Below are 66,215 nucleotides of genomic sequence, written 5' to 3'. Positions count from 1 at the left end.
AAAGAGAGTACAAAACTCGCTATCCGGTGTGATGACTTCGATGACGGCCCGACCCGCAAAAATAGATGAGTCCAAGCAACCTATAATGGGTGACAAGGAAACACCGGGTGAGTTTATAACTCAGTAAGTCATAAGCAATGCACTACTATACATCAATAACATTATCACAAGAGGAACAAAATGGAATGAGACAATTTACTCCATCCATACCGAACCATGCCATAGTTCCTCCAATCTATCGATTCAATTTCATATCAATTCATGCATTCACAATCCATATACTCATCAATAGGACATTGAAGCATTTTCATATATCAATTTATTTTCGTTACAATCAAACCACAAAACAGCCTTTCACCCATCCTACGATAAATTTTTATGTACGTGACTTCAAGTATAGTTGTCACATAGGTTCAACTTACCGAGCTCAACACCAAGTATAAGCATAGCACATATTAGCCATGTACTCGAGACACTTACCCGATCCGCTGTCCGCGATCGTCTCAATAGTGTCGCACACATAGTGTCCATAATGATTCACGAATGTATATTGAGCCCGCACACTCAGTGCTATATAATCAACTCGCACACTTAGTGCCACGTAATCAAATCGCACACTTAGTGCTACATAGTCAGACTCGCACACTTAGTGCCGCATGGTCAATTCGCACACTTAGTGCATCATATTCATTTCGCACACTTAGTGCAACATAGTCAAATCGCACACTTAGTGCTGTACAATTTAATCCCGCGCACTTAGCGCCAATCTCATGGTCATAAATGGTTATCCCGCACGTTTAGTGCCGAGATCAACAACTCAGTACATCTTACCTCTTTTCGTTCATTCAACAATTTCATCATCACATACGTACATGCATATATATATGTATATTTATTCATTCCATTCAGCATCAATACATAACATTATGACCAATGAAATAATACCAACTACATGCTTAATGACTTACCTCGTGTTGGGTAAGACGGTTCCAACTCGGCTACTCGATAACATTTTCTTTGCCTTGCTCGATTCACCTCCTTTAGCTCCTTGAGCTAAATCAATAATTTAACTAGTTTAACCACCTTGCTAAATATTTACAATCCAATCTCACATGTATATGTATGTTAGTATATTCGGCTAATAATCTCATGCAACTACCAAAGCCGAATCAACTAAATGTACTTATGTATATACACATATATCATCATCGAAATCACCTAAGCTTAGACATCAATTTTTAATTTCAAGCAAGTTGCCGAATGCAACCTTACTAAATTCTCATGGATTCAATAAACCATTACCATGAAATCAACAACCAAATTCATAGACAATTTAGGAAAATCACATTGCAAATCTCAAATTCAAACAAAAACCATGGCCGAAATGCACATATAACCACATAACAAAAATATCAAACCTTTGGTTGCCTAACTAGCTTAACATCCATCAAATTTTAAATCAAGAAACTCACCTCATCTATAATGAACCCTCAATACCCTAAAGCATCAAAAACGACATCAAAGAAATTCAACCATCCATGGCCGAATGTCCTTGACCTCTAATCACCTAGATTTTTTTTATTCTTTAAGCCTCATCCAACTCATATTTTTCATTGACAACCTCCTTAACTTCAATTTATTCACCTCTTTAATCATGCTACATTCGACCATTATTTAACAATAATTCATGCATCCTTTTTATTAAACACTCAAAATCAACCATCTTCATACCTCATCACCAAAGACATCAAAATACCAACCAAGAATGTAACATTCATGGCCGAATATCATCTCCATCAATTAACAAAATTTGAACCATGGCTAGGTAGATTTTCACTTACAACTTAAAATATACATGAATCTCAAATAATAATATCAAACATACCTTAGTCTAGCAAACCACCATAGCCGATTTTCTCAAGCCTTTTTTCCCCTTCCTTTCTTTCCTCTATTCGGCCAAGGATGTTCAAGAATGAACTCCTTTTTTTTTCTTTCTTCAATTCACGGCAACAAGGGGGTGAGACCATGTTATTTTTTTTCCATCACCCTTCCTTTCATTATTTAATCACCATGCTTATTATTTTATTTTCTTAACATGCATCACTAGCATAACATGTTGGAGACATGTTTCCACCCATAGCATGGCCGGCCACTATGCTTTAGTTTGGCTAATTGACATGCAAGGACAACATTTTCCCACTTTAATACTATTTGGTCATTACTTATTTACCTATCATAATTTTCCAAGTCTTTCAACTAGATCCTTTCAAGCAAAATTCACATTCATAATATAAAATTAAAACATCAAATTTTTGTACAGGTACTATCACACATATATGATATGCAACTAAAATTTTAACTAAATTTTATGTCTCGGTTTTGTGGTCCCGAAACCACATTCCGACTAGGGTCGAATTAGGGCTGTCACAGTTACTTATTCCGATTGGAGGACTCGTTTGGAATTGTTGGGGTCTAATTGTAACAGAGGGTCTTTGTGGATACATTTCAGCTTGAGTATGCGCGTGTAGAGGGGTAAAGCCTGGAGGGTAAAGGGGTTCATCACTATTTCCTTCTTCAACATTAACAATAGGGTCCTTTCCCTTGTCTTTTCCTCCTTTCAACAGTTGCGTTAACTTTGCCATCATGTCGTCTTGGGATTCTCGCATCTCTCGCTGAATCTTTTCCAACCGCTCTTCTATCTGATCTTGCATATCTCTTTGGAGCTGCTCAAGTTTTTCTAGTCTTTGATCCATGTTCCTTGACTTCGCTCGAGTTCCGTAAGAGTGACGGTTTTCCAGGTTAACTGAAATAATTTTATTTAGTTAGGGTTTTTTAATGGTCATTAATGCATATAATGCAATGCATGAATGCAAAAGGCGTTAATTCTAGTTCAATTTCATTATGAAAACTTTACTAGAAAATAAACTTTTTTACATAAGGTGGATTACATATACGACTTAGCCCTAAAACTCAAAATTCTAATCCTCCTAAGCAACGAGGCTAGCTCCTGTCCTCGACTCGACTCTAATTCGTACTTCACGCTTAACACATCAGCTTGTACTGCTAACGTCTGCAAGTGATCAGCCACCTCTCGAATTTGAAGCACGGCTTCTCCCATGATTTGATCTCTATCTCTTACTTGGTTCTGAAAGTAGTGCAACTGTTCGGTTTGACGATCTTCATTAGATCTCATGTGCTCAATCCGCATCTCGCAACTTCGCAATGCTGCTTCTAACTCTTCAATTCTTCGTTTCATCTCTTCAATTCTACTTAGGCTTGCTTTTAATTCCATCACAGAATTTCGATTTCGATGCCGATGGAGAGATTCTTCTAACTCGGACACTCTATTTTCTAGTTTCCCTTTTTCTTTCAGACTCTTCTTTAAAGTCTCGTTCTGGGTTTGAACTTCTTGAAACCTCGTTTCCCATCTATCAGCTTTGTTCTTTTCTTCTTGAACTTCCTTGCGCCATTGTTCAGAAGTCTTTCCCAACCCGGCGGTTCTCATTGATGATCGCAACTTCTTGTAATCTGTTTTCAGACTATCCAGATCTTCTTCAGCCCTAGCTTTTCCTTTTCTTAATCGCTCCATCTCGAGCTTCTGGACATCTACATCCAACCTTAAGTTTGTTTTTTCTTCCTCCATTTGCTCTATCTGTTTTTCCAACTCTGCATTTCTTCTTTCAAAATCTTGCTTCAAAATTTCTAGTTCAGAAGGGATGACCCGTAAGTGCTCCTCTATCGAATGACTGCCTTCGGGGCTTGATTTGGGGACATTGTCATTGATTCTTCTGACCCTCCATTCTTCATATTCGGGGGTTGTCATTGGTCCTACAGCTAATCGCTTCATTTGGCGAGTCTGATTCCACGCATTGGATATCTCTCGAATCCTCTTTTTGTAGCCATCACCCCCATACGAGAATTCACACTCGGCCAGCCCCTGGGTTGCGGGTATAAACTGTCTTGATCTGTACTGTCTGAGCACTAATAACGGGGCATAGCCAATAGCTCCCCAGATTCCAAGCAAAGGGACCCAATCAAAACTACCGCATCGGTACAAAATTTCGTCTGGAAGTAACCACGGAGCTCTCCATTCAATGCAAGTTTTGAAGAATTGCCATCCATTTTTCCATTGAAATGTCGTCCCTTCTCGGTGTAGCTATCATCTCCTTTAGCGGCGAATAGTTTTCAGAGAAGACCCGATATGACACCTTATCCACTTTTCAAAAATGACTGTGGAACCACGCAAGTAACAACTGTGCACATCCAATGAACCTGCCTTCGCCCGCTCGCCGACAGGTACTCAATGATCTGAATGTCTCCGCTAAAATTGCTGGAACCGGGGTAACTCCTTTATCAAGGCGGTCGAACAAATCAGTAACCGCCTCATCAATATGCCCCAAAACTCTAGGAAAGATAACTAAGCCATATATGCTTAGGGCGAAGATATCTACCCTCTTTTTTATATCCGGGTGCACCAAAGCCACATCTTTCAAACTCCTCCAAGAAATGCACTTGTTATCCCCTTTTGTTTAATTCGGGCCGTAACACACTGCTCACTCATGCCTGTTATGTTCATTAACCTTCTCAAAAAGGGTACATTTGCGGCTCTTGAGTAGATTCTGTCGACTTGACTCTTTGAACACCGAAGTAAAGCCATATATTCTTCTATCGTAGGCACCAAGTCAACTTTCCCGAACGAAAAACAACTATAGGCGGGATTCCAAAATTGTGCGAGAGCCCGGAATAGGTGCTTATCTACCTTTATATCTAGCAGGTACGGCAAGTCCCCGTAATGGGAATAAAACAACTGTCTGGCCTCCTCGTCCCAATGGTCCCAAATTCCTTTCAACTCTTGTAAATCGTTCTGGGTTATGCTGATGCGGGTAAAGTCCCATAGCTCTGATATATATCCTTCAGCCAAACTATCCCCTTTCTCTTGCTGTGTCATTTCCGACCAAATTCGGACTGCCGCATTATCTTCCACCTTATCAAGAAACCTTCTTTCCATGATAAGCTTTCTTTCTAGAAACCGAATATGAACCAACGCCTTGAAATAATGAAATGCCATGCAGTTGAAATGTCATGCATCCAAAGTAAAACAACAAATATCAGTACCAGATATAAACATATAATCCAAGACAATTCAAAAAGAATAAAAGCACATCAGGGTATCTACTAGGGTTTGGTGTAGTTCTACTTAAGGTGAGTTCCTAAGGTTTACTACATGGGGTTTGGTTCTAAAGCAAAGGTACCCGAACCAGCAGATTCCTCGATCTTCACCCATTATAGGCTCATATAGACCGAGTTCGGTTCAGGGGAATACATTTCCCTATGGCTGCACGGAGATGAAAATCTCACGAAGACATAGGTACGGATGTATCCCGAAAGCGATCCACTATCCTGCACGGAGGTGAAAACCTCACGAAGGAGTAGCTTCTCACTCCCACTTAAAAGGTGTGACCAACGGTCATGCAATGCAATGCAAAGATATAAAAGTTTAAAATACGAAACATGATGAAAACTATAGCTCAAAACAAATGAAATGCAATGAGAAGATCGTATATTTAAATCAAATTTTCAACTTTCGACAAAAAGACAAAAAATAATCAACTCATGGCTTAACTCACTTATTTTGAAAAAGTCCCTAGTGGAGTCGCCAAGCTGTTGACACCATTTTTTGGATGAAAACGGGGTCGACTTGGATTTTGAAAAAAAGAATGAAAACGGGAGTCGCCACCAATCCTTTTTTGACGAGGTGTGATTGGGTCACCTCAAAAGGTGGTTGTTTTTAATAAATGATTTAATTTTATTAAAACAACGATTTCGGTCTACGAAATTCAGAAAAATGAGTTCGGGAGTTGGTTACGCACGAGGAAGGATTAGCACCCTCGATACGCCCAAAATTGGTACCTAGTTGATTAATTAGTGTCTTAGTGTCGAAAATTTGAAAACTTGAAAGAATTTAAAATACGATCCCTCTTTGTAAAGAAAATGCTCAAATGTTAAGGACCTTCTCGTCTCACAATATAAAATGTCACATCCAGTAAGTTAGGACACGACATCTTGAATTTTCGAAAACGAGCTTACCTTTTATATAAAAATTCGTGTATTTCAAAAGGTTATTCAGTTAGTTAAGGTGAACGAGGAAAATCGAAACCCAGTAAGTTAGGGCACGTTTCCTCGAATTCCCAAACACCGAATATTGCCTTTACTTGCAAAAATCTTATTTCGAGGTAACGAAATGCCATACCCAGTAAGTTAGGGAACAACACCTCGTATCTCCGAGAATAAGCATTTTTTAAAACTCATGTCACGATTTAAAAGAGTATTCCGTTATTTAGGTTAAAGGAAAAAAATCGAAACCCAATAAGTTAGGGCACGATTGTCTCGAATTACCAAATACGGAATATTACTTTTATGAAAGAATTATTATTGGGTTGGATATAATGATAATAAGAATAATATTAAAGTAAAGTAAACAATAATACTATATATAAATGTATATATATGTATATAATAGAAATACACACTACTATATAATAATAATAAATATAGAAATACAAAAAGCAAATATAATAAAAATATTAAATTAAAGTAATAAAAAATAATACTATATATAAAATATATATACATAAAAATATACACTAATATATAATAGTAATAGTGATAGCAAAAATAATAAAAATATAAGTAATATTAATAATATATTAGAATACAAAAGTAAAGTAATAACAATAGGGGTGATAATAATAATAATACAAACAATAATACATATATATAATAATAGTAGTTAGAAATAAAAAATAATAAAAGTAACAATAATGATAGTAATAATATAAATAAATATGGAGAGGGCATATATAATATAATAATAATATAAAAATAATATATACATGAGAAATAATAATAATAATATAAATAATAGTAAAAATAATAAAATAATAAAACAAAGCTCTCAACTCTCTTTCTCCCTCTTTTCTAAATCCGGCCGTTGGTCCGGCTTTGCTTCGGTCATGGACCCCCACGGGCCGCCATCGGTGCCACCGTACACGGCGGCCGGACCTCAAAAAAAACTTTTTCGATAATGAAAATATGGGTAAGCTTCTTACTTTTATTTTTACTTTCGTATAAAAAAACAAAATAAAATTGAAAGGAAAACAATAAACAAACAAAGAACTAAAGATAAGAATAGACAAAAGAAACCTCTTTTACTTTGATCTTTGATTAATCTCCAAAAACTAGCCTTTCCAAGAAACAAAAATAACCTTTTTTACAAAAAAACACCTCCAAAAAACAAAAAAAACTTCCTCCAAAACAAAGAACAATCCTTCTCCAAAAAACCAAAAACCCACCTCCTAAAAACAAAGTCTTGAATGGCTTTTATAGCCAAATTTTACAAGTGGAGTGGTTGGGGTGGTTTAGGTGGCCAAGGGTGGTTGAGTTGGTGGCTAAGGTGGGTGGCCAACAAAGGTGGTGGAGTAGGTGGCCAAGGTTTTTATTTATTTATTTATTTATTTTTTGTATTTGGGTTGGGATTAGGTTGGGCCAAATTAGGTTTGGTTAGGGTTAGTTTAAGTTGGGCCAAAATTGGGCCTTTACAAACTGAAAAAAATATTTTTTTTTAAATCAACTACTGGGATGTCGAAAATTAATCTCCCAACAACCAAAAATATATATATTTTTTAAATTTGATTTTGAGGTGCCGACAATTAATGTTGCAACATTCAAAAAAAAAAAAATTTTTTTAGTAATAGAGTGCTGGCCATAGGTGTCTTAACACCCTAAATTTGTTTACCGTTTGATGATTGTGTCAAAAATTTATCTAATGTCACCATTTATTACCCTTAACCCCACTTTAGTGTTCACTTTAAATCACTTGAGTGATTATTTTTGAATCAAGTGATTAACATAATTTTTTTTTTGTCATTTGGATAAAATAGCCTAGTACTTGAGATTCAATAGAAGATGTTGAAAGACGGCCTGAGAAGAACAGGTAGCCGGGCTTTTACCTGCCCGTCTTAAACGGTAACATTTAAAGTGGAAAATTAACAAACAAAAATAATAATAAAGTTACACTTACAGTATTGCACTAGCAAAATCAAGCTTTTGAACTCCGATCTTTGAAGTATCCATTACTGCATTCAAACCAAAATTTACATAAAATACAAACCAACAGAAGCAAAATAGATTGATGAGGAAGAGAGCTATACTCTGGTGATATCAGTTGACCTGAGGGACGTGATAATGATTTACTGCATAGTGGAGTGAAGGCGGCGGCTAGAGCAAATAGAGAAGGACGAAGAGGAGTAAAGAGTGAAAAAGACTTATCTGTTACAGAGTGTGCCCAGATTTGCCGTGGTGGCAGTGGAGAACGATTAGGAGTGGTTGAAGCCGCCGAACTAGGCTGTGGTTACAGTATTGTATATCAGGGGACAATGGAAGAAGAAAGGGTCTGGTGCTTTTAGGAAGTCATATTTTCCCTTGATTTATGCAGCTGGTTTTCTGTTTCTTTTTAATTTTGCAACCGTATCAGCTATACAATTATACTGTACAGATGTGACGTTTTATTTTTCAATTTTATTTAATAAATTCCAGCTGTTTTCTTTTTTAATATTATTTTAAATTCTGATATATTAATGATCGACACTCACTTTATTAAATACAATTTTTTAGAGTCAGGAGAATTAAATTGCTGACATTATTTTTTTAAAAATTCTTTTTTTTGGTTGCTGAGACACGAATAACCAGCACCCTCTGCTCGATTGAAAAAATTTAAATGTTGAGATAGTGAATACCCGAGATTAAATTTAAAAAATAATTTTTTGAGTACCGGGATAAATCAATTTAAAGGAAGAAATTTATTTTTTTTAAATTCGATTTTTACTACTGATAAAGCAATTTAATTAAAAGAAGCCATCCTGAAACCGGCCATTAACAGGCCTGTGTCCCAAGAACTGATGCCCGCCATCAGAGTTGGACGGGCACGGTTCCCTAGCCTCTCAAGTCCCATCAGCCACACTTTTTTTAATTTAACTTTAAATCCCGTTTTTTAATTCTTATTCATTACTTTAAATTACTTTAAACCCCATTTTTTTTATTTAAATCCTATTCATTCATTAGTTTAAATTACATTAATTCCTATTTTTTATCACTTTAAATTAATTTATCCTCAAATTATATCTTTTTTAAATTAAAATCGTATTTTTTATAAAAAATCATTTTTTTTCAATTTTTTAAATTAAATTTTTAATTAAATTGATTTATTGGCTATTTTATTAAAATAATCTAAAAAAATTTATATTTATAAAAATAACTCAGGTTTAAAAACAATCACCAAAAATTTTTTAGAACCATGATTGCTTGATAATTTTGTCGGACTTAAAAAAATAATTTTTTTAGTTCTGGCCTGTCAATAACCGAAACCAGTGTATTTTTTAAAAGCGTATCATACTAGTATATATGGAAAAGAAAAGAAAAATATTTTTTTGAGTATTGGCCTATTAATGGCCGGCACCACCTTTACGTGAATTTTTTTTTTTACATTTTTGGGTGTCATTGGCCGGCACCAATATACGAAAAAATTTTTAAAAAAAATTTTTGGTGGTGGCCTGCCAATGGCCGGCACCACATTTATGTAAAAAAATTACATTTTTGACTGTCATTGCCCTGCACCAGTATACGAAAAAATAAAAAAAAAAATTGGTGGTGGTCTGCCAATGACCGGCACCACCTTTATGTAAATTTTTTTTTACATTTTGGGCTGTCATTAGCCTGCACCAGTATACGAAAAAAAAATTGGTGGTGACTTGCCAATGGCCGGCACCACCTTTATGTAAAAAAAATTTACATTTTAGGCTGTCATTGACCGACACCAGTATACAAAAAAATAAAAAAATTTCCCGGTAGCCTGCCAATGGCCGGCATTAAACTTTATATATAGTGAGTGGTTTGGGTTATGATAGTGTAAATAGAATGAGAAAAAAAAAATTTAAGAGAGCCATCAAAATGAGAGTGTTTTGTAGTATATTATGAAATGAGTTTTTTGGATGAGATAGTATATGGAGTTTTTCGTAGTGTACAACCAAATTTTGGGGTTGAATTATATACTGTCATATTTTAATAGAGTTGAATTATATACTGTCATATCCACCCTAAAGGTTATGCTATTAAGGGTTGGATGATTATTTGCACCGTAGATGGCTAATCGAGTTGTCCAACGCAGATGGACATTATCTATGGTGCAATAGTGTTTATTCCGCAACTAGGTTCTGATTATAACCGGTTGGTAGAGTCTCCATGCAAAGGTATCTCATGGGACAATGGAAGAAGAAAAGGTCTAGAGTAGAAAAAGATTAATTGTAAAGAAACTAGTACCGATACAACGTAGATCTGATTCAAGCAGAAGACGATTAATTGTGAAGAAACTAGTATTAAAAATAATTGTATTATTTCTTAAGAATAATTGTATTTTTTATATATGTAAATTTCATATAGTTGTTTAGGATTTAAGGTTTCATTTTTATTGTGTATGTAAATTTAATTTGTCGTGTAGTATTACTTATTTGAATTATTAAATTTTAAATATTACGAAGTCATTTATTCAAACAAATAATTATTTTAGTGAAATTAAATTAAGTAAAAATTAACAGAAAAAATAAAAGAAATCTTTACAGAATAATTTTAAATAATTAAATAATTATTTAAAAATAAAAGAAATATTTACAAAATAATTTTAAATTAAGTAAAAATTAACAGGAAAAAATTAAAATTGTCGCGATCCTGGTGACGTCCCCAACGCTGGCGTGTAACGGTCCGGATGCCTCTGTTAGCGATGTCGTGCACCTTGCTGAGGCGTTTGATAATTGCTTGGTCTGGCTTCCGGTGTAGTTAGAAAGGTAGAATAATCATATACACCATAATCGGGACTTAATTGGTATTGGGTGATCGGAGGTGCCGATGGAAAAATATCCTCAGTGGTGGGTGTACATGTTTCGGGATGGAACTCCGGGTGGTATGAGAATGATTCGAATCGTGTCGAATGTTTAGGCTAGAGGTCGTAACCAAAAATATCTTCGAATGATGGAGGAAATTCATGCAGCGATTCAGGATCCATGTACTGTGATGATAAGCCGGATGCTTCATATTAGGACCCGAGTTCGGTGTTTGAGGCAGTGTCAGACTCGATGTTCCCGAATGGCAGAACTCGGTTACTGTGCGGTTGTGCTTTCCTTGGTTGCCATCGAGAAAATTCAAGTTGCGCGTCTCTTTGGATCATCATGTACTGACCTTGGAATATTAAGGGTTTCCTGTGTGCCATATACCATGATGTGTACTAGGGCATAGGAGAGAACCCTCCCTCTAAGGCATACAAGAGAGGGCGCTTCAAATGTCACTGATTCTACAGAAAGATATACGGTTCATGTTTTTCTACTCAATTTAAAGCGTCCCGACTCGAACCCTTTTTATCCATTCAGTGGAGATCTTTGATGTCGACGGGAGGGTTCGGGATAGGTTGTACACAATCGAACTGCCTCAAAACCCGACCTCCATCATGTCACTCCACCATATGAGCGCCACGATATCTTCCTTAGTATACGGCATCCATATAAACTGCAAAATAAAGACAACATATTACTTTTTTCTTGTGCGTTGCAATGTGTAGATCTCATCTATGAATTGTTCAACATTTAAGTTTGCTCTCACACACGCTGCATGATCATGTGCACACGGATATCGAAGAGTCTGAAATATCTCGCACTCGCATCGTCTGTTTCGCAGATCAGCTGCGTACGACCTAGGTGGAAGACTCGAATGACGACCGATGTACTCCTGAACTCGGAAAGTCTCCAAGTCACGCGAATACAATTCTACATTCATTGTTTATACCCTTCGACTATTTACCGCCATGGCCTTTCGGACGACCTCTACGTACATGTGCCCGGCCTCGATCTGCTTAGCTTGTCTCAACCCCATCTTAGGCATCAATGTCGCCAACCTATAAAATGTTGCCGAGAATACAGCAGAAATCGAGAGATGGCATGTGCGCCTCAATACAGAGTTGACCGCCTCTACGAGGTTTGTCGTTATCTGTCCATACCGAAACCCTTCATCGTAACTTTGAGTCCATTGCTAGTTCTCCATGCTGCCCAACCATGTCCGAAGATTTGTTGGTAAAGATGACATCTGAGATTCAAGCCTTGCGAACTTCTGCCTGAATCTTCTCGGTTCTAACTCATGGGTTGCATATTGAATTTGAGATCACCAATTTAAAAACAACAAAAAATTTGAAAAGTAATTTTTGAAATAAATACAAACAATTTTTTTACCCATGTTCACGAGCTCTTTTTTCCAATCTTTATTCTTGTAATTTCTATGAAAGTTTGCCGCGATGTACCGGATGCAATAAACAGACCTCCACAGAACCCCCGATCGCCTTATCACAGCAAATAATCATTTCGATCTATCTGATATAAGGAAAATGTTGTTTTCTCTGACAACGTGCCTCAACAAATTTGTGAAGAAAAATTCCTAAGACTTGAAGCACTCACGCTCCACGATGGCGAAAGCGATTGGAAGTACATTTCGATTGTCGTCTTGTGCAACAACAATCAGGAGGATTTGCGTGTATTTGCCATACAACCATGTCCTGTCCGCTTGCACCATTGGCTTGCAATAAGGGAAGGCCCTAACACACGGCTCGAACATCCAAAACAATCGGTGAAAAACTTGTTTCCCCGGTTGTATCTCTCCGTTAGGTCTTTTATACGGTAGTGTTTGCAAATCAGTCACTGTCCCCAACACATACTCCTGCATTCCAACTATCCACCCTTGAAGCTCGTTGTATGACGCATTCCAATTACCATACAACTCTCGCATCACCAATTCCTAAGACTTGAAGTACTCACGCTCCACGATGGCGAAAGCGATTGGAAGTACATTTCGATTGTCGTCTTGTACAACAACAATCAGGAGGATTTGCGTGTATTTGCCATACAACCATGTCTTGTCTGCTTGCACCATTGGCTTGCAATAAGGGAATGCCCTAACACACGGCTCGAACATCTAAAATAATCGGTGAAAAACTTGTTTCCCCGGTTGTATCTCTCCGTTAGGTCTTTTATACGGTAGTGTTTGCAAATCAGTCACTGTCCCCAACACATACTCCTGCATTCCAGCTATCCACCCTTGAAGCTCGTTGTATGACGCATTCCAATTACCATACAACTCTCGCATCGCCAATTCCTAAGACTTGAAGCACTCACGCTCCACGATGGCGAAAGCGATTGGAAGTACATTTCGATTGTCGTCTTGTGCAACAACAATCAGGAGGATTTGCATGTATTTGTCATACAACCATGTCCTGTCCGCTTGCACCATTGGCTTGCAATAAGGGAAGGCCCTAACACACGGCTCGAACATCCAAAACAATCGGTGAAAAACTTGTTTCCCCGGTTGTATCTCTCCGTTAGGTCTTTTATACGGTAGTGTTTGCAAATCAGTCACTGTCCCCAACACATACTCCTGCATTCCAGCTATCCACCCTTGAAGCTCGTTGTATGATGCATTCCAATTACCATACAACTCTCGCATCGCCATTTGCTTCGCCCACCATGCCTTTTGGTATGACACTTTATACTTGAATCGAGCTTGCATATCCGCAATAAGGACCGAGACTTGAATGGTGGGTGACTCTTTCACCAAAGGGATGATACAGTTGCATATAGTTTTTGCATCTAACTTTTTATGGTCTTGCGACATATGAGCGGACGTGCATGTGTGTGGACCTTCTAGTTTCCTTATCATCCACATCTGTGTCCGTTGCATTAACGTGGCTCGGACAGGCTATTTACAACCACTCGACGCTTTCCAACATTCTCCTGCGTACAAAGACTGCGTCGACTTCGTTACTTTATAATCCACACCTAACTTCAAGCTAAGTTGTTTTATAGCATGTAAAAAGTCTTTTTTTTTATCAAATTGTTGCCTTACAAACAAGTCTTCGTCAAAATCATTGTCAACTAGGTGAGTCAGCACAATATTTGGGTATTCCGAGAACTTGCATGCAGAAGTCGCATCAGGATCCACGTCGGTCATGAAGGACCCTGGATTATTTCTTATAACTATACTAGGGCCCATGTTTTCGGTCGAATGGGGGTTCGCATTTTCACCCTCCACTGGCCCTTCCTCGTCTATGTCTTCAGGTATGTCATCCAAATCAGGGTCACTAAAATCATCGTTGGGATCACGGTGGGATTGATCATCATTATCGGACTCTTCATCACAATCTTCTATGGTGGCCAACACCTCTGGATGGATCTCTTGACGAGGACACGACTATGGGGTGTTATACGAACACCCACAAGTGTTTGGATTTTCAGGAGTTGGCGTTGACTGTCCAAAACCTGACTGATCTTCCCAAGAGACGTTAAGATCAAAATCAATTTCGGAGCGCTGGCTTGCTCGAATTACCACTTGAATGGGATCTGGTTCAACTATCTCAGCGAACAACTCAACTAGGCTGGGATTTTCTATTTTAGGGGGGCAATAAATTGCTATCATTGTCCCTAAATCATCATCATCTTCAAGCTTCATTTCTGAGAACTTTAGCGGATCGGTTGAAACCGAAAATCTATAAAATAGTCTCAACATTTGCTTCCTGCAACGACTTGCTATCTTTGTACTGATTTTTCGTTTTAAATCCAACAGTGAAATCTGTTTGTTGAATCTCATTCCTATTTTTTTCGGCTTCGAAATACACAGCCTTCTTCAGTTGTATTTATCATTTCTTCATCGAAATGAATATAAACAAACAATATTTGGGAACTCATTTAAAAAAATGCTTTCTTCTAAATAGAGGAAAAAAAATTCAAACCAAAGAAAATGGAAGATTAAATACATATATATTTGATAAATTTGGTGCCGGCCATTGACAGCCCGAAATGTAAAAAAAATTTATATAAAGGTGGTGCCGGCCATTGGTAGGCCACCACCAATTTTTTTTTATTTTTTCGTATACTGGTGCCGTCCAATGATAGCCCAAAATATAAAAAAAAAACAAATTTTACATAAAGGTGGCGCCGACCATTGGCAGGCCACCACTAAATTTTTTTTATTTTTCGTATACTGGTGCCGACCAATGACACCCCAAAATGTAAATTTTTTTTACATAAAGGTGGTGCTGGCCATTGGCAGGCCACCATCAAAATTTTTTTTCGTATACTGGTGCCGAAAAATAACAGCTCAAAATGTTAAAAAAAAATTTACATAAAGGTGTGCCGGCCATTAGCAGGCCACTACCAAAAAAAATTTATTTTTTATTTTTTATTTTTTCGTATACTGGTGCCGGCCAATGACAGCCCAAAATGTAAATTTTTTTTTACATAAATGGCCGGCACCACCAAAATTTTTTTTTATTTTTTTCGTATACTATTGCCGGCCAATGACAGCCCAAAATGTAAAAAAAATTTACATAAAGGTGATGCCAGCCATTGGCAGGCCACAACCAAATTTTTTTTTATTTTTTCGTATACTGGTGCCTGCTAATGACCCCCCAAAATGTAAAAAAAAATTTCTCGTAAAAGTGGTGTCGGCCATTGATAGGCCAGCACCCAAATTTTTTTTCTTTTTTTTTCCTGTATACAAGTATGATACGATTTTTTTAAAAAAAATACACTGGTTCCGGCCATTGACAAGCCAGAACCAAAAAAAATTATTTTTTTTAAGTCCGACAAAATTATCAAACAATAATGGGTCCAAAATATCAGGTGGTGCCGGCCATTGACAGGCCACCATCCCATTTTACTGTTCATTTCAAGTTATTTTGGTGATTATTTTTAAACTTGAGTTATTTTTATAAATATAAAAAATTTTTGGATTATTTTGATAAAATAGCCTGATTTATCATTTAATTATTTTATTTTTAATTAAAAAATTATCTGATAAAGTATATACTAACACTCAAAAAAATAATTTTTTAATAATAAAAAAATGGTATAATGTATTTTTGTCCAACACCCAAATAACTTTTTTAAATATTGGTATAAATATATATCATTATGTTACGGTTTGAAAAAAATATATACTGGTGTTGCCATTAACTCCCCATCACAAAAAATATATATATTTTTTTAATACCTAACACAATTATCAGACAATTCAAAAATTAATGTGGTGCCGACCACTTAAGCCCCTCAACCTAATTTTACTATTCATTTTAAGTTATTTGAGTGATTACATTTTAATGTAGGTTATTTTTGCAATTATTTTTTTTTAGATTATTTGAGTAAAATAGTGAGTTTGAAGCTCTAAGTTCAAATTTTTAGGTTCAAAGCTACATTTTATTTTTTGGATTTAAGATTCAAAGCTACATTTTATTTTTTGGATTTAAGATTGAGGGTTAGAGGTTCAAAGTTTACAAATTAAGACTTAGGTTTTACTACTCAAATTCCTAAAAAACATCACAAATTGTCTAAATTTCTAAGTTGTCTATTTCAAATAGACTAATTTAAGGGCTTAATTCTTTAAACATAGAACTCAGTTTGGCTAGGAAAAGATCACATTTCATACAATTAAAATCAGCTAAAATTCGAGTAGAATGAGCAAACGATGATTTTAAAAAGTCTTAGATTTAGTTATCCAAATAAATTAAAAACCTTTAGGATTTAGTTAAGATTTTCTCCTTTTTTTCATTAAAATTTTCAAGCTAATTAAAATAGAAGAGCCTAAATGTAGCACCATATACTACTTTCTTGCATACTAAAAACGGATGTGAGGGGAGGACACAAGCTAGTTCAAAAAAACTGTTATCCTGGTAAAACGGATACAATTATATTCAACCTTGTACCGATACAAACGAGTAAATTCCTTCTCTCGATACCATTCTCCGGTAGTCAATTAACGTAAAGCTTAGAACTGACTAATATCTAAAGCATATTACACAGCCAATGCGGAATTCATGAGTTCTGAGTAGTCGTTAGTGCCGTCTAGGCAATTCTTCTTACATTGCAACATCTGGATCGAGCCGTTTTTGTATAGCAGCTGCAGCCTGTAAATGTAAAACAGCAATGGTACATCAATTATTGACGATGGGATAATTCAAGATTGTGCAGGTAAGAATAAAACCGACAGTGCATTCTCACCTCAAAGTTGCCGATTTTGTACAAGTAAGCCATCTCTTCCCGTAACTGAGTTTGTTCTTTCATTGCTTGCGCCTGCAAATTTATATAGACGGAGGTGAGAAAAGCATAACATGTCTGGGGTTCAACAGATTAGCACAAAATGGTCACTATGTTTGGAAGGCTAAGAAAAACTAACCATTCCACTCTGCATAGCAAGTTTCAAAGCTTGAACCTCTTCTTCCTTCTGCTTTTCACGGGCCATAAGCATTTCTTGCCTGAAAATGCAGATTCAGATTATGAGCTGTTGTTAAGATCATCAAATTTCACATTCAAATCCCCGTACTACATAACTAAAGAAAACAGGCATCCACTATCAGTTTTCCTCCGAAGAGGCAGAAATAAACCTTGCAAATAACATATTTCATGGTAATATCGGATCGGTAAACCGGATGTTACAAACAGTTCTGGATAGGCATTTCACAGTTGAGATTTCCAAACAATTCTTGTTTATGACAACCCCATCATCTTATTGCACATCTCAAATACACATGTTACATGACGGCATAAAGTGCGACATCATACTTACTTAGGATGATCAAGGGATGTGCAAATAAACAGCCATTAACTACTACGGATGCAAAATCTGTGTAACGAAATTGCATTTAAGAAACAACCTCCATTAGGAGTTCATCTAATGATGAATCTAAGAACAGTGATAACTGATGCAGTAAATGGCAGTTTTTAAGCAATTATACCAATCAATAGAGCTTAAGAGAAAAAAAAACACGGGTCAAATATAAGTTAAATTCAAAGAAAGCTATATTCAATAAAGCTGAAAAACAAGAATATCAACTACTTCAAATAAAATATGGCATAAAATGATGCATCAAAATGTACCGGCGCTGTTCTTCATCATTGAATACAGTACGCTCTCCTTGGAGAACCTTTTTAACACCCTTTTTGTTCTCTTTCTCCATTTGGCGCTTATAATAAGCATCAAGGTTATAGTATCTGCAATGACCAATAAAGAAGATATCATGTCCATGCCCACATGATAACCCAACATACATGCCAAGTTATTGTTATTTCATTTCTTGGAATGCAAGAAATCAGTGATAAAGAAAAGATGAACTAGACCAACAGGAACACAACCAAAAACCCATTAAATAAAACACCAATCTCTTAAATGATGAGTCAGTTCCTTTTTTTGTGGCTGGGACTATTATGTACCTAAGTAGACAAAGGAAGACATGCTTTCAAGATAAGTAACTCATAGTGTCCGACACAGGTATATGTCCAGAACTGGTCGAAGGGTTCTTAAAGAACCATGTCTAGATATGAGGTGAAACATAAACACTTCAAGAAAAATGAAGAGTCAAAGGCAACACAGATTTCAAAGGGAAAAACATGCATAAATCATACCAACATCCTTTTTTTTTTCTCCGATTAAGAATTTTATAACACACATTCTTGTTGAAACAAGAATCTCTAATTCTATATGATTACAAAGCCTTACTTTTTGGAAGGAAAGGTGGCTGTGTTGTGATCTTCCATAAAACTGCAAAAATAAACACAAAATTTTAGATTTGCAAAATTAATTTAAACAACAATACAGTTAATTTTGCACGCATTGTTCAAATAAGACCATGAGAAGAGAAGAGAATCAAAACAAAAATTCACATACTCTTTAAACAACTGCTTCTCTTCCCAGTTGGGCAAGCTTTCCAAGTTTATCTGTGAAGAGAGAGAAAAAAAATATAGTTACAAACAAACTCCAAATCATTGATTCAACAAGAGCTGATCAATAAAGAACTTTCATATTTCTCTCACGACAAATTGAACATAAAACCATACATTCACCGTTAATAAATAACCTGAGAAATAGCTCATTTAAATACCTGTTTCACTTCAGCTAACCATGCTGTGAATTCAGGTCGCTTATTCCTACACATTACAGAAACAGTAATAAGAGGCTCCAATTTTCAATCTCAATAATAATGCAAGATAGGAGTTAGCATTTTTCTAACTTAAAAGGGTAAAAGTATCATGAAGGCCCTATACTAGGAATCAGATTGAGTTTTATCCCTTTATTCAAAAAGTAGCAAATTAGTTCCTGTATATTAGATTAAAGAGCAAATTGATTCTTTCTATTACAAATTTCATCATTCTTACTATTAAAAACTGGCATGACTAACATAACCAAACAGTTATTCATGGCATGCCAGGCGTAACCCATTCTGAGAGAGGAGCAGTTTTTAAGGATGAAATTTTAACAGTTGAAATATAACATTCTAAGAACATTTCCAACTTAAAATTAAGCTGCAAATTTCCACATATATAAATTAGTTTCAATTCCAACAATTTCCAAGAAGCAAAAAAACTAAAATAAATAAGAATTTCAATCTCAACCATAATAAAACCTTGGAACCAGCATTTTTGGCAACTGAAATATGAAATTTTACAAGAAGCATACCCAGAATTCCCATTTTCATATACGTAAAACTTGTTCCATTTCCAACAATTTCTCAAAGAAAAATAGAGAAGTAAATGAAACTTACCACATATCAGTTTCTCTGATAATTCCATATTTCCCCCACGAATTTGTAACAGCACCTTTCTTCCCTTTCTCTAACTTATCCTTCTTTTTCTTTGCTTTCCTTTCTTTCTCTTTTCTCTTCTTTCTTTTCCTCTCCTCGTCTCTCTCTTTTTCTTTCTTTCTCCTTTTCTTTTCCTTCTCTTTCTTCCTCCTTTTCCTTTCCCTTTCTTCTCTCTCCCTTCTCTTCCTCTTCCTCCTCCTCCTCTCCTCCTCCGAATCCGAATACCCTGATTCCGTTTCCGAATACTCCGACTGGGATTCCGATTCGGATTCTGAGTCCGAATACGAATACTCTTCACTGATACCGCTGCTGCTGTCGTGTCTTCTTCGTGGTTTGCTCGGTCGTTTCCCTTTGTCGCTTTTGCTGTGGCTTCTGGGCTTTGTATCTTCGGATTCTGAGTCGGATTTGTGTTTGGGTTTGGGTTTAGATGGTGTTCCCGTTTCTTCGTCGGAGTTCTCTGAGAGAGAACCGTTTCGATATTTACCCATATTCTCTGGTTCTTCGAGGTTTTGAGATTGAAAGGAGGACGAAAGCGAGGGATTTAACAATAATTTGTAGGTTGGGGTGGAGGCCCCTAAAAGAGAAGCGTGTTTGGTTGCAAAGAAAATGATTACGGAACTCGGAAAATGGAAATGAAAACTGGGTCGGGCTAACCTGCTTTTACATCCTCTAAGTGGGCTTTCATTAGCATCACTTGACTTAGATCCCATGATTTATGTTTTTTTTGTCTAACTAGTTATTTTAAGAAATCATATTTGGTTGTTATTAATTGTGAGTATTCGATCGAGTCGAAATATTTTAAGTTAGTGGAGTTGATAAATCCTATTTTAACAATCGAACTTAATTTGAAATTTTTCAAATCGATTAAAAAAATTTCGAGTCAAGTTAACAAATTATATTATTTATACTCAATGTTTTGTTTACATGGACTGATTATTTAACAAGTAAACGAAATATAAGATTATTTAACTACATAAATAATATAATAATTTTGCATTTTAACTTCATGGGTAAACATTTATCAAAACAATGCTTCGCTGTATTGGAATAGAGGCGTAATGGATTAGAGGCGTAATGAAATAGAGGCGTAATAACAAATCAATTGTTTGGTTGAATGTAATAGAATAGAGGCGTAATAGTAATATTGTGTTTGGTTGAATGGAATAGAGGTATAATAGCATAATGGAAAAAACTAAAATGACTAAAATACCCTTACCATAAATTTGTTTTGGTAAATGATTATTGTTATTGTTATTTAAATTTTAATAAGATTATTAATATCAATAATAAATGATTTAATCATATTTAAACATAATTATTATTAAATATATTATAATTAAAATATATAATTTAATAAAATTCTTAATAATCAATATTCTTATATGAATTTACTCAAATCATAATATATGATACTATAAAATATAAATTAACATAATTATTATTAAATATATTATAATTAAAATATATAATTTAATAAAATTCTTAATAATTAATATTCTTATATGAATTTACTCAAATCATAATATATGATACTATAAAAGATAATTTGAAATAATTAATATTAAATATATTTTAATTAAAATATATGATTTAATAAAATTTAAAATAATTATAATTAATAAATTATCTTATATGAATTTGTATAATTTAAAATAATTATTATTACATATAATTTAATAATAATATATAATTTCATAAAATTCTTGATAATAAATTTTCTTATATGAATTTATACAATTTAAAATAATTAATATTAAAAAGAACTAAAAAGCACGTCCCGATGAATTTGGATAAATGATTGTCTAGATGCACTTGAATCAATAAATTCATTCTTGATGTAAAAATCTTTTTTATATTAATTTATATAATTTAAAATTTCAAAATACTAATAATATAAATAACCACTTATTAAAAAATACATATAGAATGGATCTAGATAAATAGGTGTCCAAATTCAATTGTATCTAGATAATATTCAAATAATAAACATAAAACAGAATGGAATGAAGAGGGCAGACAGTAAAAATTTTGCCATGAAAGTATGACTGGGGATGCCTGCTAAATAGAATGCATGTCTTACAAGATCCACCTTGTTTCTCAAATGATTGGATAAATTTTTCTCACACAATTATTTTCTTATCATTCAGCCTAATCTTTCCAACCCAGATCACCGCACAAGAGAAAAAGGGGTTAAAACAACAGAAACGGTTCAGAAATTCTAGTCGAGACCAAAAGCTTGGCCATTAAATTCACAAAGATGTCAATAGCCCCAGTAGTCATTCCGGATCTCATCATCGAATTTCTTTTTAAGCTCTGGATGTTTCTCAAAGTACTTGTCTGCGGTCATGGTGCTGATCTTTTGCTGCTCATAAAAAAAGATAAAAAATTCAGCAATTGTGATTTGGAACACAACAACACACATTTCAGCATTGTTTTATTTATTACCTTAAGTTCTTGAACCTCGGCAATTTCTTTCTCCAATCGCTCAGACTCTTTCAAGGATTTCTCCTCTGCCTCTTTCAATTCTACAAGCTATAACCACAAATAAATAGCACATCATTCGAGGAAAAAACTTGGAGACAGGGTAAAAGAGAGTCAATTATCCTGTTGATTCTCACCAATGCATCAAATTTTGGTTTGTATTGAGGAGTGACAGTGTCAACAAACTTGGGGATCTCTACACATGCAATGGAAGAGTATATAACATTTGTAACGGTGAATCCCTCAAAACTCCATCAAAACCTTATAACAAGCATGATAAATATGATTACTTCGACTGCTAGAAATTGCAGACAAGTGAGAATTGAGTAGCTAGATGTCTATATTTTCTTCATTCTACTTTGAACATAAGTATAGGAGTATCTCAAGTTTTGGTGTCCAGAAGAATCTGATCACATAATAGCATTATTGAAATGAAACATCTACGGCATTAATCTGAAATTGTTAAATGCTAATAACATTCAACAAGTGACTTGCACACAAATAAGAATTGTATTTGCAAACAAAATAGCAGCCAATTTAAACAATGTCCTCATTGGCAATTGATTTCCATTTAACTTTCAGTGAAGTATGGGGCATGGAACTGATCTAGGAAAGATCAAGGAGATCTGGAGCTGGAAAATGATTGATAACTGTGTTACACAAACTCGAGTGCAAGTGTCAGATCAGGCTAAATGTCCAAACTGGGTATGTTCAACTTTTTTCCAAGAATTTGTAGGGTCCTTGAAGGGTCATATCCCCATCTCTATGGTCCAGATATAGGTCAGGCATTGATATTTCTGTAAAAAACAGTCAGAGAAATATAAAGCAATAGCAATAAAATCCATACTTTACTAATACCCTTTCCAAAACCCCAAAAACTGAGAGTGAAGAAAGGAAAGAGCTAGCTACTTAAGGTGACCATATCAGCATCCAACTAAGTAATAGTTCCCTTGTACCATAGAGATGATCTTCAAAGTAACAAATTCAAGAAGTGGCACCGCATGAGGAACACAAACATGTGGAAGCCAAACAATTTATGATTTTATAGACCTGCAACTGATCTAAGCATAACCATATATAGGATGACTGGAAATTTGGATAGAGAGTAGGCCAAATAAGATAACTATCAAATTAACTTACTCTCATATGCCTCTTTGTACATATCTACCAGGCGTGAGCCAATTCATTTTCTATAGTACTCCCAGTCAATGGGTTCAGGTTCCTGCTTAAGAAATCGAATTATTAACAAGATAGGACTGAAACCTTGAACAAAACTAAAATTTCCTTAAAAATGAAAAAAGAAAGGTTCCAAAATCAAATCTTGAACAAAAAAATTCAACCTTATTGAAAATTTATTTCAATATAAAATATTAAAATCATCATTAAAAAACTAAAACCCTAAGATCTAATCAACGGATTAACCCAACAAATCTATGAAAAAAATCAATAAAAATGCTAAAAAGGAGCTAGGGATTAGAGAGAATATAAGAAAAAGACCTGGCTGAATTTGGTTTGTAAAGTAGAGTTAACTTCATCAAAAGTGCGACGAAGAGTAGCGAACTCTTTGCGAGCCTCATCGGAGACCAAAAGCTTAGCCATCCCTTCCCAATCAATGTTCTTTGATGCTTTGAACGCGACATCGACGACTTTCTTCCCCGGTCCGCTCATTTTTCTCGCACTTTCTCGCTTCCCAAACGCGAGACGGTGGAGATTTGGTTCGAAAAAAACTGCTGCTGATGTTGGGAGGGAGAGGGTGGGGTGGAGCAGCAGATTTTGGCTGTGGAGGGTAAAATAGAAACGATTAGCTAATCCTTACTTTTGAAACGGAATGGCTAATCGTTGTTGAAGCAGAGAAAATGAGGAATACATCCGTGTTGTAATAGGCCTGTAATAGGCAATACATCAAACCAAACACGGGATTAAGTGGCGTTTAGTGGGGCCCACGGATTAAGTCAATACACCCAACCAAACACGCTCTTAGTTTTGTATTTTAATTTAATGGTTTTGACTTTTAACTTTAGAAAAGATAAACATTTATCAAAATGACGCAGTTTTGTCTTTTCTTATTTGAATTTTCGAATAACTCGAATTGTATAATTCATATTCTAGTTAAACTGAAAATTTTGATTTTTTATTCGAGTTGATCTGAATAACTCGATTAACTCGAACTATTTAATTCAAAATTTGAATTTTTTTATTGAGTTTTTTAAATCGAATCGGATTTTACTCACCCCTAAACTTGTAATTACTTTTTTGATTTTATGTGTGTTGCATGTGAATATCTATACTATTTATAATATCTTTTATTTGGTTGATGTCAACATGTCATTTTCAATCAGGTTACCATTTCGATTAGAGAAATTATAAAAATGATTTTATGTAATTAAAATATATTATATTATTTAAAGGTATTTTAATCTTTTTATTTTAACAAACTAATAAAAATTTTCATATTGTGATATTTAAACCTAAACCAATTGCATCATTAAAATTTTTAATTTACCACTCAACCAAAATTTTATTTTAATATTTTTATTTTATAATGCATATTTTACTACTTCTATCAATTTTATTTATTAATAATCTTTTTAGACCTAATTTTTTTAATATATCATATATATTTTATGTGTTATTATTAATTAGTTTCAGACCATATATTTCATTATTTATTTTATATTATTTTTAAACACATATTTATGCTCTATATTTATGATTTTCACACATATGTACGGGTAATAAAAATTTTAGGATATGTAAGTAATTATTATTTTTAATATATATATAATGGTCAAAAGAATAAAAGAATTTAAAACCATAATTTAAATAATTGTACGATACTCAAAAAAAATTATATTGTTTAAAAGATGAATATGTTGTAGATTCATATTTTCTATTATTTAATCTTCATTTTATTTGCAAAATTAAAATAAATCAACTCAAAAAGAGTATTTACTCTTCAATTAAAAAAGAGGCCGTACTCTTTATTAACTCTAAACTTTAAAAGGGTGTGGTAATTTTAACAACTTACAATCTAACAAAGATAAATTTTGAAATTGTGAACATAATTTCTTCAAAAAAAGCATTGAGGGATGACCGAATCGAAAATTTACCTCAAAAGGGGGACAACACATTAGATGATCTTGACACCCTTTGTATTGAGAACATAAAGACTTCTAAATTCATGTCCTCTACCAATAATATGTTTCATTATAAGATCCTGAAAGATACAATGATCGGGAAAAAAATGAGACACGATAATTTAAGGCACAAGTAAGGTTACTAACAAATAATAGGTTAAAATAAAAATCTAAGAAGTTCAACACCAAGTTTAGGAAAATAGATGGTGTTGATGTTAATCCATTAGGTAAAACAACTTTAGAAATATTTGTAGGAGAATAAATAGTGAAAAAAGAGATTTGTATTATCTGTCATGTGATTTGTAACACTAAAATCAATGGCCCATTTAGAAGATGAAGAAATGAGACACTTGATGGAGTTACCTGACACAGCAATGATAGAAGAATTGGGTTTTTGTTACTTGATATTGCAATAATTGTTTCCTATGATCTCTGAGGACCTTATTTTGTAGCTACAAAAACATTTAGTATGGCCTAGCTCATTATAATAATAGCACACCATTTCTCTCATCTCATCACCTCTTTTGTCACGATAATTTGTTCCCCCTCAAAAGAACTGAATGGAAGCTACTCTCATAAAGATATCTTGTAAAGATGAAATCTCAAAACCAGAAAGGATATGAGCTTTAGCATCCTCAAATTCTTAAAGAAGGCTAAAAAGAAAGCTCATAACTACCATTTGCTCCCTTTGAGCCTACTGAACTTTCCGCATCTGATTTGAGTGGTAGAAAAACATTAAACTCCTCATATACCCTCTCGAAGTCCATAGAGTAGGTTGTGAATGACATGTCTTGCTTAACCGGTTGGTAGAAGGCTTGACAAACTTCATATATCCGCGAGATCAGCCAAGGGGACTCCTGTGCTCCTCCCTATGCCAGCGATGCACACTACCAATCACTATAGAAGTGATCCACGGAAATATTCAAACATTTCTAGTGAAACTCAAACTTAAAAATCAAATCTAAGTAGCTCTGATACCATGACATCGAAATTGAAAAGAATGTCGAAAGAGAATGGACAGTTTTAAGCAAATTTTTTTTTTTCATTCTACTCAAGGTACATATTTATACATGTTATAACTTTACATAAAAGAAAAGATAATAAGATAAAATCTCTATGATTTGTTATATATTTATAACTATATAAATAATTCTCTTACAAAGGAAGAATATTGCCATACAAAACATATAAAAATATGATCCTCAAATGTAAAAAACATAAATAAATATACTCAGATTGAACAGATGCCATATCTGATACCATCCAGGTAACATAAGTACCATATACATAAAGCTTACAGAAAAGAAGTATGGTAAACTGATAAGATCTCAGCCAGCTCAATCCCAATTCTTGAAAATGAAATTGCTAGTATATTTATAAAAATATTAAGCGAGTTTCCACGCAATTTTTCCAACAATTAATATGTGTTCAGTTTGTTCATTGACGTATCTTTTTACAACTATACAAAGCTCAAAGTCAATAATGCTTTCAAAACAAGAGAAGACAAAGAATGATGCAACAAAATAGAAAGATGGATACTCTACTAAGAGATTTGTCGACCTGCATTTCTTGCCTTCTCATCCTGAGATTGTTATTCCCAAAAAACAGATTCGAAGATTGGTAAGGATAAGTAAACATACTTGTGTTTGAGCTCCCTGATATCCGTGCATACACCATTTCCTCTAACATCCCAAACATAGGATTGAAGAAATTTGTCATCGCTATACCACCAAGGCTAGATGATGCTAAGGTTGCATGGTCTCCATAAGGGTGAGGGAAGTATTGTTGGTGATGAAAAAGATTTTCATGGAGTTGTTGACGTGGCTGTGAAGATGTGGTCATAGGGTTCAATCCAAGAGAAGGTGGCCTTTGGGGAATGTCCAAATCTGAATTGGGATCCTCGGATTGAGAGTCAGAAGCTGTGCCACGACCATAGAGGGGAACCAATGAACTAGAAGAGATGTTCGCTTTGCACACAGGGCAGTTCCGTTGTCGTTGATCTGCATCAAGGGAAGAAGTTTGGACATGAAGCCACTTGTAAATGCAAGGCCAGCAGTATAAGTGACCACAGAGGGTGACCACTGGATCTTGTGCAGAGTCGAAGCAAATGTTGCAATCAAAGCCACTGGTATCCTTGTTTTGGTCTCTCGTTGGTGATGATATTGAATCCCATTTGTGCTTGAGGGATATATTTCCAGGCTCAGATTGCCCTTCTTGCTCAAAAAAGTTTGGTTCCATAGCCATTCTGTAAGATGGAAACAGTTTTAGATGAAAGTATACACAGGTAAACCAGTCACAAAAACGAAAAAGATAACTCTTAAATGCACAAAGTTTTCTAGACTAGCATGAAGTTGATAAATTTGTACAAAAACTATTTGATTTTCAACCAAACCAAACATACTCAAGGCTCTATTGAAAAGGCTAAGTGCCATCAAATTAGAAGAACAATTCATCAAACTACACAACATGGTTTTATTATAAGATTGGCAGTATTCTATGCATGATTTTATTATAGAATCAAATCAATACATGAATATTTTCATTTTAATTTCCAGAAGATCTCTGTATATATAGAAACAGTTTACATGCAACCAAAACAAAAAAGGAAAGAATTGGTTTTTATTATAATATAAGACTGAACAAGATTTAGAAAGAAGCTCTAGCCTATGATCATCGAAGTACCATAAATCAAATAACAATCCATCAAGAAAAAACCTTTAAAAATAAGGAACTCATGAAGAAAGTTCACATATTTTCGTTTTCAAAAAGCCAATTTTACCGAGCTTAATTACGAAACTAATTTAATAAATATCAACATTCCCAAGCTATATTTAACCAAATCACATTCTTCATTATTATCTTTCCTTTCCTCTTCAATAAATTCAGGAATCTGGAATCCGAGTTTGAAATTCAAAACAAATAAAAATCCTCCTTTATCATTATTATATACATCCATCAATCTAATATACCAGAAGACAAACCAAGCCAAAGATAAAAGAGTTTTCCCCCAAAAAACTACACAAAAATGAACCGAAAAAGCCCCAAGAAAACACAAAACAAGAGAGCTTGAGACAGAGATGGAGATGGAGATTGTGAAAAGCAAAACAGAGATGGAGATGGAGATTGTGAAAAGCAAAACTTACAGCAGTAAAGAGGAAGCTGAAACAGACCAAAATGAAAATTGGGTTTTAATCAAAAACCTGGATTTCAAAGAGCTTCGGAAATTAGAGTGAATTCAATTGGAAGGAATAGGTTGGGGGAGGTAAATTAGATATTAGTTAGGCACACTGTTATTTACATATTAATTTTTATTGGATTATTAAGTAGGCATTTTCTTTTCTTTTCTTTTTTTTGTTAGATTTTATTTTTAATACTTTTTAATTAAGAAATTAGCCATTTAATGTATTGACTTTTTTTAAATTTAACAAATCTAATTAATCGATCTGATTGGATTCAAATAATGGGATAACATTTTTTTGTATATAATTATTTTTTATTTTTAAATATATTAGTACATGTTCATAAAGAAATAAATTTCTAGAATACATTAAAAAAATTAATTATATATACTTGTATAAAATATATATTTATATAGTAAGTTTATATATTTGATGAAATTATGAAGATCTACATCTAGAATAATGTGACAGCCCATAAATTAAAGAACTTATCTTTCACCTTAACATTAAAATTATTGGTGGTTGATAAAATAATATTTCTATTCTTTGGGTTAATTTTGCATCTTTAATTATGATTAAGGGTGGATAAAACTTAATTTGATTTGAAAAAATTTAAAAAAAAATTAAATTTCGAGTTAACCGAAATGAGTTATTTAAGTCAACTTGAAATCTTGAATAAGCAATTCAAATTTTGAGTTGAATTTTACAATTTGAATAACTTGAATAATTTGAATAATAGATTGATATAAATACCATTTCGATTCTTGTCAATTTTGAAATTAAGTAGGTCACTGTCTCAACAAAAATTACAAAAAAAAATTCAATATAATTTTTTTGAATTCAAATTATTTATAAAAATTCTTAAATTTATATTTTTTTTAAATTTATAATAATTTTAAAAAGATTCTAAAGTATACATAAAGAAGTTAAAATTTTAAAATTTTTCTAAAATAATAATTGTGGGAACTAAACAAGTTAATTAATTATTCAAGTTTATTATACTAAAGTATCTTCTTCTTCTTCCTTTTTTAATTTTGTTTTGAAAAAAATTTCAAATATATATGGTTTCAAATTTATATACTCTAACATGGAATTAGTTATACTATAATAATATTTTAATTTGACATGTTTAATTTTTAATTTAGTTCAAACAATTTCACTCAATCCGATTGACTCGAATTTCATTCTACTCGACTCGATTCGAAAAAATTTCAAATCGAGTTAAGATGATAAAATAGGACTCGTCAACTCGATCAACTCGACCAACTCAAAATTTTTTTACTTTATTCGATCGAACGCTCACCCCTAATTATGGTAGTCGGTTCTTTTTGGCTATTGAAAAGTCGACTATCAACCCCTCTTTCTTTTTGGGTATTGTTTCAATGTCGAATTATGGTCAATTTTTTCAATAGTATATGGAAAAATCATCGGGGAAAAATAATTTTTGTTTCAAGTTATAGGTTACATCCATTGCCAGAGGCAAGGTCCTACTCAAAGACTCACCGCATCATGGTCCACAACCTTGATAATTGAGCATGCCACGTCAATGCCATTTGAGTTGACATTTGTTTTGGGGTCTCTTCTTTGCTTCATGTTGTTACCTTAAATTGTTTATTTGTTTAAAACGAAAATTGCATTGGAAGAGTTAGATTGCAGTGGCTACTATGACTTGACATTGCGAAAACAGTACAAATAAAAACTCAAAGAACACGAAAGTTTGTTTACACTGTTCAGTTTCCCTATGTTTGCGGAGCTTAGCTCAATGGGTATTTTCACTATTTTTAATCACGAATACAACAAGTGATTCACAATTTATTACTCTCTAAGTATAGAGATTTCATATTTGTACCTAAATACCATAATGATCACTTCCAAATCCCCCTGAGAACTTGGACAGTAAACACTTCAACAATGTTTACAATAAACAATTTGTATTCTCTCACAAAAACAATCACTCAATGAACAAATTAGGCTGCACAAAATAAACTCTCATTACATAACTTAGACAAGCCTCATGCATATATTAATTTTGGTTTGCTAACATAGAATCTAAGCGAATACAAAGTAACTCCTTGAAAATAACTATTACATCAATGAGAGTCAAAATAAAATCACTCGAATATATGCTCTCAAGAATCATCAACACTATCTCGATCATATCTCTACATTCTAAGAACTTAATTGATTCACTCGAATCCAATCTAATCTTCAGATTACCAAGGATGTAATATATGAAAAACTATGTAAAATTTTTTAGCATTAATATATACTTTGCAAAACTTGACAATTTTTATTTAATTGATACCTAAAATAATTTTAACTAAATTTAATTTCATTATATTTTAATATTTTTTTATAATAATATTAGAATGTGATGATGCAGTATTGATAGCGAACAATAAATAGTTTTCATATTAAGACACGAGAAAAGTATTAATAAAATATAAAACATAATATATTTCCATTGTGCTACGAACTTTAAAAAATATAATACGTAATATATTTTTTTCAAAATTCATGATAATAGGTTAAAATAAAAAAAACTTAAATATGAATATTTCTAAAATTATTTATTTCTGGCTCTATTTTTTTATTTTTCAAGATATTTATTGGAGCGAGCTCAATAATTAATCATCCACATTATGTAGGCTCATGAAAGGGGTAGATGCTGACTACGAGTTTTAAAACTACTCCATACCCAAGGCGAAGATCAAACCTTGACCACTGGTTAAGATAAGAGAGACCCTTGCTATTTTACTTAACTCCTATAGTTTTAACTCTAATTTTTAATTTAAAGAAAATTATGGAATTTTTTTTTTACTTAGATAAATTTGGAGGCAAGTAGAGAGTTCTTGAATATTCCTTCTTTACTCATTTCGGCAGCTTAAAGAAAGAAAACAAAGAGCTGATGCAATTCCTTAAATGGCTCAAGCAATTTTTTGTTATTTTATGGTATTTTTTAGATTTTCAGATTTTTTTATTTTTTTTAATTTTTAATCTTTTATATTTTAATTAATTGTTGACTTGATATATATATATATAGATTTTAGGTTAACAAAATTAACAAATTTAATATTTTCATTCAATTTTAAATAATTTAATAAAAATAAAAAATTTAAGAATTAAAAGGAGAGAAAATCATTTTAATTAAAAAATTTATTAACCTAAGGAATAAGGGAAAATTGAGTGGTCTATGACAAAAACTTGCCAACCAAGGAAGCCTGAAAGTCTACCAAGGTGACCACTTCTCCGTTTGCTGAGATAAGGTTTTTATATTCTTTTCAAGTGATTAATTGCTTTCATTATTTCTTGTCCCACGTTGTTTAAATCAGACTCAATCATATTAGTTGATTAAGTTGGTTGGATAAAAGAGAGATATTGATCTATAAATTGGTATAGACTAATTAAATTGGATTAAAAAATTAATTAAATATTTTTTAATTTTTATAAAATTAAAATAATTTATTTAATCAAAATATATGAATCAATCTAATCAACGAACTAACTATCTAGTCGATTTAACCACTGATTCGATTCTAAAAATCTAACACCTCATTTTTCGAACAAATAAAAATACGAATATTATTGATTATTGTATTTGAGATCAGTAGATGGTCCAATTTTGAGAATCGTTTTCTTAAATATCTTATTCTTTTTTAACTTGCAAGTTAGCTCAGACATGCGAATATGGCCTTTTTGAAGCTATAAAGGTGACTATGCTCCATTCATTCTTATCTGTTCATAAAAGTTCTAAATTGCGGTTGCCAATATAGTGATGGTATTGAATTTTCAAATTCATAGTTGAATCCATCTCATTAATTCATCAGTTTAATTAGTTCGATTAAATAAATTACTAAAAAATTATAAAAACAATTAATTTAATTATTATTTTTATTAGGTTCAAGCAGTTTATATTAATTTTTGAGTAAATAATCTAATACAATTTTTTGAATCAATTCTCGATCCAATCAATTCGACTGGTCGATCTAGTCCAAACCAATTCAAACAAATTACATAAATTACAATTCAAATTTCACATTTATTTTCAAAATCGATTAACATGAATTATATTCTAGTACAATGGTCTTTATTTCATCTGAATGCGATTTATATAATTATATTAATTTTAGTAAAATGATATGGTATATTGAGTATGATAAAAATATTTTAATTATAATTTAATTTTTTTTATCATATATGTTATTTAAAAATTAAACGCATAAAATTATTTGCAATGCATGTAACATTAAACATGTGAGAAATAATTGATTTTCAAAAATAATAGAATATATATTAATTATAAAAGGAATAAATATCAAAATTATACATGAACCTTAATTTTGTGCTATTTTGTACATGAAAACTTAATTTGATTAAATTTATATAAATTGCTAGCAACATTAGTGAATTAACACAAATTTTCATTGATATATTGCATATACAAACTATAATATTAATCCGATCTGAAAATAAATGTATGTGTTCATTTCTTTAAATGCGTATAACTTAATCAAAATCAAAGTTTCATATATACATATGACCCACAATTAAGTTCATGTGTATAATTACACACAATTAAAATTCATGTATCAAATTGTATAGTGAAACAAAATTCATATATAAATTTGATATTTATTCCATAATGTTGAAGTTCTTCCAATGAACTTTTTCCGCCGCTACATGCAAGGAATTTTAGCTCTTTTTGTGTGTGTGTGAGGCTACATTGCTATTATTATTATGCCCGAATTTTGATGCTCTGATCAATAAGTTTTCCTAATTTATGCCTGCTTTTTACTTATTTCAACTAGATATTTAGAAGGATCTTTATCAAGAAGGAAAAAAGAAGAAGAAAGAAAGCATAATGATTAGACATCAATAAATTTTGACGAATATACTAATTGTTAAGACTAAATCTCAAATTTTATCGAAGTATAAGGACTAACGGCATATTTTAACCTTGTTTATTTTGTCGATAACCCCCTCTGCCTCTAATCTTTAATCAGTTGCATCCTCAACTGGTGGAAGTATCCACGCATTCAAAGTTTGTAAAGTAAAGCACTCAACTTTGTACCAGTAGGCATCACTCAATGCAATTAGGGTGCGTTTGTTTGCAGGAAAACATTTTTCAGAAAATATTTTCTTAATTTTACAGTGTTTGGAAGCCTGAAAACATTTTACAAGTGTAAATTGTTTTCCAAGACACGGGTAAAATGGCCTCAGTTTAGGGAAAATGTCTTACCAATTTCATTTCCGTAAGACATTCTTCGGAAAATCCCTCCCTCCTTCCGTCCTTCTCTTTCTTCAATCTGTCTTCCCCTCACGAATTTGCAGGATCTAAACGTCCCAAAGTTGGCCCGTCGTCGATATTGTAAGTATCCCCTTCTGTCTTCCCCTTCTGGTAGCTTGCAATTGGGAATTTTTATTGTTCTTTCTGGTATCCCCTTCTGTCTTCCAATATATGTCAACAAACAGCTGCTTGCAATTGGTTGAGACAACTTCAATTCCAACACCATGACTTCAACTTCTTATGTCTCGTCAGTTCCAAAATCCCTAATGTTAACCCTAGTCATAGTTTTTTTTTACAAAGGAGACCACAGTTTCTCGATGAAATTGCCACTAATTCCATTCCAATTCACTGCTGTTAAGTGCCGATCATCCCTCGAATTTGCTCCTTTTTACTGCAATTTTATCCATATTTATCGTACCAATCCATCCAAACATCAACTACTTGTCGTTCTTAAAGCCGCTGCCATGCTCCTTGAAAGCCATTGTGGCGCCTTCAATTTTTGTTTCCATCTCCTTTAAAAAATTTGATGCTTTCCATATTGTGGTTGTCTTTAATTTAAAGCTGCTGCTGTTTTTGATTAGTTCAAACCCCAATTTGTTATTGCTTACTTGAATCGTGTTACAAGATGTTGCTTTGCTTCACTGCTAAGAGGTTAGTATCAATAAGGCTAGCTCCATATATTAATTATTTAGTCGAACGATGTTATGGTCAGTTTACATATATTAAAACATACTTATTTATGTGGATACTGGTTACTAGAAAAAAAAATTAAGGAATGGAAGTTTAAAAATCGCGATTATTCAATACCGAATTGAGTAGAACAAAGCTATACAACATATGAACAAACCAGATAATTGACTAAATCTGAAACTCTAAAACTTAAATGATGAAAAAAGGGTTTATATATTGTCTATAATTACCATTGTTGAACAAGAAGAAATACCCCAAGGATCTATATTTAGTTCCATTTTTTCCAGAGTACAATGGGTTTCAATCGTGTAGCAGATTGGGTTCGGCTTCTTTGCTTGTAATAATGTGGAGTTGTTTCCTTAGCTTGACTTCCATGTCCTGCTTGCTTTATGTGCTTTTAAGCATGGTAATGTATTGTTTCCTTAAAATTTGTGTTTTGCTTTTATTTTGGGATAGCTGCTTGTTGATTTTACTCAAAATGAAGTTGAGATGATTGATTTATTTGGATTTTATGCTTGTCAACCTTGATCTATCTTTGAAATTTGTTTGATAAGTTCATAGAATTAAGCTTGATTTTTCGATGCTGATTTGATGTGTTTATTTGGTTAGATTCTTAGCAAAGATGCTTGAATTTTTTCATTTCTATAATCTGATGGTTTTGTTGATTGGAAATCATACCCTGAAGTAAGATATATCAAAATTCTATGTATAGTTTTTTGATTCTCAAAAAATTTGATTTCCAGTGGGTTTTTGTTGGGTTTTTTAAGCTTTTAAGCAATTTAGAATTGTGGATTTTGAACCATTTGGTTTGATAAGGAGAGTTAAAAAAATTTTTGAGTGTATAAAGAACTGTCATTTCAAGGCTGGTATTGAAATTGTATTACTTTGTTTATCTTGCAAGCTTGCTTTTGTAAGTGATATATATATATAAGTTTAGGTTTTATATTTGATAATTACATTGAATTGGGTTTTTGGTAAAGTCTATAGCTTTATTTATTTTTGTTTAAAAAGAAGAATGGGTTCTTGGTTATTTTCATTTTGGTTGAAAGCTGGTGAAGAAATTAGATTTTTATTATGTTGAAATTTGAATGGAATGTTGGAACTTTTTTTGTTGAAATTAGAGTAGCTTAAAAGTTCGGGTAAACATATAATGTTTAGGTTTTTCTAAGACTTAGGTGGATTTATGCTATCCCGTTCCAACTTTATTCTACTTTATATCATCGATCTTATCAGTGCACAATGAGAAATTTTAGAATGATGCTGACAGTCTGGTCTCGTTTGTTTCAGGGAGCTGCTGTTCAGTACTTGGGTTACACACCTGGCCTCTTTATTGTAGGACTGTTCAGCATTTTGGTATTTTGGATAATAGGAACACTATAGTTGGAGGTATGGCTTGTTTTTTGCTCTATTGAGTGAAATTTTCCTGTCGGTAATATGGCGTTCGTACATTTTTCTTATTTTATTTTCATATCCACATGACACATGGATAGCTCTTTCAGTGACATCTGCAAGTATAGCTAATCATATTTTTTCTGTTTGAGAAATAGTTTATTTTCACAAAATTAAAATAGTTTAAGCTGTATGAAAATGGATTATGGCTTTCTTTTTATATTATAATACATTATAATATTTTTCATATATATAATTATAGTCTAACTTTTTAGTTTCTTACTAAATTATATATTATATACGTGTAAATATATCTTAATTATATACATATAAATATAAGTTTTAAGATTATTAATTAGGTTGAATAATTTAATTTAACAACTTTTGATTTTAAATATGATTATAGAAAAAGTAAAATGGTTAATATAAATTTTTTTTACAAAAATGTTCAAGAAAGTGTCGTTGATGAACAAATTAAATTTTTGGGTGAACAACTTGACAAAATTGCTAATGCTTTGGAACAATTTACTGCGGATAAGACACCACAGCTTTACGAACAAGTGATGTCGATGGAGGAAGAAGGATTTGGTGATGACTTCTTGTGTTCTGTGTTTGATTATCTAGTGAGTCATGAATCCGAGGCTAAAGTTTTTTTAGTTAAAAGTAAGAAGCATAAAAAAATTTGGCTTCAAAAATTTTCTCAAGGTCGAAGATATTGATACTTTTATGTGGTGTAATATTAGTTATGCACTTGGACAATGTTGTTATTATGTGGTGTACTACTAATTATGCATTTGGATAATATTATTAATTTTTAGTATTAATTGTGGTTTGGAAGCTAATTTATAATTATTCAATTCTTGATTACAAATTATTTATTTGACTTTGATTGTTTTTAATTTATTACGGTTAATATTGTAGTTTAATAATTGAGTATTATTGTAAAACTCAAATTTTGCCCGGCCCAATAATAATAAATAAAACCCAAAATAAAAATAAGTAGTCTAAATTATCAGCCCAAATTACAAACTCAATTATTACCCAAATAAAGCAAAATCTCAAAGCCCAAATGGCCCAAAATCTAAAATAAATTTTCAGCAAAATGAGAGGCAGAAACCTTAGGTGTGCTGCACCTAGGTCTGACAACTAGCCGCCAGCCTCAAGCACGTCGCCACCGCTCCAGACTCTTCTATCACCGACCATCCATGCCTCAGGTACCTGCAAAATCAAGAGCCACACGCAAAAGCAGAAAAGGCCAAGCAACAAAACGACAAAAGATAGAAGTTTAAAGGTTGTAAAAATCGGCTATATAGGCCGAACAAAAACATTGTAATTTTTTCTGGTTTTTTCTTACAAACAATAGAAATAAAAGCAAAAAAAGAAAAAAAAAACTAATGTGATTTCTTGTTTTTTTAAATTTCAATCTTTCCTTTTTCTTTATTTTCATTATTGTTTTTTTTACCTTTTTTAAACGAAAATAAAAAAGAAAAAGACTTACCTGAGGTCGCCCGCAAAGCCCATTGCCAGAGCCTTGTTCGACTGCCAAAATCGGGACGGAAGAGGGCGTGGATTCTTCTTTTTTCGGTCTTAAGGCTCAGAAGGCTAGGCCTTAAAATTTTTTTTAGTCGGGCTGAAAATCCGATCTCCCGTCGCTCCGACTACCGCCTACGGTGGAGCCACGGCGGCGCAGACAGTGGCCCTATTGGCCGAATTTGAGGCTGTTAGAGAGAGAGTTTGAAAGCTCTCTGATTTTTTTTTAAAAAAGTGGGTTTAAACTGATTTTTCCTGTTTTTTTTAGTATTTATATTGAGTATAAAACGACGTCGTTTTGGGCCTTAAGATCAGTGGCCAAAATGACGCCGTTTTTCGTTCGACCTGCGACCCGACCCAGTGACGTTGAGGATCCGCGTGTTTTTTGTTGGGGAGGGGCTAATTTCATGTTTAGCCCCCCGCTTCTGCGGTAAAGTGCAATTGGGTCTTCACCCTTTTTATACTTTAACCACTGCAATTTTGAACTCGTTTCAATTAGGTCCCGCGCAAAACAACACGCCTTAAGGGTCAGGGATTAATTCCCCACTTGGCCCTCGCGCCTTTGCTTGTGTTTCAATCGACCCCAAATTCCTTTTTTTTATTTTAAATTTCTCCCACTGTTTTTATTTCAATTCCAATACGGTCCTTAATCTGTTTCATTTTTTTAATCTCTTAACTTATTTATTTATTATTTTATTTCAATTTATTTTTTTACCTATTTAACAACTTGCACTTTATTTTAATTTTATGACTTATATTAAATTGTTTGATTATCTTTTCTATTTTTTTTATTTTTATGTTATTTATTTTAGATCTTTTATTATTTACATAACATTTCTTTAAAATTATTTTATGTAGTGTTTGTTTTGAATTGCTTAAAGTGTCTATTTCAAATTATCCTAAGTTTTATTTATATTAAATGTATATTGTTAATGTAGAGTATCTCATATTATTCATTTCAAATCTTCACTATTTATCTTATATTGTTATTATGTGATTTTATTTCATATGCTTTGACTATTAGTGGGTTTTAAAATAATGTACATTGTGCGATCATTGCTATCATGCGAATTATGAATTGTGTACCCGTATTTTCATATTGTTATTACTCTATCAACGTAATTCCTTTTTTTTCACACATCATTTAAAACATTGCATTAATTTCTACTCAAACACGCAAAGAAATAAAAATTTCAAAATAAAAGCAATATTTTGTATTTAGAAATTTGAGAAAACGTGCCCTAACGTGCTGGGTTTCGTCTTCTCGTTTGACCAAATAGCCGAGTATCCTTTTAAAATTTTAAAATAAAGACAATATTTTACATTTAGAAAATTCGAGAAAGAGTTCCCTAACGTGCTGTGTTTCGATTTTTCGTTTGACCAAATAGTCAAATATCCTCTTAAAACCTCAAAGTATGAGTTTTTGAAACCATAAGGTGATCTTGGTTTCAATGGTTTAAAGTATCGTGTCCTAAAGTGCTGGATGTGATATCCATTCGGAACAAGAGTCTTAAATTTCAATCCATGTTATTCGAGTTTTTTTTAGGATCGTATTTTTTTTAAAACTCTTAAAAGTTCTCAATCTTCGACACTAAGACACTAATTAAACTAGGTACCAATTTTTAGGCGTTACAAGGGTGCTAATCCCTCCTCGTGCGTAACCGATTCCCGAACCTATTTTTTTTTGAATTTCGCAGACTAAAAGCGTTGTTTTAATAAATCTAAACCGTTTATTAAAAATAATCGTTTTTCGAGGTGACCCGATCACAACTCATCAAAAACGATTAGTGGCGACTCCCATGTTCGTTTTTGTTTTTCAAAATCCAAGTCCACTTTGTTTTTATCAAAAAAAATAGTGTCAACAGTAGCTTAATAATTGAGTATTATTATATATTTAATTTGATTTATTTATTTATAAATAAATCATTATAATATATGTAAAAATAATTTAAAATATAAAAATTTATTAATATGTATATAAATTTATTAATATATGTAAAAACAACTTTTCTGAAAAATATTTTCAAAAAATCTGCCAAACAACAGAAAATATTTTACATAGATTCATCCAAACACCAGAAAATATTTTCAGTAAATTATTTTCCAAAAAAGTAAATTGTTTTCCAGAAATCATTTTCCAAAAAACATTTTACTGGCAAACAAACAGACCTTTAGAATACATGTTTAATGGAAAGTCCTTCATCAACCCCTGATGAATCCTTCTCCTTTACAATACCAATATTTCGAAATTTTATTAGGATCAATATAAAATTTTAAAATAAAATATAGTTAAAATTGTAGACTCCAAATGTGAAATTAGTACAGTGACACTTACTATGTGCTACTGGAAGTTGACAAACCTAGAAATTACTAGAAATAGCTTAAATTACAGAAGAGAAGAAAAGTGATATTTGCTTACCACTTCTACAAGAATCTCTCAATGCAGGTTATCAAGGTGGATTTGGGAACAGCACCAATCACTGCATCTTTCTTTTCCCCATTCTTAAAGATCATAACAGTCGGAATGCTTCGAATTCCGTATTGAGTTGCAATGTTAGGGCATCGGTGTTAACTTTGTAACATTTGAGCTTCCCAGTGTAATCCTTTGACAGCTCGTCAACTACGGGGTGTATCATACGGCAAGGTCCACACCATGGAGCCCAAAACTCAACCAGAACAGGCAATTCACAATCAAGAACAAGCGATTGCCATGCATCTTCCTTCACTGCTGACACTGCAAGTTTCCAAGAACAAACCAAATTATTGAAGGAAACTATATCGTTCCTTCATTCTCTCTTTTTCATCATCCTTCCTCCTAATTGATTGTGTATTTATCTTCAAATAAAACTGCATCATTTATTTGCTTGATTTTATTACTTTTACTTTATTCTAGTAATCTTGTGTAAAGTATTACCACTACTCTTATATAAACAGGCCATCAATGAGAATACCAAGTTTAAGTTTGTCATAATTCTTTACTTCTATAAAAATAAAACAGAAACATACTAAGTTTAAGATTTTGTCATAATACCCAAAAAGAAAAAAGAAAAATTCATACAAAAACCAAATAATTCTTTGGTTGAAATAACAAAGTTAAATTTTGATATGCATGCTCCTCAATTTCAAACCCACCAAGTACTATCTTATTAAAAAAGCATGAAAAGACAAAAACATCCTCATATTAATATTTGTTACTTTGTATATAAAAAGATATTTTAATAATAATATCACAATTGAGTTACTACTCGGTTGACTCGTGATAATATCTCAATTAGGAGCTTATTATATCTATCAATATTTGTTACTTTGTATATTAAAGAATATTTTAGTAATATCTCTACCGAGTTGATGCTAGATTAACTTATGACATCAAGTCAATCAATAGCAGTATAACTATATATATTTCATGGCTATTAATTCTAAATACAATGGCAAGGTAAATCAGGTAATAATGGCATGAACTCTCCGCTGTTCTTTTATCCTCTTTCATTTCTGAACAAGCAAACAAAACAAATTTCAAGATCCCTTATTTTTGTTTTGAGAGATAAACCATGGACGGTGTTGACAATAATATGAGCCAGTCAATTGCAATAGTCAATAATGGCCAACTTTTTCAAGAGAAGTCTTCGAAGTGTCGTCTACTAGAGAGACAAACTAATCCCAACAATGATTGGTATTGCCCCTGGGTCGTGTCGAGGTTTTATCTCCCACCTCCACCTAGAGCCAATGTGCCGTGAGCCTCTAAGCAGTGATCTATATGCTACAGGTCAAGGGCACAAACCCCTCCAAGGTCAAGATGCTCACGTCCCCTTGGTGAGTGATTGTGCGTCCATGTACAGCTCGATTTCTCGAGACACTCCTCTTCTATGAACCAAGCTGCTAACGGCACTTTGGCTCTCCGCAGAGACGAGAGACAAAATCCTGACATGACACGGGGACAATACCGAAGATTATTGGATCCAATTAGCTGCTCGATAGACGAAACTTCGAAGGCTTCTACCGAAAGAGTTTCACTCAACAAGTCCTAATAAGTTTACTTTCAAGTTTCAACCTATAAGTTTCTGAGTTCGACTCTTGGAGAGAAGAATTAGGAATTCATTGAGATGTAAAACAATTACTTCCTTTTTCATAAAACCCAAAACAAATTTACCACCTTTAACAAACAGAATCAGTTAATTCTACTAAAATCTTATTTCGTAAACATCCCCAGATTAAACATGTAAAATCAGCTAGTTTGTAGCCCTATAAACCAATGATTTTATTTAACACAAATTAATTTCTTTTTTTTCATTTTCAACAAGTAATCCTTTCTAATTTCTTCCACTTTCCTTCACTTTCCAAACAACCAGTCAACTAAAAAAACAATTATAGCAAAGAAGACAAATAAATCTAACCAAGTGAAGAAAAACAAAGGAACTGACCATCAACAGCGGTCTCCTGGGCTTCACATACCACACGGCCACCTCGACCGCGTATAAGCGGCTCCCGGATCACCGATCGGAACAACGGAACCACCGACGCCGACGTCGATTTACTCTTGAGACCACGAAATCCCGGTAATCTAACGGATATTCTCCGATCGGAAACCGAAGAAGAAGGGGCAGAAACAGCAGTGGTAATCGGAGAGAAAGCAACCGTTACGGAAGCCATGGGGGGAGAGGAAATTAATCGCAGGAAACAAAAGAGGAGATTTGGATGAGAGTGAAGGATTTGGAAATAGTGATGTCTTGTATGTTTGGAGGGGGAAAATTTGTTGGATTATAGTTAAAAACGGAAATAAATTTCTGGATTATACGTGGGAGACGATTATTGGTATGCTAGGATGGGATAATGCCACGATCGCTTTTACAAATGGATTAAATATTCCACACGTGTCAATTAAATAGGTGTATTATTTACAGCCCATTTTTTCATGCCTAAATATTTTTGTGGCTGTATTTTTATTGTTTTGGTGCTAGTGTAAATGTGTTCTGTGTATTTATTTTTGGATTTTTATGATTTTTAAATGATTTTTTTATATTATGTTTGGAGTTGGAGTTAGAGTTGTCTATAGATCGGGTCACTTGAAAAGTGAGTAGATTTAGGTAAAAATATAGATATAAAAAATAGGTTGGGACAGAAAATGAAGTCCTTTTTCTAAACGGGTTGGGCATCGGGTATGAGTTTTTCATCCCGAGCCCAACCTGGCCCAAAAATATCAATACATTGCCTAGTATCAATATCATTTTAAGGTTTGATGCTTTGAAAGTTAAAGAAAAATTACCTGTGCATCGATACCCTCCCCAAGGTATTGATACATTCCCTATTATATCAATACTATAGGCTTTAATATGGGTCGGGTCAAGCTGGACCCAGGTTTAGCATATATAATTTGGGCTGGTCTTAGGCAAAAATTTAAGTTTAATTTTTGGGTCGAACCAGGCTCGGGCCTAAATTTTGTTAGGGCCTGAACTTGACAGAACCCATGGACAACTCTAGTTGGAATCTAGGAAGATAAAATTGATGGTGATAAAACTTTGAGAAATTTGTGGGCATTTATTGAGGACAATGATAATAACCTTCAACAATTTGAGTAAAGTCATGATATAAAAAAGGCAATGGATCATGTTGTGAGATATAATATAAAATTGTTCTTTCTAGTAGGTTTATGAAGATTTTGTCAATTTCATGTGATTCTATTCTATAGAGTGTAATTTTTTGTGTTTGGGGATGTGAGTTCGAATTTGTTAAGTGAACTTGAGGCTTATAAAACCTTGAGGAACTTTTGGGTACATAAAAAAGAGAATTCTAATTTGTATATCATAATGCGATTCATAGAATGGATTTATTGATATCTATTTTGCAAAGTACACTTCTTCGTGTGTGAAGATACGTGTTTGAATCACTGAAGTTGCACCATAAGGTAGCAAAACTGTTAAGGGCTTGTGTCTACCAAAAGTGAACAATTTCAATTTGTATCTTACAACACGACATTTTGTAGAGTACACTACTTTGTGTGTGAATATTCGGGTTCAAATCTATAAAGGTGCATGAAAGGGTAGCAAAACCTTGAAAGGATTGTGACTACCAAAAGAGAACAATTTCAATTTATATCTTACAACACAACCTAATAGATTGTGACATTTATAATTTAATTTTTAATTTCTTAATAAATATGTTATATACATGTCTCAAGTGCATACTACAAATATATTCATATGCAAATATGCATTTTTAAAGTTACTAATTAGATGCAATAAATTAAAACTCAACACAACATGTAATTGAGAAACTAAAATGAAATGAATCTTTTTTTTTTACTAAAAAGAAAGAAAATTCATTAATTCTCAACACATATTTATGCATATTCATTACATTATAGAAAAAAGAAATTTTCGAACTAATTATAAAGTGTTATATGTAAAATCAAAATTATTATGAGTAAGGATAAAATTACTATAGATGAATTAGTAAGTGACAATTGACTAGAGTAAGGTTTTTACTCATTTTTTGAAGATCCTCACATGAAATTTCGTGCTAATTTCTCAATTTCAATTCGAACTCTAGTAGGAACCATAATCATTTGCATGAAGTAATGAATAGCTAGGATAATTGATGTTGCCAAAGTGACTCGCCCCGCTATAGAGAGTTATTTAGGTTCCCAACTATTGAGTCTTCTCCCAACCTTTTCAAGATAAAGATGAAAGTGTTTGTTGTGATTCAATGATTGAAGAGCGGCATGCCGGGATATGTACCTAAGTCCTCCACTTTCTGGAACCCCAATGGCATACTAATAGCTTCGGTCACATAGGCTTTCGTGTTGGCTGAAAAGAAATTTTTTGTCTTATTGGAGTTAATTTGATGTTTGGAATATGCACTAAATTGAGCTAGAATTCCTTTCACAATTTATGCTTGTTCTAGAGATGCCTCACACAAAAGGACTAGGTCATCTGCGGAAAACATATGTGAAAAGGTGGGAGTCCAAATTCCACATTTCAAAGCTTGTTGAATGCTATGCCCAAATCTTTTCATACATAAAACAAAGCGGTAGGGTGATAAGGGACAGCCCTTTCAGATTCCCTTCATTGGTTTAAACTCCCCTGTAAGATCTTTCTAAAGAATCTGCATAAAGGTAGACGAAATAGAAGACATGATTAATCGAGTCAAATATGTTGTGATTTCCGCATCATCCCAAGATTCCCTAATAAAATTCCATTTAACTCGATCATAGACTTTTTTCGAAATCCACCTTAATTGCCATCCATCATTTCCTCCCATGAGCAATACACATAAAATGGATTACTTGTTGAGCTATGACAACATTGTCATTAATATTTTTTACGGCGAAAAAGCTCACTTGATTTAGCACGATTAATTTAAGAAATACCAACTTGAATCGGAGTTTGTAGAGCACGGTACACAAACTGATAAGCCTGAATTGCGAAAGGTGTTCCGGGCTATGGGTTTTGGGAATTAGACTAGAATTGTTCTATTCAATGATGGCTCCATTAATTGCTGCATGAAGACTCCCTTCACCAATTACACACCAATGGTCCGACGTTGTGCCATTAATTCTGAAAAAACATAACATGGAGTCCATCTCAACTCGGAGCTTTCAGAAGAGCCATGTCAAAAAGGGCTCTTCAGATCTCATCTTCCATAACATCTGCTGCGAGTAAGTTATGATCATCATTAGCCCGTATAGGGAATCTGCCACATAAGGGAAAGGAACCACTAGCACTTGTGTTGTGACTGTATAGTTTTTGGAAGAAGGAAAGGGCTTCTTGTTGTCAATGTATACTTTTAGACTTCCTCAATATTGAGTTATTAATAGAAGTGTATCGAGACATAAAAAATTGCATTTTACTTAACACAAATGTCTTCATCGTTTCTCGAATTTCAACAACCATTGTAACTTGTAAATTGCAACATGCAATTTTCTTATTTTTTTGATATTAAAAGACTATAGCAGCTACCTAATTTAAGAATGGAATATAGATTGAAAATTTACATATTTTCTCCCTTTTTCAGAGATTGAGAATTATGCGTAATTGCCATTTCCCACTTGGTAACCAACAATTGATGACTTAATTTCCCATGGATATCCTCTCTTTGGCCTTGGCTACCTATAAAAATTTTCAGAAATTTTATCACTTAAAATTTGTCTAACCAATGATAATGCAGATAAGAACACATCACCATAAAATTTTAAAATTTAGTGAATTAAATTAGACATGGGGAAGGTTAACCAACCTGTTTTTCCCAATTTGTGAAGATTGCAAAGAGAGAAAGAAGGATTGTTTGCACAATTGAACCAACTACTATTCCAAGCCAAAGGCCTCTTCCATTTAGGTGTCCAACAAATCCTAGTATTATTCCCACTGGCAATCCAATGAGATAAAATGCTCCAAGATTTACATAGGCTCCTATATATTGCCATCCACATCCTTTTGCAACTCCTGTTTCAAATTTTTAATTGAAAAACATTCCAAAATCCAAATTATTATTTATTTAAAACCAAGCATTTGATTTAAGGTTAAGAATGAAAGAGTAATGAGAGATTACTAACCAGAAAGAACAACTTGAATGCTATCAGTAACAAGTGAAATGCAAAGCAAAGGAGCCATTGTAGCAACATGGTTCACCACGGCTTTCTCATTGCTGTAACCATAGCCAACTATATGTCTACTGAAAAACAGAGCCCCACTCACCATGACTGCCTCTGTGAATGCCATAGACATTCCTACCTTGACCGCCACGCGAGCCGATTCGGGGTTCCCGGCTCCAAGTTCATTCGAAACTCGGGTGCTGTGGATCATTACTCAAAGCTTTAAAATCTCTGGTTTTCTTTAAATATTTGTTAGAAATAACCAGATTTATAGAATACCTTGTTGCAGCTCCAAAACCATAGGGGACAGTAAAGTGTAATGTTGAAATTGTTAGGCTGATTATAAAGATTCAAGGCATTAGATTCATTGGCATTAAAAACAAGGGTAAACTACACCATTAGTCATTAAACTATGGTTAAGTTTTTATTCTAGTCACTAAACTATTCAAAAGTTTTCATTTAAGCCACTGGGCCGTTAAGTTTTTAATGGTCAGTGTCAGAGATCGGAGAAAAAAGCTATTTGAATTTTAGTTTGCATATTTGTGACATCCAAAACTATTTTATGAGAAAAAGAACTGAACTGTAAAAAAGAAGGGGAAAGAGAGCTTTCAATTGGTATAGACAATACGAACAGAGAAAACTATATAAAATTAGTTTTAATAGCTCATATACTTAAATGAAAATTTTTGAATAATTTAGTGATCCAAACAAAAACTTACCCATAGTTTAGTTATTAAAGACGCAATTTATCCTAAAAACAATAACCAATTTATCAGTTCAAAGGTACCAAAGTGGAAGATTACCATATAGATAGTACTGATGTCTCTAGTTTTGGATTTGGTAGAAGGCCGGATAGCAAAGTTAGCAACTCCATTGACCACCATTTCAAGCTTAATTGATAGGAATGGAAAACCATTTGTGAGACACAACAATTAGTACCCAAAATGATAAAAGTATCATGGAGGCCACTGTATTAGAAGTTAAATTGCATTTTATTTTATTTACTAAAAAATAAGAAATTAATCCCAATACATTGAATCAAAAAGTAAATTGGTCATTCTATTAAAAATTAAATCCATTTATACTATTAAAAATTGGTACATGGATGCCAGTACGATGTACATATGGCACACCATGTATCAATGTCCAGTTTGTGTGTCAACTATACCGGTTCTAAACAATAGATGAAATTTTTAACAGAAAAGACTAATTGGCTTTTTTAACTAGTATATAGGGCTAATTTACTTATTTTTGTTAATACAGGAGATAAAATGCAATTTATAGAACTTTTACCACCCAAAACTGATTTTACGAGAAATAAAACACGTACCAAACCATTATAGCAGAGGGAACACCAAGGCGAAAGAACTGAGGAACACCAAGAAAAGCATCCTTGGACAATGGTGAACGAGTTTTCTCACATGTAGATGAATACCTTACATAAATCCCAAGTAAGATCACATTCAACCATGTTGATAAACTAAAAGCTATTGCAGCTCCAAGATCACCTAAATCCAATTTAAACACAAGAATCCAACAAAGAGGCACATGGAAACACAGTATAAAAATTGAAGTTAAGAGCATTGGTAGAATCAAACTTTGCATTTGTAGAAATCGAGTCAAAGGTTTAAGGATGGTGCTTGCAAATAGTCCCGGGATTAACCATAGGGAATATTGGCGAGCTTTGTAGGAGATAAGTGTATCTTGGCCAACAAGAGGTAACAATTTGTCCATGAATATCCATAGGATGCAAATGGGAGTGCAAACTAAGATGAGCGAAATGATGGCACTGTAAGTATAGATTCCAAGCTTTTTGTATTGTTGTGATCCATAAGCTTGCCCACATAGAGTTTCCAATCCACCAGCCATTCCTGACTATAGTTTGAATGAAAAACATTCAATTAGTTTAAGATGCTCCATCAATAGAGTAGCTTAACAGAAGAAAGAGTAGCTTACCAGAAGGCTAAAACCAGTGATATTGGTGAGGGATGTAGCAATGGCGACGCTAGAGAGAGAAAGCTGACCAAGATGTCCTACCATTATTACTGATACAACTTGCACAAGGTATTGTAGAACCGTCACCGCCACCATTGGTCCTGCTATTCGACTTCCCTTCTTCAGCTCTTCTATATATCCACTCCAACTCGTTGCCCATTTCTTCTCATCTTCTCTCTCCTCCAATTTCGCCATGCTTTTTTTGTTGTTTTGAATCAACTATTGGGGGAGCCAAGCAAATGAACCCATCTCTTTATAAATTTATAAACTGTGTTTATTTGGATTTCAAGCTAGAATCAAATAAATAAAGGCATAATCTCAAATGATAAAATAAATAAAAATAGGACCAAAAAGTGAGACCATATCTGGGTTGAAATCAAAGCTGGATGATGTTACAGTCATTGCATCTATTATTTTCCCAATATTATATTATAATCACAAAGCACAAAAGATCCCTAAATTGTATTCTCTAAGGAAATTTATTTAATAATGCTATACTTCTAAGGTAGTATTCCTGTCATTGTTATAATAATAACTAGACAAAAATATTTCCAAGAGATCTGATATTTGGTTAACCTCTATCAATTTTGATTTTTTTATAATTTTATATATAAAATTATTAGCACAATTATAGATATAGTATCGGTTTATGTTTACATATTGTATATAAAAATAAATTGATGTGTTTATTTCTTTAAGAAATGTGCAACTGAATCAAAATTATTATTTTGTGTGTGCATTTAAATCACAATAAATATTTCATTTGCACCAAATCAAAGTTTATGAATTAAATTGCCATTGAATCAAAATTTTTGCTTACTTTAAAAATTATCCCTTTTTATATCTTTAAGAATATCATATCGTATTTAAGTTTAAACTTGAAAAATACTGAAAAAAAGTACCCTTTAATTTTTTTTTAACTTAACAAAGTTATCCTATTTAATTTCAATTTTATTATTTTATGTAAATTATAGGTATAAATATTTAAAAATAGAGTTCACATTATATTAATTTACTCCAAATAAATATAATTTTAAATATGATTTAAGTATATAATTTTTATAAATTTATTTAAATTTAAATGAACTAATTATATAAAAATTTCTATTAATTTAATTAAAATATAGAAGATTAACCTACAATTAACTTCTAAGCTTTCAGACTAATAAAATTTGTTATAATAAACTTTTGAACATCTAATAATTTATGGGAAAATGGTAGCAAAACTTTTGTGCGTCCAATTTTCTTTTTCTCTTTTTGAATTTTATTCGTTGTTTATATGGATGGATTCCAACCCATTATATTTTTTTTAACAATTAGCAACTAGCTGTCTCAAACAAAAAGGAAACTACAAAATTCTAAATCAACGTTGAAATAGTGACTAAGGGTGGGTTTGGATGGGCGATTGGGTGTGGTGCGGTGCGTTTAGTTTACTTTTTGTCTCACGCTACAGTATCACTACAGTGTCTAATCTCACCGCCACCGTTATTTTTACACTAACCGCAGGTAAACACACCGCTCATCCAAACTCACCCTAAAATGTCTTGACTCTAAAACTTTAAACCTTAAACACGCCTAATATTTAATTGGCACTAGTAGTCAAAAAAGTAATTCAACTCAACAATTACAAGGTATTTTCTGATAACATTAATTATATAATAATATTAAATCATTCAAAGCCAATGGTTTACTAATGATGAAAGAAGAAACTTGTGCTGAAAATAAATTAATTAAAAGCAACTCTAAGTCCTCCATTAAAGGTTTAATAGTGTGGAAAATGATTAAAATTTAATTTTTCAGTGGTTTATGGAGGCATAAATTCAATACATCCATATAGTATGAATGCTCATATTCCAGTCAAGTTGGGTCTTTATAAAGAGGCCTTTCCTCAGCTATTAGCATTCAGAATTACAACAACAAAACACAATTTCATTTCCTCTTGTTTCATTTATGATGATTACAATGTCAAGTAAGAGTTCTCATAAACTTGTTTTATTTTTTGCAATATATTGTCTGCTTCTTCAGGAGAAATGTACCAAAGCTAGCGTGAAACTATTGTGTAAAGACAGTGAAAGAAGAGCGTGACTTGAATTTAAGCACAGCCTTCAAACCATGGATTCGTCAGGCAACGACGCCCTTTCATCATGGAAAAGTGAGGAGTGCTGTCTTTGGCTTGGCGTCAATTGCAACAGCCTTACAGGATATGTCGAAATGCTCGTTTTAGCGGTCAATTATGGGTTGTAGCAGGTACAATTAGCCCTTCACTGCTTAAACTACATCACTTGACTTCTTTATATTTCGACAGGAATGATTTTAATGGAAGTCTCATCCCAGAGTTTTTTAGTTCCTTGAAAAATTTGAAATTACTGGATCTCTCTAATGCTAATTTTAGAGGTCCAATTCCTTCTCTACTTGGAAATCTTTCAATGTTAGAAACTCTAAGATTGGGTGGTAACGGTGGAGACGTGGCGTATCCCCATAATTTCAAAAACAAGTTCAGGGTCGGAAAACTTGAGTGGCTTTCCCCTCTTTCTCGTTTGAAAGAGCTTGATCTCAGTTTCACTAACCTGAGCAATGCCAATGATTGGACTGAAGTCATTAGCCACCTTCCTTTGCTCCAAAAACTAAATCTAAGACATTGTGATCTTCCAAGCATATCTTCTTCATCACTTTCCCTTGCCAACTCTTCTACATCTCTCACCTATCTCGATCTCTCTGATAATAATCTCCCTTCTTCTGTCATATATCCATGGCTGTTTAATGTTAGCAGCAACCTTGTTTCCCTTAATCTCTCAAGTAACAAGTTGAAAGGTCCAATTCCAGAAGCTTTCGGGAACATGATGGCTATTCAAAAACTTTATTTGAGTGATAATCTTTTGATATTAACTGAGAATCAAGTTAAGGGAGATTCCGTGTTGAATGAAATCGGAAAACTACCAGATTTTACTGTTCTAGATCTTGGGTACAACCTTTTAAATGGATCCATAAGCAAAAGCATTGGACAACTTTCCAACTTGTTCCGAAGCTCATTTATCAAATTTCACCTACTTACAGGAGTTGGATTTATCCTACACTTCTTTGACTTTGAAATTCAACTCCGGATGGATTCCTCCTTTTCAATTGAGTCAAATAATGCTTTGCTCTTGCAAGTTAGGGCCTCATTTCCCAGATTGGATTCGGACACAAATGGACGGCCTAACCCCTGACTTTGATATTTCTTCTCTAGATTACCTTGATATTTCTGCTTCAGGAATTCCAGATTCTCTTCCCTACTGGTTTTGGGACCCATTTCAGAGATTAAGGTACATAAACATGTCTTTCAATCAGATCAGTGGTACTTTTCCAAATAACTCTATCCACATAAGCCATCTAGATCTAAGATCTAATAATTTCTCGAGACCATTACCACATTTTTCTTTAGACTTTTGGGATATAGGGACCATTAACCTTTCTAAAAACAAGTTTACTGGTTCAGGCGCTCCAATTTGCAATATTACCTATAAAGGTGTTGTGGCATTACTTGATCTCTCAAATAATTTATTTTCTGGAGTGGTTCCTACTGTTTTGAAAGTGTCCAGTCTTTAACAGCTTTGAATTTGGGTGATAATAGTTTCTCAGGCTCACTTCCAAGCTCCTTAGGATCTTTGACTTCTCTTGAGATGCTCAGTTTACGTGGTAATAAATTCTCGGGAGAATTACCTTCATCTTTACAGAATGTACCAAGTTAAAATTTCTAGACTTGAGTGATAATGAATTATCAGGAGAAATACCTATGTGGATCGGCCAGAGGCTTTCATCGTTGGTTTTTCTTAGCCTTCAAAGAAATCAGTTCAGGGGAATGATTCCCCATCAACTTTGTGGATTGAAATATCTACAAATCTTGGATCTCTTTGTAAATACAATCTTTGATACCATACCACCATGTCTCAATAATTTCACTTCAATGGCAAAAAAAGTGAGTTTAGATCGAAGGATTGAGCTTCACCTCTTAGATGAAGTGACTTCTCTATGGTTCATTCAGCTTAGGTATGTTGATGAGGCATTGCTTACATGGAAAGGAACAAAGCAAAGCTATCCACAACTTGGACTGCTACTAGCCATTGATCTCTCGTGTAACAAATTAACAGGAGAGATTCCTGAAGAAGTAAATAGTCTTCAAGAACTGGTTGCATTGAACCTGTCAAGAAATTTTTTTACAGGAAAAATTCTTCAAAAGATTGGGCATCTAAGACAACTAGAGGTGCTTGACCTGTCAAGAAACAAGTTCTCAGGAAACATCCTAACGAGCTTGTCTGAATTAACATTTCTGTTGAACATGGACTGTAAAGCAACAAAGGAGCAACTTGGTGCATTTTGTTTATTTTGTTTATTTTTAATATTTGTAATGATAGCTATAATTGAAACAAGTTGATATGCAACTTGGTTTCATAATAATAGCTAATATGCTTTCATAATGATAGCTATAATGCTTTCATCTTTTTAATTATTAATTGGCAACTTGCAACTTGGTTTCATAATAATAGCTAATATGCTTTCATAATGATAGCTATAATGCTTTCATCTTTTTAATTATTAATTGGCAAGTTGCCAATTAATAATTAAAAAGATGAAAGCATTATAGCTATCATTATGAAAGCATATTAGCTATTATTATGAAACCAAGTTGCATATCAACTTGTTTCAATTATAGCTATCATTACAAATATTAAAAATAAACAAAATAAACAAAATGCACCAAGTTGCTCCTTTGTTGCTTTACAGTCCATGTTCAACACTCCTCCTTGGACTGTAGGCAACAAACACCAATTGATTTCCTTAGAAATTCAAACCTGATTGTGCCAAGAGGCTTTGTCAAAATGTCAGCCAATTGATCTTGTGAGCTGCAATGTATTAGACTCACTTCTTTGGATTGGACAACTTCTCGAACAAAGTAAAACTTGAGCTTAAAATGTTTGGTTTTGCTATGAAAAACAGGATTTTTAGAGATGGCAACTGCTGACTGGTTATCCACCAAAATTTCAGTAGGCTCGAGCTGTTCTTCATTCAAATCACATAGCAACTTCCTAAGCCAAATGGCTTGATTCACTGCTGCAGCTGCTGCTATGTATTCGGCTTCAGCAGTAGACTGAGCAATAGTTTGTTGCTTCTTTGAACTCCAACTGAAAACTCCCGAACCAAGTGTAAAGAAGTAGCATGAAGTACTTCTCATATCATCAACTGATCCACCCCAGTCACTATCTGAGTAGCCAGTTAATTTCGGCTCACTTCCTTTCTTGAACATTACACCAAACTTCAAAGTACCTTTGACATACCTGAGTATTCTCTTTGCTGCTTTCAAATGAGTTGTATTGCAGCTGTGCATGAATCTAGACAGTAGAATAACTGAATGCATAAGGTCAGGTCTGGTTGCTGTCAAGTAAAGTAAACATCCAATCAGGCTTCTATACTCCTTTTCATCTACCTTTTCTTCATTTCCAAAGCTGCTTAGTTTCTCTCCCACAGCTAATGGTGTGCTCACTGTTTTGCTGTTTTCCATATGAAACTTAGTGAGAATTTTCAAGGCAAATGCATGCTGGCTGATAAAAATGCCTTGATCAGACTGGTCTACTTCCATACCAAGGAAGTAAGTCATGATTCCCAAGTCTGTCATGCAAACATGTCTTGCATATTCTTCTTGAACTCCTGAATCAAATCGACCCTGCTTCCAGTCACTAATAGATCATCTACATATATTGAGACAATCAGCAAAGTCTCATCTTTGGACTTCTTTATAAACAAAGTTGGCTCACTCAAACTTTTCTCGAAATTGAGCTTAGACAGGTAAGCATCTATCCTGTCATACCAGGCTCGAGGAGCCTGTTTTAGTCCATAGAGTGCCTTCTTCAGCTTGTAAACCTTGTCCTCCTTTCCTTGGACTTTAAATCCATCAGGCTGTTCAACATAAATCTCCTCTTTAAGGAAGCCATTCAGGAAAGCTGACTTGACATCAAGCTGATGGACCTTCCACTGTTTCTGTGCAGCCAAAGCAAACAGGAGCTTTATGGTGTCCAGCCTTGCTACTGGAGCAAATGTCTCCTCAAAATCAATGCCAAACTGTTGATTGTACCCTTTCACCACAAGCTTTGCCTTATGCTTGTTCAAAGAGCCATCAACATTAAATTTGGTCCTGAAAACCCATTTGACACCTATGACCTTCTTCTGATCAGGTCTGTCTACCAGATCCCAAGTGTCATTCTTATGGATCACGTCGATTTCAGCCTCCATAGCCTTCTTCCAGCTCTTGCTTCTTGCAGCTTCTTCATAGCTTGAAGGCTCAACAATGGCCACATTGCATCTTTGGTAGATATCAACAATAGACCTGGTCCCTCTCACAGGAGTATCATCTACATTGGCATTACTGACTTCATTTTCTGCCAATTCCAGATTGTTGTCAATCTGCTCTTCTTCAAACTGACTTGTGTTAGAGCCATCTAGACTCCAAAACCTTCCTTCATCGAATTTGACATCCCTGCTTACCAAAATCTTCTTGGTTGAAGGATCAAATACTCTGTAGCCCTTCTTGCAGCTACTGTAGCCAACAAATATACCAGGAACTGATCTCTTCTCAAGCTTGGTTCTTCTTTCTGCAGGGACAAGTACAAAACACATGCAACCAAACACTTTTAAATGGGAAACTGTTGGTTTAAGATCATACCATGCTTCAAAAGGAGTTTTATCATTTAAAGCATGTGTTGGCAGCCTATTGAGCAGGTACACTGAGGTGTTGACACCTTCAGCCCAAAAAATGTTTGGAAGCTTGCTTTGAAACAACAAACACCTGGTCATGTTCATCACTGTTCTGTTCTTCCTTTCACATACTCCATTTTGCTGAGGAGTATACACTGTGGTCAATTGATGATGAATCCCAGCCTGCTCACATAGCTTCTGAAATCTTTCAGACAAGTATTCAGAACCATTGTCTGTCCTTAAGGCCTTAATCCTGCAGCCTATTTGATTTTCTGCCAATGCCTTGAACTTTCCAAAAACTTCAAACACTTCTGACTTTTGTTTCATGAAATAAACCCAGCAAAATCTAGTCAGATCATCAATAAACAGTATAAAATACTTACTGCCATTCAGTGAAGGAGTCTTCATTGGTCCACAGACATCTGAGTGCACCAATTCAAGTCTTTCTCGAGCCCTCCATGCTTGGTTTACTGGAAAAGGCAACCTGGCCTGCTTGCCAAGCTGACACACTTCACAAACACCTTCACCTGCACTAACCTTCACCATGTCCTCTGTCATGTTCATTTTGTGTAGCAAATCAAGTGATTTGAGGTTAACATGGCCAAACCTCTTGTGCCAAAGATCAGTATTGTCAACTGAGCTTGTATAGGCACTTTTCTCAAGTTGGCTCACATCCAACATAAAACACCTATCTGCCATGGGTGCTGAAACAACTTTTCTACCAAGAATATCATTAATAACACAAGAATCATTCTTGAAAACTAGAGAGTAGCCTTTCTTAACCAGCTGACCTACACTAAGTAGATTTTGATCTATTTCAGGTACATAAAGCACATTTGAAATAACCTTGTTACCTGAACTAGTGTTGATCACAACATCACCTCTGCCTTTAGCTTCAATCAGATTCCCATTGCCTATTCTGACCTTTGAAGCAAAACTCCTGTCAAGATCCTTGAACAGGCTCTCATTTGATGCCATGTGATGTGAGTAGCCACTATCCACAAGCCAACTGCATTTGGATTTGCTTGTGGTTGTAGAACATGAGGCAGTGAAGACATGCTCCTCCTGAGCTTGAAGATCTTCAGCAGTCTTGGCTTGTACTGACAGAGTTTGTGACTTTTCTTGATTTCTACAAATCTTTTCATGATGACCATACTGCTTGCAGCTCTTGCATTGGATGTCTGGTTTGTTCCAGCAATACTTCTCCAAATGGTTAGTCTTCTTGCAGTGAACGCATGGTGGAAACCTCCTTCTACCGACATCTTTCTTTGATCTTTCCCTCTTTTCAAACCAAGGCTTCTTAGCTTTCTGACTTGAGCTAGAGCCTTCTCTGACCTTTGCTTGAAAAGCACCTTCAGGACTTTCCTCCTGCCTACTTGCTCTTCTCTGCTCAAGTGCATAAAGTGAGTTAACCAACTCAGACAAAGAAATGGTTGTGAGATCTCTCGAGTCCTCCAATGAGGAGATTTTTGACTCAAACCTTTCAGGTAATGTGGTAATAACCTTCTCAACAACCCTGCTGTCACTGAAATCTTCTCCAAGGAGTCTAATATTATTGACAGTAGTCATAATCCTATCAGAATATTGCTTGATAGTTTCTGACTCCTTCATCTTCAAATTTTCAAACTCCCTTCTAAGATTAATTACTTGTTGCTGCCTTGTCTTGTCTGATCCCATGAACTCCTCTTTCAGCTTGTCCCAAGCTTGTTTGGGTGAGTCATAGGCCATGATGCGAGTAAAATTACATCAGACACTCCATTCTGTAGGCAGGCCATGGCTTTATGCTTCTTGGCTCGCTCCTCACCATGTTGCTTGATCTGAGCAATGGTTGGATTTGCTCTCAATGGTAGTGGCTCGACATCATTTTCAACTGCACTCCATAGATCAAGTGCTTGGAGGTAAGTTTTCATTTTAACTATCCAAATGTGGTAGTTTTCTCTAGCAAAAATTGGTGGTGGAGGAGGTGCAAAGCTCATGTTGCTGAAACTGGTTTGACAAACACGATTTTTGAGTTTATTTTGAAATAAAAAAACTTAAACAACAGAGGTCCTCAAAGACAAGAGGCTCTGATTACCATTTGTTGGAAAAAAACAGCAGCAACAATGAACAACAAAGAGCATAAGCTCATGAAAACAGCAAGCAAAAATTGATAGGCTAAAAAATAGCCGAATGAGAAGTACTCACTTTCATTTCCATTACAAAATATATAAGAATTACAAAAGTGGAATGTTTACCTAACAATTTCCTCTAAATTTGGCAACTGCTTGCTGTTTTCATGAGCTTATGCTCTTTGTTGTTCATTGTTGCTGCTGTTTTTTTTCCAACAATTTCTAAGTATCTTAGACTTGTCTTACAAGGACTTGTCTAGAAAAATTCCAACCAGCACTCAACTACAGAACTTTGATCTTTCATCATTTTCTCATAATAGTGGACTTTGTGGTCCTCCAATTTCACCTAATTGCTCAATGGTGGAACCTTCCGGCAAACCTGCAGTAGGAGGTGAAGAAGATTCTGATGTGTTCATGAAATGGTTTTCACTGGCATGGGACTTGGATTTGTGGTCGGGTTCTACGGGTTTTGTAGTGTTGTGTTCTTCAAGCTTTCATGGAGGCATTCATATTATCGTTACTTGGATAATGCAAAGGATTGGGTTTATGTTTCATTTGTTTTGCTGAAAGCAAGGTTTGTGAGGAGAATCAAAGCTCTTTCAACAAGTTGCACAAGGTAATAATTTTACTTTCTTTACTCCTTAACAATGTTATTTCAATGTTGAGAAATATATCCTTAACTAAATAACAAAGTTCTATATATATATTTTTTCAGGTCTGATTAGAACTGCAATTGAAGGTGGTTTTCCTGCATGTGAGAAAATCTTAATAAAAAACTTATAAATTAATACATTTTTGTACTTTTGATGATTTCTAATTTCTATATACCAGGAAGAGATTTGTGATGACTGTCTTTGACTTTTTTGTAATACGTTTATCTTATCTTTGGTTTGTATATTTCTTTTTTATCCAAAGTAATTTTATCAAAACAAGAAGGCTCCTTGCTAATAAAAAGGGAAAATATATTGATTGGCGAAAATTTATCAAAATTATAACAATAGTTTCCATACGTTGAAAATCTTCTTTATTTCTATGCTTAACTTATAAATTGGTATCTAAACTATACCTTTTTCTTATCTTGATATCTAAACTTTTTTTTCGTACATAAGGTACCTATACTACTTATTTTTCTCAAGTTGGTATCTCCGTTAGTTAAACCTTCAAATCTATTTACAGAAAAAACTTAACCCATAAATTGCTACCTAAACTATGTATTTGTTGAAGCTGGCTTGCATGCTGACAAGAAGCAACAGAAGTTGCCCGAGCCAAGCAGTTGCAGCTGAAGTTCATGCTGCTGATTCATTTTGCTACTTTCAAATGATATTTTGTAACTTAGTTAGATTAGAGCTAAGTTGTTGATATACTTGATGTAATTTGTTGATGTTGGAGCTGATAAATCAGCCTAACCAAGTGTGCAAGTTTTGTTTCAACAAGTTTCAATGTACTTAGTAATAGTAGGTAATGTTTAGGTAACCATTTTGTTTTTCTTGACCAGCATATGTCTGGTATATGTATTGACTTATGCCATCTTACAAAGAATGAAAATTCATCAAGTTCATCATCAACTCTCTTTTCTTGCTTTTCTTTTGTCTTTCAGTTTGATTCTGTATTATTTTCTCAGTAAGTATCAAGCCTTTATGCTCAAGAACTATCTTGCATCCTTCATTTTTCATACTTTTAGTTCCAACAATTGGTATCAAGAGCTTAGTTCTTAGTTGATATGTCATTCTTCAAGTTTAAAAATCATGTCTTCATCCGGATTCTCTCCAGCTTCACCACTAGTGTTCAATGGTGAAGGCTACCACATTTGGGTAGTGAAAATGAAGACCTACCTGTAAGCATTTGACTTGTGGGAGGTTGTTAACTCCTATGCTGAACTAGCACTTCTAAGAGCCAATCCCACAGTGGCATAGATCAAGAAGCACATAGATGAAAGAGCCAAAAGACACAAGGCAATGTCTTGCATCCAAAACAGTGTGTCTGATATGATTTTTACAAGGATCATAGCTTGTGAGTCACCAAAGCAGGCCTGGGATAGGCTGAAGGAGGAGTTTCAAGGGACTGAAGGGACAAGACAACAACAACTCTTGAATTTGAGAAGAGACTTTGAAAATTTAAAGATGAAGGATGAAGAAATAGTAAAGCAATATTTAGATAGAATCATGGCTGTTGTGAATAGCATTAGATTTCTTGGGGACCAGTTTAGTGAAGCAAGAATTGTAGAGAAGGTTATCTCAACTTTGCTTGAGAGATATGAAGCCAATATCTTCTCCCTTGAAGACTCGAGAGATCTGGCTAGCATCTCTTTGACTGAGTTAACCAATGCCCTTTATGCTCAAGAGCAAAGAAGGGCCAATAGGCAGCAGGAGCATCAAGAAGGTGCCTTACAAGTTAAGAGCAGATCTGCCTTGAGCTCCTCTGGCTACAAAGGGAGAAAGGCTTGGTCTGACAAGCCAAGAAGAGATGGAGTAAGAAAGAGATATCCACCTTGCCCACACTGTAAAATGCTCAGTCATCTAGGAGAAAATTGTTAGTTTAGGCCTGGTGTACTGTGCAAAGTCTACAAAAAGATGGGCCATGCTGAGAAAATCTGCAGAAACAAAGGTAAGCTGAGACAAAACCAACCTCAACAGCCAAGAGCTGAAGCTCAAGTGGCAGAAGAAGGCAGTGACCAGGAATAGCAAGTCTTTGCAGTCTATTGCTTAGATGCCTAAGGAAAAGCCATAAAAGGATAGCTGATAAACAGTGGTTGCATGAACCACATGACTCCTAATGCTGCTATCTTCAAGGACATTGATAGAAGCTTTAAAACAAACGTGAAAGTTGGCAATAGACACTTTATCAAAGCATAAGGCAAATGAGATGTGTTGATTAACACTCCCACAAGTATCAAACTTGTTTCAAATGTCTTGTTTGTGCCTGAAATTGACAGAAATCTGCTAAGTATAGCTCAGTTGCTAGAAAGAGCTATTCAGTAGTGTTCAAAGGCGAAGAATGCCTAATCAGTGATCCAAGTGGATCCATGCTTTTGTCAGTGACCATGGCCAATAGGAGCTTTGTAGTAGACTGGAACAAGAGCTCAAACAGTGCCTACACAACAGTGTTAGATGAATCTAAGCTGTGGCATAAGAGGCTAGGCCATGTTAACTATAAGTCACTGGCTCAATTGACCAAGAAGATTTGGTTGAAAACTTCTCCAAATCAGTTGAGAAAGAAGATGTTTATGAAGTGTGTCAGTTAGGAAAGCAAGTTAGATTTCCATTTCCTTTGAACATGGCCTGGAGAGCCTCAGAAAAATTACAACTAGTCCACACTGATGTGTGTGGCCCTATGAAGATAGAGTCTTTGAATGGCAGCAAGTATTTTATCCTTTTCATTGATGACTGCTTGAGATATTGCTAGATTTACTTCCTAAAGCAAAAATCAGAAGTGGCCTCTGTATTCTAAAAGTCTAAAGCTGCAGCAGAAATAAAAACAGGTTGCAACCTAAAGACATTGAGGTCAGATAATAGCACATAATACACTTCAGCAAGGTTTTAGGGCTTTTGTAATGAAACTGGCATTAAGCACCAGCTCACCAATACTTATACACCTTAGCAAATGGTGTTAATGAAAGGAATAATCGAACTCTGATGGATATGGCCAGGTGCCTAATGTTTGAAAGGAATTTGCCTAAGACACTTTGGGCTGAGGCAGTTAACACTGCAGTTTACCTTCAAAACATGCTACCAATACTAAGGCATTGATTCAAAAACTCCATTTGAGGCCTGGTTTGGGTTCAAACCATCACTTGCTCACTTGAAAGTCTTTGGTTGCATCTGTTATACACATGTTCATGTTATCAAGAGGGACAAGTTAGCTAAGAAGGCACAACCTGGTATCTTGGTGGGCTACAGCAACGTTAAGAAAGACTAAAAGATTCTGGATTCTTAACCAACAAAGTCTTTGAGCAGAGATGTTGTGTTTGATGAGAAGTTAGGCTGAAATTGAGATAAGAATAAACTAGATTGTGCTACTAAAGATTTAATGATGGATCAGACTAAAGCAGATCAAAATGCTCTTGAATTAGACATTAACCATGAGCCAGTCAGGGGAACCAGACCTTTAAGTGAGATATATAAGAAAGTTGAAGTGGCTGCTATTGAACTAAGCTGTTTTGAAGAAGCTGAGGCTCAACAAGGATGGAAACAGGCCATGGTTGATGAAATGAACATGGTTCACAAGAATCAGACCTAGGAGCTAGTTACAAGACCAGCCAACAGGAAGGTCACAGGAGTGAAATTAGTGTTTCGAGCCAAGCACAATGTTGATAGAACTCTGAACAAGCTGAAGTCAAGGCTAGTTGTGAAGGGATTCAATCAAAATTTTGGCATTGACTACTTCGAGACATTTGCACCAATAGCCAGACTTGACACAATTAGGCTATTAGTTGCTTTGGCAGCACAGAAGCAGTGGAAAATTCATAAACATGATATAAAGTCTGCTTTTCTCAATGGTTTTCTTGATGAGGAGATCTATGTTGAACAACCAAAAGGTTTCAAAATTGTAGGCAAGGAAGACAATGTGTACAAGCTAAAAAAGGCCTTGTATGGCTTAAAACAAGCACCAAGAGCCTGCTATGACAGAATCGATAGCTACCTAGCTAGCTTGGGGTTCAAGATAAGCATTAGTGAACCAACCTTGTATGTGAAGAAGAAAGGCAATGAAACACAGCTCATAGTGTCCCTATATGTTGATGACCTGTTGGTGACAGGAGAAGTTATGAATTGCTGACTGGTTTCAAAGGAAAAATGGAGAAAAAGTTTAAGATATCTGATTTAGGACAAATGTCCTACTTCCTTCTAGGCAAGTTATGAATTGCTGGCTGGTTTCAAAGGCAAAATGGAAAAAAAGTTTGAGATGTCTGATTTAAAACAAATTTCCTATTTCCTTGGCCTGGAAGTGTCTCAAACTCAGCAAGGGATCTTCCTAAGTCAGAAGGCATTTTCCTTGAAGATTCTGAACAAGTTCTCCATGTTGAATTGTAAAGCAACAAGCACTCTAGCTGCTGTTAGAGAAAAGCTATCAAGCCAAGGTGATTTCAAGAAGGTAGATGACACAACCTACAGAAGTTTGGTTAGATGTTTGCTCTATTGACAGCTACTAGACTAGACATTATGTTGCAGTAAGTCTTCTATCTAGATTCATGCATTACTGCAATGAAAAGCATTTTTAAGCTGCCAAAAGAGTTTTTAGGTATATCAAAGGTGCACTGAGCTTTGGAATGATGTTCAGTAAAGTTAATAGCATGAAACTACTTGGTTATGCTAATAGTGACTCGCTGGATCGATAGATGATATGAAGAGCACCTCAGAGTATCTATTTACTTTGTTCAGCTATTTTTTTGGAGTTCAAAGAACAAACAATAGTTGCTCAATCAACAACTAAGGCAGAGTATTGGAACTACAGGAGTTGTTAACCAAGCAATTTGTTAAGAAAATCATGCCAGACTGAATCTACACCAAAGGAAGCAACAAAGATCAAATGTGACACAGTCTGCTATTGCATTGCAAAGAATCCAGTTTCCATGGGAGAACAAAACACTTCAAGATTAAGTTTCATTTTGTTAGGGAAATGAACAAGCTGAAGAGTGAAACTGATTCATTGCAGTTCTTAGGATCAACTTGTTGATATCCTGAAAAAGCCACTTAGTGTGTCAAGGTTTTAGCATTTGAGAGTCAAATTGGGAGTTTGCAGTATGCAAGCCAAGGAGGAGTGTTGAAGCTGGCCTGCATGCTAACAAGAAGCAACAGAAGCTGCCCGAGCCAAGCAGTTGCAGCTAAAGTTCATGCTGCTGATTCATTTTACTACTTTCAAATGATATTTTGTAACTTAGTTAGATTAGAACAAAGTTGTTGATGTACTTGATGTAATTTGTTGATGTTTGAGCTGATAAATCAGCTTAACCAAGTGTGCAGTTTTGTTTCAACAAGTTTCAATGTGCTTAGTGGTAGTAGGTAATGTTTAGGTAACCATTTTGTTTTTCTTGACCAACATATGTCTGGTATATGTATTGACATTATGCCATCTTACATAAGAATGAAAAATTCATCAAAGTTTCATCATCAAACTCTCTCTTCTTGCTTTTCTTTGTCTTTCAAGTTTGATTCTGTATTGTTTGCTCAGCAAGTATCGAGCCTTTATGCTCAAGAAACTATCTTGCATCCTTCATTTTTCATATTCTTAGTTCCAAAGGTATTTTTTTTCCATTTTGGTACCTATTTTTTTTTTTGTTACAAGTGAAACCTTATGTAGCGAAATAGACAAAAGCATTCTTTTCTTTTCATATATATATTGTTTTTATTTTTTTCTTTCTTTAGAATCAAACTGATGGTCAAACTAGTTAAGTCACTGATTCTCAGTTTGATCAGTTTTTCCAATTATATCAATATTATTAAAAATTTTAAAAAATTAAAAATAGAGATAACGGGGTCAATTGTCTTTTTAGCTTGGTTCAATCAATCCGTATCGATTTGCAAGTCAATTAGTTTAACCCCCTATCTTGATCTAGTTGTAAAAAAGCTAGTTTTGATCGATGAAATAAATCGTTAGCATCTCAACCGAGAGAGGAGAGATGATGTAAAAGAAAACTATAAATAAAATAATTTAAAAAATATTTTTAAACTTTATATGATTTGGCAAATTATTATTGGCTGATTTTTTTAATTGATATATAATATAGTATAGTTTAAATGCGAATTTATGAGTTAACACTTATTTCTAATATATAATATAGTATTAAAAATATTTATATATATATTTTTTTACAAATTTAACAATACTCATATTGCATTATATTATTTAATTTAATATCATTATTCTTTTTTTCATAATTATTTTTTAACTTATGATATTTCAACCATTTAATTATTTTAAATTTAAATATTTAAATAAAATAATTATAAATACTAACATTAATTTAAAATGATTGTATTCTAAAATCTTGAAAATTTTAAAATTTCCTATCCAAACAAAGTTCTGTTGATAAAATAAACATATATAAAATTACTGGACTGATATTTAAAAAGGACATAATTTCAAATTTTTAATAATTTTTACTGTAACAACTTAATTTCTGTCGATGTCAGAAATTTGGTTTAGGTTGAATTCCTTAAATTGATTCGTTCAAATTTCAAATAGAAAAATTAACAAATCGTATGTGGGATTAATAATAAAACCGAACAGTAATTAAATAAATTAAGTTTTTTTTATAATTAGTACGATGACTAAATTAAAGGTAGTAGGAGAAAGAAATTTGATTGAAGCGTTGTACATGACATTGATTAGCAAATGATCATGTCCTTAAAAGCAAATATTCCATGGTTAAAATAACTTTGTGGCCAAACATGATATATGTCATTAAGTTCCATTAGCTATGCATAGTGACTTTATGACCATTAGTTTCTTTTATTTATTAATTTAACTAGTTAATTATAATTAATAATAGGTAAGTATAGTGGAAGGAAAGAGAGATAAGGCTTATTTTCCTCATCTCCCTCACGGTAAAGAAAGAAAAATTTCATGGTTCTTTTCTTCATTTACGTCCACTAGATTGCTCAGGAGGTGATTTTAGTTTGAATTTGTTGAATTCTAGGCATTGATAGTTGATAAGCATAGCTCAGTTATTTAGATTAAGTAATTGATGATGTTTAGTTGAGAAATTATATTGAATACTAAAGTTAGAGAGAGATTGAAGATAAGAACTTTAGATGAAAATTATGTTATAATATTAGTAAGATAATGGGTGTTATAAGAATAAGCTTGATTTAATCTTAAAGGCTTTGAAAACATTAATGTGGAATATTAAGGATCGAATTAAATAAATTGAAAGTTGTAGGAAATTTTTGTCATGAACTGAAAGTTTGAGGTCTTTAGTGGAGAAATATGAAAGCAAACCGAAAGTTACGAGCATTTCGAATATTAGGGCTTGTCAGCTAAATGAATGATGTTCATGTTATATTGTGTCTTTCTATTTGATTGTGTGATTAATGAGTTTTTGTTTCGGTTTAATTACGTAGCTACATGCGTAGGACCATTCATATAAAGAGAAGCTAAAGTCGTTGACGAATAGTTTTTCTAGTTTGTGCTATACATAATTCACTTCTAATTAATATGGTCGTAATAGTTAGTCGTAAAATTAAAATTAAAATTATTGTAAGAAAAATCACAAAATAAATATAAGAAAAACCAATTATGTTGAAAATTCTAACAAAAGGTAAAGTCTTCATTTGATTTGAGTTTGATAATCAATGCAAAATATAAGTTTTAGTGTTTATTTAATACATTAATTTTAGTTGCCAGTATCACGCCCTAGCAACCAATCTTTCCTTACCTTCATCGATAATCAAGAAGAAAATTCGGTTGAAATTATTTCCTTTATCAATAAACAACCCTATAAGTTCTAGCCTAGGATTCAGCTTACCGATAGTATTACCTAATTATAACCAAGCAACACAAGTAGAATTCATTTAGAATTAATTAAATAATTACAAAATTTGCTATTTTAATCCACAAGACAAAGTATCTTTAACAATTGAATTCGTTTGGTGCTTTGCCCTTGTTATAAAATTTTATTGCTGAGCTCAAAAAAGAAAAAAGAAAAAAAATAGTTGCAAGTGTTTTTGGTGGTGAGTAGATGGAAAATTAAATTAACTTAAAACACTTTTTCTTTCTAAAGAAATAATATTTTACCAGTGTATCGTTGAAAAATTAACCCAAAAAGTAAGTCTAGTGTGGAAAATTGAAATTTACATTGTAAAGCTCAAGTGGAATTTAGAACAAAAGCAAAACAGGCCTTAATTAGTGCCTATAGTCAAAAGTAAATTGGACACACCAATTGCAATTGCAAGGTAATTTCTGATTCATATTATTGTCATTTGAAACTGAAGAAGAAAATTGTGGGGTAATTAAATGAATTGACAACAAAAGCAAGTCTAAGTCAGGTTGCTTTGATCAATACATTGATTGATGGTACGTTTGACTACATCTTGTTGTTACATTTTCTTTACAGCTCTTTGATTTGACTCTAAGAACGTCGGTTTTATAAATTGATTGTCTTTTTGTAGTTACGTATCTTATAGGCTTTGATATATCTAATTTTTTAAATCAAATTTTTTATTTTTGAATTTGTGATATCAAGTTTAATTGGACCATCAACTCAATTATGAAATTTACAAGAACACTCACTTCTTTTAAATTATAATTAAATTTATAATTATATATTATAAATTATTACTACCCTCAAATCTATATTCATTAGCGGCATAAAATGGTAAAACTCAAGGTTATATGAATAATTCATTTTGAATCACCCCCAAGTAAATATCACAAAAGATAGAAAAAAGTGATACTTA

General features: G+C 33.6%; 5 protein-coding genes, 2 long non-coding RNA genes and 2 pseudogenes across 9 annotated transcripts; 2 read left to right on the top strand and 7 right to left on the bottom strand.

Annotated features, from left to right (window-relative positions):
* Positions 1–2,874: 2,874 nt before the first annotated feature.
* LOC121216899 (protein GRIP-like) lies at positions 2,875–8,509 on the bottom strand. 2 transcript variants are annotated; one of them, XM_041092400.1, is made up of 3 exons: positions 8,211–8,509; positions 8,081–8,135; positions 2,875–5,047 (listed from the first exon to the last, which is right to left on the bottom strand). In XM_041092400.1, the coding sequence occupies exon 3, from the start codon at positions 3,845–3,847 to the stop codon at positions 2,945–2,947; it is 903 nt and encodes a 300-aa protein (XP_040948334.1). In that variant the 5' UTR covers positions 3,848–5,047; positions 8,081–8,135; positions 8,211–8,509; the 3' UTR covers positions 2,875–2,944. The 2 variants fall into 2 exon arrangements, with proteins under 2 accessions (XP_040948334.1, XP_040948333.1); XM_041092399.1 differs by having other exon boundaries at positions 8,081–8,509.
* An 8,280-nt stretch (positions 8,510–16,789) lies between these two features.
* LOC121216898 (vicilin-like seed storage protein At2g18540) lies at positions 16,790–20,395 on the bottom strand. The gene is made up of 8 exons (XM_041092398.1): positions 19,676–20,395; positions 19,016–19,061; positions 18,802–18,851; positions 18,634–18,675; positions 18,015–18,128; positions 17,314–17,392; positions 17,139–17,210; positions 16,790–17,044 (listed from the first exon to the last, which is right to left on the bottom strand). Exons 1-8 carry the CDS (start codon positions 20,200–20,202, stop codon positions 16,997–16,999), a joined length of 978 nt encoding a protein of 325 aa, XP_040948332.1. The 5' UTR covers positions 20,203–20,395; the 3' UTR covers positions 16,790–16,996.
* Positions 20,396–21,647: 1,252 nt separating this feature from the next.
* Positions 21,648–23,937, bottom strand: LOC107909502 (ATP synthase subunit d, mitochondrial-like; annotated as a pseudogene).
* Positions 23,938–26,433: 2,496 nt separating this feature from the next.
* On the bottom strand, positions 26,434–28,634 carry LOC107948644 (E3 ubiquitin-protein ligase RMA3). Its single transcript, XM_016883266.2, has 2 exons — positions 28,476–28,634; positions 26,434–27,577 (listed from the first exon to the last, which is right to left on the bottom strand). The coding sequence occupies exon 2, from the start codon at positions 27,574–27,576 to the stop codon at positions 26,821–26,823; it is 756 nt and encodes a 251-aa protein (XP_016738755.2). The 5' UTR covers position 27,577; positions 28,476–28,634; the 3' UTR covers positions 26,434–26,820.
* Positions 28,635–33,473: 4,839 nt separating this feature from the next.
* LOC121216895 (uncharacterized) lies at positions 33,474–37,294 on the top strand. The gene is made up of 2 exons (XR_005913104.1): positions 33,474–33,879; positions 35,776–37,294. It is a non-coding gene; the product is annotated as an uncharacterized lncRNA (long non-coding RNA).
* Positions 36,868–38,134, bottom strand: LOC121216896 (uncharacterized). Its single transcript, XR_005913105.1, has 2 exons — positions 37,376–38,134; positions 36,868–37,095 (listed from the first exon to the last, which is right to left on the bottom strand). It is a non-coding gene; the product is annotated as an uncharacterized lncRNA (long non-coding RNA).
* A 1,499-nt stretch (positions 38,135–39,633) lies between these two features.
* On the bottom strand, positions 39,634–42,221 carry LOC121216894 (thioredoxin-like; annotated as a pseudogene). The gene is made up of 2 exons (XR_005913103.1): positions 41,829–42,221; positions 39,634–40,141 (listed from the first exon to the last, which is right to left on the bottom strand). The product of XR_005913103.1 is annotated as a thioredoxin-like (transcript).
* A 3,051-nt stretch (positions 42,222–45,272) lies between these two features.
* On the bottom strand, positions 45,273–48,240 carry LOC107944746 (protein DETOXIFICATION 14). Its single transcript, XM_041092397.1, has 7 exons — positions 47,951–48,240; positions 47,325–47,869; positions 46,798–46,884; positions 46,274–46,330; positions 45,956–46,194; positions 45,640–45,845; positions 45,273–45,512 (listed from the first exon to the last, which is right to left on the bottom strand). The coding sequence occupies exons 1-7, from the start codon at positions 48,182–48,184 to the stop codon at positions 45,474–45,476; spliced, it is 1,407 nt and encodes a 468-aa protein (XP_040948331.1). The 5' UTR covers positions 48,185–48,240; the 3' UTR covers positions 45,273–45,473.
* Positions 48,241–50,101: 1,861 nt separating this feature from the next.
* Positions 50,102–52,400, top strand: LOC121217276 (receptor-like protein EIX2). Its single transcript, XM_041092800.1, has 5 exons — positions 50,102–50,226; positions 50,295–50,937; positions 51,044–51,291; positions 51,600–51,664; positions 51,751–52,400. The coding sequence occupies exons 1-5, from the start codon at positions 50,102–50,104 to the stop codon at positions 52,398–52,400; spliced, it is 1,731 nt and encodes a 576-aa protein (XP_040948734.1).
* The last annotated feature ends 13,815 nt before the right edge of the window (positions 52,401–66,215 follow it).

Source organism: Gossypium hirsutum, chromosome D05 (assembly GCF_007990345.1).
Source record: "Gossypium hirsutum isolate 1008001.06 chromosome D05, Gossypium_hirsutum_v2.1, whole genome shotgun sequence".
Taxonomy (NCBI): Eukaryota; Viridiplantae; Streptophyta; class Magnoliopsida; order Malvales; family Malvaceae; genus Gossypium; species Gossypium hirsutum.
The sequence above is the reverse complement of the archived record's forward strand: the minus strand, read 5'-3'. Positions and strand labels throughout refer to the sequence as shown.

Excerpts from the sequence above, each read along its gene's own strand:
- LOC107948644 (XM_016883266.2), bottom strand. The coding sequence starts at position 27,576 with ATGGCTATGGAACCAAACTTTTTTGAGCAAGAAGGGCAATCTGAGCCT.
- LOC121216898 (XM_041092398.1), bottom strand. The coding sequence starts at position 20,202 with ATGGGTAAATATCGAAACGGTTCTCTCTCAGAGAACTCCGACGAAGAA. Across the intron at positions 19,062-19,675 it reads ATCAGAGAAACTGATATGTG|GAATAAGCGACCTGAATTCA; the intron begins GTAAGTTTCATT and ends TGTAATGTGTAG. Across the intron at positions 17,045-17,138 it reads ACAAAATCGGCAACTTTGAG|GCTGCAGCTGCTATACAAAA; the intron begins GTGAGAATGCAC and ends TTACATTTACAG.
- LOC107944746 (XM_041092397.1), bottom strand. The coding sequence starts at position 48,184 with ATGGCGAAATTGGAGGAGAGAGAAGATGAGAAGAAATGGGCAACGAGT. Across the intron at positions 46,885-47,324 it reads CCCTCTGCTATAATGGTTTG|CTTGAAATGGTGGTCAATGG; the intron begins GTACGTGTTTTA and ends CTATCAATTAAG. Across the intron at positions 45,846-45,955 it reads CATTCAAGTTGTTCTTTCTG|GAGTTGCAAAAGGATGTGGA; the intron begins GTTAGTAATCTC and ends AATTTGAAACAG.
- LOC121217276 (XM_041092800.1), top strand. The coding sequence starts at position 50,102 with ATGGATTCGTCAGGCAACGACGCCCTTTCATCATGGAAAAGTGAGGAG. Across the intron at positions 50,227-50,294 it reads GTTTTAGCGGTCAATTATGG|GAATGATTTTAATGGAAGTC; the intron begins GTTGTAGCAGGT and ends ATATTTCGACAG. Across the intron at positions 50,938-51,043 it reads GAAAACTACCAGATTTTACT|GAGTTGGATTTATCCTACAC; the intron begins GTTCTAGATCTT and ends ACCTACTTACAG.
- LOC121216899 (XM_041092399.1), bottom strand. The coding sequence starts at position 3,847 with ATGAAGCGATTAGCTGTAGGACCAATGACAACCCCCGAATATGAAGAA.